The sequence below is a fragment of the Aythya ferina genome (genome assembly GCF_964211825.1).
Source record: "Aythya ferina genome assembly, chromosome: 2".
NCBI lineage: Eukaryota > Metazoa > Chordata > Aves > Anseriformes > Anatidae > Aythya > Aythya ferina.
Window position 1 is genome coordinate 87979478 of NC_140297.1, and position 63640 is coordinate 88043117.

General features: G+C 38.5%; 2 protein-coding genes and 1 long non-coding RNA gene across 4 annotated transcripts in view; 2 read left to right on the top strand and 1 right to left on the bottom strand.

Moving 5' to 3' along the window:
- The window catches only part of SPMIP7 (sperm microtubule inner protein 7), a gene marked incomplete at its 5' end in the record, with an annotated part of 27900 nt that extends 13861 nt beyond the window's left edge, over nucleotides 1–14039 (top strand). The window contains 2 exons of the mRNA XM_084507368.1: nucleotides 10508–10615; nucleotides 13812–14039. Of these exons, the coding sequence (XP_084363494.1) occupies nucleotides 10508–10615; nucleotides 13812–13935 (232 nt within the window). The 3' untranslated portion in view covers nucleotides 13936–14039. The remainder of the gene's footprint in view (nucleotides 1–10507; nucleotides 10616–13811) is intronic.
- A 6071-nt stretch (nucleotides 14040–20110) lies between these two features.
- On the bottom strand, nucleotides 20111–59425 carry LOC311430611 (uncharacterized protein). The gene is made up of 4 exons (XM_084507369.1): nucleotides 59370–59425; nucleotides 58608–58705; nucleotides 56797–56888; nucleotides 20111–20701 (listed from the first exon to the last, which is right to left on the bottom strand). Exons 2-4 carry the CDS (start codon nucleotides 58699–58701, stop codon nucleotides 20579–20581), a joined length of 309 nt encoding a protein of 102 aa, XP_084363495.1. The 5' UTR covers nucleotides 58702–58705; nucleotides 59370–59425; the 3' UTR covers nucleotides 20111–20578.
- LOC311430612 lies at nucleotides 27205–37207 on the top strand. 2 transcript variants are annotated; one of them, XR_014688907.1, is made up of 3 exons: nucleotides 27205–27324; nucleotides 28614–28695; nucleotides 36496–37207. It is a non-coding gene; the product is annotated as an uncharacterized lncRNA (long non-coding RNA). The 2 variants fall into 2 exon arrangements; XR_014688908.1 differs by lacking the exon at nucleotides 27205–27324 and adding an exon at nucleotides 28191–28250.
- Nucleotides 59426–63640: the final 4215 nt, after the last annotated feature.

Genomic DNA, 63640 nt, shown 5'->3' on the forward strand with positions numbered 1-63640 from the left:
TTATGAACAGAGTTCTTACTTCCAAAAAATCTATGTTTATTTTCAAACTATGGGATATTTTGATACTTCAAACTCCTCTTTTTAATATTTATGAAAAAGAGACTATGGCATTCTTTGATGAGCAGTATGACTTTTGGAATGATAAAAATGTGATTTTTAACTTCAGCCACTAGATGGCCTTCTAGTTTGCAAAAGCTCTCTGAATACCATTAGGAACACCACCTTAGTATTTATTAGTTATATCACAAACTTTGATATTGAAAGGTTTTCACTTTAAGACTTTCCTAAAGTATTCTTTAGTAGGTTGAGATGGTATGAAACATTTATTTTCAAACTTTTGAGACAGAAAAAATGGTGAAAGTAACAACATAATGGTAAGAGCTAAATATGGTGAAATAAAAGAGGAAAGAGACTGTTCTGTTTACCTTATAAGATTTTCCCTTTGCATAGGCCTTTCCTTTTTTTTTTTTTTTTTTTTTTTTTTTTTTTTGCTTTCAGTGATCTTGCATAGCCCACATTTGTGTGAAAACAACAAAGGAGATATGTCATTGGAGAAAGAAGAGGGAGAGAAGCTGCAAAAATATTTCCCTCTCGGTTCTGAAGAAAAGGCAGAATGCTGGGCCTTACTCACATATAGTATTGTATGTGCTAAACATCCCAGTTGCTGGGAACTGGCTTGAAAGTGACTGCAATTTCTGAGCTCCATCTGGGTCCGTTCATTTCCATCTCACGGTTTCAAGGAGAATACCTATCATTTTGCATGCTGCCTTACATGCTGCCACACATTTTGGGAAAAGATCATCATCATCCTTCATACAGCCCTACACATTATGGCAGTAGGTTCACAGACAATATAAGGTGTTGAGCATTGTAAGATAGCCAAATTTGACCCATATTACTGCAACCAAACCTATTAATATCAAGCTGTGAATGTACCTAATGCACCCTTCTGATCGTTTTATCTCACCTCCTGCACAAGGCATGGTTTCTCACAGTCTTCGTCTAACTCGCAACTTCTGCTTGAACTAGAACAGAAAATAGTAGAAAATGATTACTGAGAAATGTGCTTTAAAATACAGCACACACAGCACACGCCATAGTGCTGAATGGAGATTTCTGAAGTGAGCAGAGATATTAACCCTTAGTTCTGCCACATCATGCAGCTGTTGCTGTTGAGCTTTGGAGAATAGAAGCTGATGTGCATGCAGGGCTGCAAACAGACAGACATCTTGGCTGGAGCTATTTTCAGCATATAGTATCATAGTGGATTTATACATTTAAGCAACAGGTTCTGTATTACTATCTCCGATATTCTCCATGTCATTTTCTTGGTTTTTAGTGAGTAAGGCAATGAGTTTCACTGATTTCTGGCAAGCAGGAGACCAAGAGCCCTGAGACCTTAAAGATTCAGATATCTCAAAGGTGTGAAAAACTCAACTCCACCTGAAAAAAAAATCTATTCCTAAAGAGCTCTTCATAAAATATATTTGTTCAGTATGTCTATGAATGCAAGATATCAAGATTGCTATGATTTAAAGCAGAAGGAAGAAAAAAGTTAGAAAGAAGACATAAAACTGATTTCTGTAATATATATTTCTATTGTTTTGCTTTTTGTGATTTGACAGTAGTTCTGGATGGATATATAAAAGGCTTAAAGGCCACTATATTCCCACTGAAATCTTAGATATATGTTAGATATATGATTTGGATTTAGAAGGATAAGTATGCTTTGTAAATCTGTGAAATGTAAAAATCTCTTTGCAGATAGTCACTTTCGCTCTTTCATGGACTAGCAGTTGCACTTCCTGCCTTTAGCACTTAGGCAACAGCACTCAGGCAGTACTCAGGAGGGAGACACTCTTCTTCCACAGACCATGCAAGAAAGTGGTTGCCAGTCAAATAATTAGCAAAGCTGAAACTTGCTAAGAGTCATCTGTCATGTTATTTTGCACAGACAAACAGGAAGAGTGGTGAACCTGGGCATGTTTTGTATGTTACCCTTGTGCCCACCCTCTCTTCCTTTTGGTAGAACAGGAAACCATCTTCTGTTTTTCTTCTTTTTTTTTTTTTTTTTTTCTATTTTTTTAAGGAATTAGAAAGAAGATAAAAGTCATGACTTATGCCGCAGTTGAGCCTAAAAGCCCCTAGGATAAGATCAACCATGTTTAAAGGCCCTGCACATATACACAATGCTCCAGATAATACACTGAAGTCCCTGCTGTACAATTTGGAACTTTTACAGATGGGAATCTAGGTGAGATTAAGTGGCTTGCCAAATCCCACTGAGAATCTATTGTACAGTTAGGATTTAAACTTCATATATCCAGAGTCCCACACTGTGCCTTTTTTTGTTGTTGTTTGGTTGTGGCTTTTTTTTTTTTTTTCAAACTCTGATCTTTAAACTGAAATAGGGCTTTGCTTAAATGTCATTAGAGAAAAATAATTAGCAGAAAATGTTGGCCACATTTCTTAAAAGTTAGGCTGAGATACAAGTGAAGACTTAGGAATTTAAGTTATCTTTTATCCAGCCTTTAATCTCTGTCATTCAGACGCAGAATAGTTGTTGAAGCCTTCATCACATGTAAAAAGCCATGTCATAAGTGTTGTGACTCAGCTGGAAGTGTTAAATTTATGTCTGGATTTATTAATCAAAACTGTTTATGTTCTGGTGGCAGTCTAGGGTGGTCAGTGGGCAAGAGAGCTGTGGAAATACTTTTCTCAGGTCAGGCTCATCATCTTCATACTTAATCAAAGATCCTGGATGGTAATTTATTTCTTCTGATCCTTTTCCAGGCTTTCATTAAAGCCTGTCTTGGGGAAAGAGATTGTTTGCATAATCTCTTGAGGTTTGTTCCAGCTCTGGAATGTAGCATCGTTCTTGATATCTTTGCTTTGTGTATTGACTCCTAAATTTGCATTAGAATGAACTTGTTTGTCTCTTCCATCCTTCTTAATCTTGTAATGTGTGCCTAAAAGCTGCAATTGTTCACAATCACAATTCATAATCATAGAACAGCTTGGGTTGGAAGGGACCTTAAAGATCACCTAGCTACAGCCCCCCTGCCATTGGTATGGATGCCACCCACGAGATCAGGTTGCTCAGGGCCTCATCTAACCTGGCCTTGAACACTTCCAGGTGGTAGGGCATCCACAGCTTCTCTGGGCAACCTGTGCCTGTGCCTCAATACCCTCTGAGTGACAAATTTCCCTCTAACATCTGATCTAAATCTCCCCTCTTTTAATTTGAAACCATTCCTCCTTGTCCTAGCATTATCTGACCAAGTAAAAAGCTGCTCTCCATCTTTTTTATAAGCACCCTTTAAGTATTGAAAAGCTGCAATGGGATCTCCCTGGCGCCTTCTCTTCTCCAGGCTGAACATCCCCAGCTCTCTCAGCCTTTCTCCATAGGAGAGGTGCTCCAGCCCTCTGATTAACCTTGTGGCCCTCCTCTGGACCCTCTCTAACAGCCCCACATCTTTCTTGTGCTGGGGGCCCCAGACCTGGATGCAGGACTCCAAGTGGGGCCTCCCAAGGGCAGAGCAGTGGGGCACAATCACCTCCCTTGACCTCCATATTTCTATAGCAGCACATGGATCCGGCTTCATTACCATATAAATACATAAATAAATAAATAACATACTGGACTGTTTTTCATCTTTATTTCACATTTTTGATAATTTTATTAAATCTCCAGTTCTTATCATTTCTTTGCCAGGGATGTCATACAAACATTTTAAATAAAAATCTGTTAAAAAAAAAAAAAAAAAAAAAAAAGGAAATTGTTAAGAAAGAATACTCTAAAAATATCTTTTAAACATATTCCTATATTCCTACTCTAATAAAGTCTTTTTCACCAGTAGATCTCCAAAAATCTCCTATAAAGCATATTATGATCTCATTTTACTTCTCAAAGCTGCATCAACTGATTTACATTGGTAGAGTACAGGAGTCGCAGGCTTAAATCTTGTCTTTTCATGCCATTAACTAGCAAGCTTCCAAAATGAATACTTTTATACTTTCATGTATTTGCATTGAATGCTCCTTGTGTAATTTTTTACAGGCATACTGGCCAATATACTTCCAGAGGCTCAAGTGGCAATTTTTGTTGTTGTATTTTTGAACTTACTAATTTTTTTTGTATAGTTTCTTTTTCTTGCATGTTTTTTATTTCCTACTTTCTCTTCTTGTCTGCCTGCTGTAAACTCTCTCCTTGGATTTGCTTTCTTTTTCTTCAAACCCCTAAAGTATAAATTCCACTGGAATTAATGAGTTGAAGATATTTGCTTAACAAGATTTCCTGATCAGGATGGAATTAAGTATGTGTTCATATACTTTGCAGAACTGAGAACTGAGACCTCTGGTGTTTTATTTTAGGAGACTCTGGAATCTGAAATGATTATTCCTATTTTCCTTGGTCTGTTGTTGTTTCTTACTGATTTGATTAATAATTATTTGCTTATACTATTTATTCATTTGTAGGAAATGAAAAGCACACTTGATTTTGTATGTCACATAGCTAACCAAATACCAGGTAGGGAAGCAACGGAGAGCTAAAGAGCATGTTTTGTGCAGCCAGACAGGCTTTTGAAAATAGCTCAGCAACCACACTTGAAAACCAGAATTCAGAAAGAGCTCACATTTTGGGTGTATGTTGATTGCTAAGCTCCTGTGTAAATCTGGCCACAAACACCACAATGAAACTTTTAGATACTGAGCACTTGAAAAATCTGGCATGTAACTGCTGCTTCAACCCAAGTGTGTATCAATGAAGAGGAGGATAGTCAGAATTCAGAGGAAACACTGTATTTTCAGCTCACTTGGGCAAGTTGCACAGGAGAAGTGACTTTGCAGCACAGCTACATTGACTTTCAGGAAGGCTCAGATGGCTAAATTCTCTGCGCACTTTTGACATCATCTTATTAATAAGTGAAAATAAGCAGTGACCCAATCATTCTTTTTTGTTATTAACAACTACTTTGAAAAAAAAATCTTTCTTATTCAGAAGTGCATTTTTAAATCAGTAATTTAGAAACCCACACAGAACTGGGTTTACTGCATCATATGGATTCCCAATGTAATCATCTGCTCTTCTCTTTTTCTTAAATATCCTCATCAGTATGTAATTTTGTATAATCCTCCTCCAGTGCATAGTCACCAGCTTTTTCCTTCAGTTGACCTCTTCCCCATTCAACTGCTGAAACAAGGTTATGCTCGATGTGGTATTTTAGTTCTGCAGGTGTTTTAAGGGTCAATGGAAAAAAAGCCTCCCACGCTGGTGATGGGGATTTCCTCTGTAGCATTCATGGGCAGGGCTCTGGTAAGTGCTCAGCCTGACAGACGCAAATAACTCTCCTTCTTGGCATTGTTAGAACTCCCTTACACCCTCTGTGTGTTAGCAGTACTTAGTATAGTAATAGTGCAGTACACATAGTGCATTCCAGCATACACAGCAACAGTTCCTATCGATCATTATATCTGCCTTGTGCTCTTCTCTTTTGTGTGTCTCTTCTATTACAGTACAGCCACTGCTTGATTTCCCACTGTGGTACTTACTGCAACCTCTTGAAAATTGACAAAAGAAGTTAGAATAGAGATTACATTTTCTTGTTCCACATTAAAAGCCTCTGCCTCCAGAGTTAAACAAAAATCTGTCATTTGCATTTTAAAACTTGCTACTCATAATTCATCGGCTCTCATAATACTCAGTAGAGGGCAGTGCTTACACAAGACATGTGCGATCTACCAGAGTGCTGTTTTCTCAGCAGTACTTTTGGCGCATCAGCTGGTTCATGCTTTTAACACTGAGAAAGCAGATTATGCCACTTACTTCTGAAAGATGAAGGCTGAGGAAGCTGAAGTGACTTGGCCAAGGCCATGGAGGTTCTCTATATTGGAGAGAGACTGGGATCTGACCAAAGTCCATTTCTGGGAGCGGTTGTTTGAAATGGGAACTTAATACACTAAGTTTCCAGGAAGATAAAGTCCTAAGTGTTTCAAGTCCTGGTTCTTGCGCAAAGCTGTTCTTTGAAGCTATCCTTTATTCTCAGTTTCCCAAGCACATTGGGCAAAATGCTACTATCACACCAGTGTATCTGTAGTGACTTCAGTCATATTTCTTCAGTGTACAGTCAGCTTCCAACTGACTGTGTGCATGCATCCCTTATCATTTCAAGTTACCACAGAAACCTCACAGGCCACAATTAGCAGGACCCTCTGCTGCCTTGCACCTTGCACAGTCATTTACATGGACTGCCTAAGAGCTTTCCCACAATGTGTCTGTTCTTCAGAAACTGACAGCTTGTCCACCATGTATGTATTTTTAGTGGTTTTCCAATTTGAGTCATTCAGGGGGGTGGCAGGATGGGGCGGGGGGGAGTGGGGGGGAATGCTTAAATATCCTAATTTGACATTTTCCAAATTAGATTTTATTGCTGTCTTGACTTGATTTCTTGTTTCTGAAATATATATATATATTTATACTTAAAAAATGGGCTTGAAACTTTTGAATACAAAATTAAAATGGTCCGAAATTGTAGGAACAAAATGGTCTAGCTCAACCTGGTCCAAAATATTTCTGGGAAACCACCATTTGGGTGTTTTAATCCTTTTAGAAATCCCAAATCCTTTTGTAAATTCCCTATACTGTTTGATAGCTGAGGGAGAAGGGTACGAAATGCAGCCAAGAATGCTCTATTCAAAAATCCTATTGGTCCCATTCTTCACTCTATGTGGATCACCTTGTTTTGACTTCACAAGTTCTCTCAGGTATATTCCTTCCCAACACTGGGTCTGTATGCATTGAATTTCTTGACATAACATCACAGCAGAGGTATTTTTAACGTGGGTTATTCTACTTGGCAAATAGGATCATGGAGAGAAAGAGGAACCATAAATGAGTGACATGTAGATCTTCCTGCCAGGGAATTTGAGGTGGAAACCAGTTGCAAGTCTTACGTATTGTGAGTGAGACTCACCCATTTTGTAATTGCACTGACCAGAAAAGCTAATCAATGATTTTATCTGGTGATTTTGTTCTTTAGGATTTATGAAACAATGTTTCTAAGAAAGAGTAGGATGTTAAGAACTCTTTGCTCTTGAGTGCAAGATACAAATCTTCAGGGCTGCTTTCACGAGACAGAAATTTTGCACAACAAATTTTCATGCCTCACTCAGTTGCTCAGGTTGAAGTGCTAGATCCAAGGTTTTCAAGAATTAAAAAATTATTTGAGGCAATTTTGATTTTGCTCCTCTAAAGACAGCTGGATTGAAATTTATGTGGCAAACCTGGGCATCCAAACTTTGTAGATCCTACAACATCTCTTTCAGCTGCTGCTTCATAGCAGTATGGGTCTTCTGTGGGTCCTGTACTGTAGAGGGATATCTCAGATACCCTAAGGCATCTCAAATGTTTCTGTCAGTACAAGCAGGTAACTAAATTAGATCCACAATGTTTTTCCTAAAGACTACTAGGAAATAATCTTCAAAGACATCCAGAGATGGACATACAATACAGAAATACACCAAAGCAGAGGACATCCAGAATCACTACATTTCACTTGAAAAATCTTACAGCTTATTCAGCTGTTAGCATGGTATGTTTCCTACCATTGGGACTAAGAGCTTCTGGGATGATAACAAGGAAGTATATGAACAAGAGAGATGTCATGGTTACAGAAAGAAAGCTTGATGACGACAGCATAACCACAGAGGAGTTTTGTATGTTGCCCGGTGGTAGCCTGGCATTTAGTTGTTTTCTTTAGCAGCAACAATCTGGTTTAGCAGCTCATCAGAGAAGACACACAAGAGCTAGACAGCATGATCCAAAAACAAAAAACCAAAGGGGTATTTTTTTAACCTCAGTTTCTTCTGCTTTATCACATAGATAACCGCAACACATTTTTGCATCTTCTTTGCAGGTTCCCAGGAGAGCAGCTGCTTTACTGTTTCTTACTATCCTGGTAGTTTTCGCTTCTCCCTGCACATCTCCCTTCTCTTTCAGTGCTACATTCTTTCCACATGTTGTGAAGTTGATGATTTCTGTGAAACCTTTCTAACAGACAGTCTATAACAAATCTTTCCCTTTGGTCATCTCTCAGGCTTGATTTTTGGGTCACATTTTGTCATTTGTTATACTTTTCTCTATTCTTCTTGTTTTTCAAGCCTTAAAGGTCAGAAGATTTTATCAATCAAATGCCTCACAGTGCGTAATGTATTTGAATATCTCCACAGTTGTATAGTTATTATGTGAGTTAATTCCTAATAGGCTCATAAAATGTTGCAAGATAATATTGGGGCTTCTTGTTGTGATTTCTTCTCAGCAATGCTCACACAATTTCAAAGAAATCAATGAAATTTCTTTATTACATGTGAGAGATATGTCTTTTTTTTATAATGTATTGCCAGAGTAGTAAAACTATTTTCAGCCTGACTCTCAGAACGATACCACATTTTCAAGTTTGGTTTGGCTGAATGCATGGCCTTATACTCACACACACTCAATGTCCATTGAATACCTCAGTGGGATCCCTGTGTATGGAAATGATTTTTTCTACACAGTGTTACTTCGTCTGCACATAACCTGACAATTGTCTACTTTGACATGAAAAGGCAACTTTGTCTGCAAGCCTTTTTGGTTAATTCTGAAAACATGTTTCACTTCTATACCAGATTTCCAGGCCTCTTTTTTGCCACTGTGTGGCTGCTGTCAAGACAGACAGCAGGTCTGTTACTTGCTCAGCCAACTACTTGGGGATTCCCTATAGGGAACAGTTTCCTAAGTTCTACGGAACTGCGGTACTGATACTACAAAGCCATCTTCTATGGAGAGTCACACACTGCAGTGTAATGCAGGGAATGTAGCAGTGTGTGGATATATGGGTTTGTGCAAGGTTACTCCAATAAATAATAATAAAAATAATAACAACAACAACAACAATGATGATAATAATAATAATAATAAAGAACTAGGTTGTCCTTCTGCCAGCTATGGGTGCAGACTACAACATCTACTGCCAATGCTCCTGTGACAAGCGTAGTCCCTTGTAACTGTGGTAGATCAATACAGCATTTTGTCATTACCTCAACTATTCTGGTAAGGATTTTCAAAGACAGGTTTTGTAGTACACAACTCAAAGAAGTATCTGATAAACTTGATCTCCCTCATATGTCCAGTTTTGCATCCTGTGCTGAACTTAGTTGCAGAGAAGCAGATAATCAGCCTTACTGGAACAAATAGCTCTATGCACTTTTTAATTAAATGAACTGTTTATTTTTGCCCACAATACAGCAGAACCAAAAAATATCTAAGGTTATTTACCATTAATGTAGTCAAATGACCCACAAAAAGTAATACAGGTAAGGTTTATATAGTCCCAACTATTTTCTTGATTCAGTAGATGAAACAGCTTGCCATGGGCACTTACCCCCATATGGGGAGGCTGAATGTGTTTATAATTCAGTGGAGTCCTATTTTGAGCTGTCAGTATAGAACAGTACTGATGGTACACGCTGAATAACTGTGCTGTAAAAAAGCTGTCATATTGGGGTATTAGATTGTTTTATTTTTAATCTTCATGGATTATCATTCTGTACTCATATATTTTTATTTATTTATTTATTTATTTGGTATTGGTCCATCTCTGTTTCGTCTTCCATTTTCTAGTAAAATTTTCTGTTGTTATACCTCAAATAAGTAGAATACTTTCCTTAGCCTCTTTAAGAAACTTTCATTTTAGACTTCACATTAAAACTTAGGTTCAGAATTAACAAAAGGGTTTAGTTTTCCAGAATTTTGAACATACTGTCTTAGTCCTCTAGTGCACTCAAGCTAGATTTTAAGTTGATGTGTCTTAGCAATATTAGTAGCGTTGCACAAACATGTAAATATATTCTAGAGGAAATTTAGAGAACTTTAGACTCATTGGGGAAATCATTTGTGTTTTAGGCCACATGAAATCACACCTGTTGGCCTAAAGCCTACTATCTCAATTCCTTTTTAATGGGGAATGTAAATATCAGCTAAATCTATATCACATTAAAAAAAATAATAATATTTCCTTGGTTATTTTGTGAACCACATGACCCCACATTTTCTTTGACATGAAGTGATGAAATGTGGCTTATGATAATGAATGATAGTACAGATACTCCAAGTACTTAAAAATTTTGAAAAAAAAAAAAAAAGAAAGAAAAAATATGTTGCCATACCTAACACAAGGGTTTGGGACCAATCAGTGAGATCAGTATAATGCTGTTTTACTTATCTCGAAGAAGCTATGCCAGTTTATATATTTTAAGGACTTCTCATTATATTATGAAGAATTTTCACCCTAAACATCTTTGATAGAGAAACACTAGCTACTTTAAAACTGATCTGTAAGCCATATGCCAAGTCTGTAGTCATTTAATTTACTATTTCTTGCACCCTGCTCTTTAACTTTTTTTTTTTTTTCATTTTTTTTCTTTTTTTCCTTTTTTTTTTTTTTTCTTTTTTTTTTTTTTTCTTTAGCACTCCAAATATCCCTGGATACACTGGCAAGGTTCATTGGTCAGCAACCCACCCGGCAAATTCTAATCTTCCATCAACATCCCCATCAATAATTGCACAAATGCATGGGTAGGTATGAGGTATATTTCTCAGCTTGTTCATAAAGATTACAGGGAAATTCCTAATTGCATTTATTTATTTAAAGAAAAAATAAGTGTTAAGTATGACATTCCCTTGGCTTAAAAAATGCAGAACAGTTGGTGTTGGATCCCACCACATTATTGACGTGGTAATCTGAAAGCACCTTGAGATTTTTTAATTTTTATGAAACTTCATAAAGTATGTATGGGAAAGGTATCTTAACAATAAAGTAAATCATGATTTCTAAACATTTCTACATTGAGATGTATTTGGCTTGCCTATGGTGGCTAAGTCACAGCTTAAGTTACTTTTTTTTTTTTTTCTTTTCTTTTTTTATTAATCTGTGTGTTCTGGAAGATAACCATGAATGCCAAAGTAAAAATTCCCAAAATAAAACTGTGTGGTATGGCACTTCCACAATGGTGTCACCAGACTCCCATGAAGTGGGCATATGCTATACAAAAATAGTTGTTAAAAATGGGTGGATTTACTCAGATGGCAGTGAGATACCATCATGCCATGCCCCCACATTTAGGCAGCCCAGGACCCTGTGACTACAAAATCATTGTTCCCTCACATCACTACTGTGACTACTTCATGAACTGAATTAATAATCTTTACTCTTTCTTGGCCTGCTCAAGGCCTGTTAAAACTATGGACCACATTTCTGAAGTATGTAAGTGTCTCCCCTTATTTTAAACAGAGATGGACACTTCAGAACAAGTGAAAAACCCCATTCCTTTGATGAGAACAAAGAGCTCCTAACATAGTCATAGGTCCAAACCAGCTTTTCTCCCAGCTTCAGAATAGCTTAGTAATTATTTATTTCCCCTCCCTCTTTTATGATGTTGTGTTTTCTCTTTAGATTCTGATTTCTTATTTTCCAGAATGATCTAGGACATGGTGACACTGTCCAAGTTTCCATGTATTCCTGATAAATTTATCTTCCATTAAACAGTTTAATTGGCCTTAAGATTCTGTTCACAACACATTTCAATTCTTTTTAACACTGCCAGCAGAAAGTTTCCAGAAAAGGCTTGAGAAGCTTTAGGGAGCTGCCTGGCCTTTGAAGAACTCACCTTGTCAACTGTTTCATTGTTGTGCAAAATGCAATGCACTGACTTCCATTTATGCTATCCACCATGCATTCACTTCAGCTCTTTCTCTTTTGTGGTTAGACTTAGAAAATACAGTTACCTGTAGTCACAGTCCTTGTTGTCAGGGAATGAAAATACACAACAGTTTTGAGGCTGCATAGCCTAATAAAACTGAACTCAGAGCAGCTCGATGCAAGAGTAACTTGCTTGTAAATGTCAGACAATAAAAAGGCAAAGGCATCTCAGCAAGGATCATTGACAAACTTCAGACAGATACCAGATTTCAAGAGCAAAAAGACAGATGCCAGTGTGATCTAAGAATGGAAAACACATCTGTTACTTCATTTTACTTCCTACAGGTGTTACTGTGGGTACAGTTCAAAGTGGATCAATTTTGCTAGTTTTTGGTGGAGAGGAAGTGTAAGGTTCTTGTTCTGTGCTAATGGAGTCTTTCTAGAACCAGGAAAAAATCCTCTGGCTTTTTTGAAGATCACACCCGGAACCTGCAGACCAGCTTTTACCACGCTCTTTCTGAGCTGAATGGCACCTTCTCCTGAGATTAGTACCCCTGGCTGGAAAATTACAACAGACATTTTTTACTTTCTCTGCAGCTACTTTGGGAGTACGATAGTGTTCACTGACTTAAGGTGGAGGATTATATCACTCTGTGAAACTGCTTTGTAAATGTATTACAGATGCTGGGAATCTCCCTCTCCCCACCCCAACATTATTTAGTGATGCCTATAAAACAGAGATGCTTAACATTTTACTTTTTCCCTTTGTAAAATAAGTGAGATAAATCTGTTAATTTTAGTGATCACACGTCAAGCTAGACTGTAGTGGAGAGGTGAAGAGAAGAGAGCTTATTCCTGGAACTTGGGGTTAGACTGCAACAATTCACTTCTACATGATTTTCACATGGGGCATCATGCCATTCTTACTGTTTTTTAAAATGGCAACCCCTTATTTTCTCGCTTTAATAATTCTCAAGTCAAATCCGTAATAATATCTTAGAAAGTAGCAAGTGATTGCACGTGGTGGATATTTATATAGCTGCTTAATTTGACATGTCTATAATATGTGGTCAGTCTCCTGGAGACAGTAATGGGTATCATAAAGATTTGCTTCTCTACTGCTAACATAGTCTAATAAACATTCCTGTGAAAAGTATCAGTGATATCACTTACAACAGGCAGCATGCAACCACTTCTGTGTTGTATTTCTATTGCAAGGACCTTCCACACTATGTGGAACAAAGTTGTTTATACTTGTTTTAAGCATTCTGAACTCAATGCTGTTGTAGATATAGAACATCAGAAACATGGTTTCTTCAACTTGGAATATTAATGGTATTTTTGTATGTCAAGCTTTATTTCTGTATTGTGTTTTTATTTCTAGGTAATCCCTAGATGAAGTCAGAAAATAAGGTTGCAAAGTTTTTTAGTGCAGTTAAATTCTGACAGCACTGTTTACCTTTTTTCATAGGAAGGAATATTTTATATGCACCACTAGTTGTATGACCATGTCTTGGGTTTGCAGTAGTTAAGATAAGATAGCACTGCATTTCATTTAATTTTAGAGAGAAGGGCTGCACCTTTTCAGCAAGTTGCTTTGGAGTCTTCAAGAGTAATCTTTAGGTCAAAAGAAAAAATCTATTTATTTATTTATTTATTTGTTCATTTATTTATTGGAGACTGAATGAACACATGGTTCTGTGGTCAGTTCTGTGTCAGCCCTACTTCTGATTAGAGGTTTTGCAGCTGAGGAGATACATTATAAAACACTTTAGGTATAAGACTATTTATAGTGCCTCTTCCTGAAAAAAAATAGAAGAATACAGAAGTCTTGTGTAAATTGTTCCTTCTCAGACTGTCCCCAGAATATTTTCTAAACCCCACCCCAGTACCCTGTGTCACGGTGACTAGGCTTTTAGAACAGGTCCCACCATCTCTGGGGCAAATGGACAAAAGTCTTTATGAAGAATGGAATGAGGGGGGAGAAGAAGGTGTGTTCAGCAATATGAGAATGCATTTTAAAGGTCTTTTTTTTTTTTTTTTTTTTTTTTCTCTGTCTTTTTGTAACTATAGGTACATAGCAAAACATGGAAGCTCATCTCAGTCTAATCACCAAGGACCTTTTTCACAAATGGTGACCCCAGTTAGACCTCAGAATTCTTTCAACAAGACTCATCGAGAAACAATTACAGTTTAAAAAGTGTCAGTCCTTTTTACAAGCCTAAGTGAGCCTTAGTGCCAGCTACTGAGGAGAAAGGAAATGTGAAGAGGTGTGGATACTTTGAATACAGAACAAAAATAAAATAGCAAAGAGGTGTGTGTTTGTGGTAGTCCTTATTGCGTTATTCACATATTTATGACTTACTAGTGTTGAGAGTTAAAATATTATTAAAAACAAGGGGGAGTTTAAGTCAAAGGCTTGAAACTTGCTCTCTGTATTGGATTGCCTTGCTAACTAAGGTAGAAAATGATGCTGTAAAGGTTCTCTCAATTGACACATATGTATGTAGAGAGAGACCCATACAAACCCATGTATACACATTTATATAAATGCATTATTAACGAAAAATTATTACAGAGGAGCAGCCCCTCTCATCACATGTCCTAAGTGTGCCTTGTAAAGATGCTTAGATGTTACAGAGTGAAATGTTATTTTTTTTTAATAATTAAATACTACTCCGTGTATAGTAGTAAATAAAAGGAGCCAGGTTATGTTCATTGGTCTGGAAGCTAATTAAGACTGTGTGGCCTGCATCCATACTTAAAACTCTCTCATGCTTAAACTGAAAGCAGTTAAATAGGAAAGATGGAGTGCCAGTAGTCAGGCCTGTGTTTTGATACTGTTGTATTTTCCGGTGTTGGTGTAGGTAACATGAGGGAGTTGTACCCCTGAGAAAGAGAAGACCAAGTGCAACTTTGTAGTTGGGGAAGTTCTAATGTGCTCCTGGGGCCAAAATATTCCAAACAGTTTACTGGAATTTGAACAGCCTGGCAGCTTGCTCAGCAGTTTCTGTCTTGAGGTCTCTGGTGAGTTGTATTACCCAAATCATCTATACTGCTAGTCAGTTACCTCTCCTGCTTGCTTTTTCTCCAGAGGGCTTATGAGGGACATATGTGTGCAACAGATTTGTAAGAAATAGCTTTTCCCACAGTTAAGGGCTTTCTGTGAATGGTTATAAAATGTACCTATGGCAAAAGGCCTTTTCAAGAGCAGAACAAAGACTCAGTGGGAATACTGGGAATACTGAAAGGTAGGGAATATAAACCAAGGATCTAGAAGACAGCAAATCCACAGAAAAGAACTAACATCCATCGATAAAAAGGTTAGATCCTCAGCAACAACAGTGGAAATTGAGCACCCAAATACCTGATGTTGCTGTGCAAATCAGAGTCATACGGGATATACAAGCCCCTAGGGAAAGGAAGCTGGCAGCTAAGCAAGGAAAGCACTGACACTAAGGTATACCATTTCTCCTAATAAGACTGCAGCAAATTGTTTATCCAAAAGTAGAGCAAAAAATCTCCAGTTCTTGAAGTGTCTGACCCAACACAGACACTCTGTTACTTCTGTCTGTCTGCATTTTCATTGTGCAGAAGTCACTGATACCAGAATTTTTTAAGGAGAGGCTCTCATCCAATCCAAGTTTCTGCATGCATTAAATTAGAACTTGCTTGTACACATACAAAATCATAGCATATGCACAGGTACAGGAAGGATGCAACCTGCTTTGGCTTTTTGTGCTTGTGTGTTCTAGAGCTACACATGTAATATAAGTCGGTGAGCATTTTAGGTGACAACATAGTCTTTTCTGCAAATTTGGTTTACTATGTCCTATTAAGTTGTTATGTACCACATAAAAATAATTGTTTTTATTTATTTACTTATTTTTTTTACTGGATACAATGGCTATGTTATATGCTTGAGAAGCACTCAAATCTTTCAGAGCCCCAACTCTGCAGCATGAAGAGTGATCTGACTTTGGGTAAGAATCTAGGAACTGTCTTTGTGCAAAGTGACGCAGCATCACAGCTATATCTTGAACAGAAACTTAAATTCCATTCAAACTAACAGATGAAAACTGATTACATTTTAAGCCAGCAGTGGGCCGAGAACATTGACTGCAAAGAGAGATGCCATCGCTTGAGTAAGTTCAGATTGGATGCTATGTATAAAAACATTTTACACATGGCATAATTAAAGAACAATAATCTAAAGATATAGGAGTTATATTTAAAATGGGATGGATTTTCAGCTCGATAGCGCAGCACAGTTTGCTCTGAATTTAAAGATTGGGTAAGAGTCAGAATCTCTACATTTTATGAGTGAAAGATGTGTTAGAACTCCATTACATAAATCAAAATTGTAAAAAAGACACTTCTCCATATCTCCATACTGCTAGATCAAGCTGAGGAAATTCTAAAAAATAAACAGAAGGGAGGAAAAGCATTTTTAAAAGTCAGTATCTAGTTACTTTCTGTTTCTCTGAGGCTTGAACAAAGAGCAACAAGCTCTTGGGCTTAAACAGCACATGGAAGGGAAATGCTTGTATCCAAACTACTAAGTCCCTCACTTCACTTCAAATAAACCAGTTAAAGCCATAAAAAGCATGTTTTCAAACTGTTGTTGTTGTTGTTGTTGCTGTTGTTGGTTTTTTGTTTGTTTGTTTTTTGCTTTTTTTTTTTTTTTTTTTTCTCTGAAGAAGCTCTGATGATTTTAAAAAGTATATATTTTCATCCTAATTGTGTACCAGGTATTGAAACAGAACATCTTACCAAAGTAGCAGTTAAAAAGTTATGTGAAATTTTCAGTATAAGGCCTGTTCCTGCTTCTACTGGCTGTAATGGCATTGCTTCTCTTAGTAAAGATGGTGACTTTTGACATCATGTCAATCCTATGAATAGCACAACTTGATTTAATCTTAACCCTTCTGGATTCACGTGATTCATAGTACCGTGAACTGACTGTTGATATCTTTAAGCTTTATGACTTTTCTAAACTATCCTAAAGAGAAATAAAAATAAAAATTAATTAAAACAACAACAACAACAACAACAAACATCTAGAATATCCTTACACTTGAGGCTCTGGCATAGGTTATAAAGCATATGAAAGAAAATTGCTATTAAAGAATCTCAAATTTTCCTCCAACTGAAAAACAGAGAACAAATAGTTTAGTTCATGGGACAACTGCTTCACATATTTTAAACACCTTGCTGGATCATAGATGCTATTAATCTATACATGGTCCTCATAAAGCAGACAAATTTCAAGTCACTAAAAATCATTTTTGGACATATTCCTTTCAGTTATAACATCGACACCTAGATGAACAGGAACAGACGTGGCTTCCGCTGTGTAGTAAAACCACTGAAAAACAATGCTGCCGTGAGAGAACTGGTTTCCTGGGTAGAATTTATTTGGTTTTCCTTCTACAGTCTTCTAATGACTTGTAAAGGTATAGTCTTCTAGAGCAGATCGTTTACACCACACAAAAAGCCACTACATCTGCAGCTTGTTTCACAGAAATTCTCTTCACATCAAGCAAGCTTTGAATTGATTTGAAGTCGTTTTGTGTAAAGTAGTTGTTAGCATAGTGACTGCTTTTAATATGATAACTTCAATGTGCACAGTAAATAAACTTGTCAAGCTATTCTTTTTCTTTCTAAATATCTCTAATAAAGTCTATATAATGTCTATAAATTTTCTATATGCATATCTATTAAAAACCTTCAAATGCATTTTTGCATTATGGTGAATGGAATAATCACCAAAAAAAAAACAAAAACATTTTGACATGGAAAAATAAGCTACATTAAAAAATAATCATAACTCTAACTGAAGTTTATATTCTTTTTAAACTAGATTCTTTTCCCTCTTACTCCTTTCCAGTCAAGGAGCAGAAATACACATTCTGAAAAATTGGTTTCCTTTGGTTTGTTTGTTATTTTATTCCTAATGCTTCTCATCTGCCATCTAGTAAAGGTCATAGAAATATTAATGTACTTCCAAAGCAAGAGGACCAAAAAGCTTAGCTTTCAACATAGCTTAGAGTATGGTGATGCAAATTGCAAAAAATCAGTGGCCTGTATCTTCTCACAGAATTATTTAGTAATGAATATACCAAGTGAAAGAGAAATGTCTGTTGGGTAAACAATACACATAAACAACTTCATGGTAGGAAAATAATATAATATAAAAGGCTGTGGTGATCCTAGCCTGAAATCTTGAAAATGACTGGAGAAAATAAGTACTTACAGAAGAGACAGAAAGCAAAATCCTATAATAACTGTAAACTTTGTTTTGTTTCACTGTAGATAGAAGCTTTTTTTTTTTTAATAAAATACAATTAAAAACATAAAAACATCATGACCGAGTAGAAAATTTGAGCTGCTTTAAGTAATTGTTTAAGAGATTAAGTGGTTTACTTGGAGAAGTTTTGTGGAGCAGAGGAGAAAACAAAGTTCAAGTGAGGTATTCCTCTCTGACTGTGTCTAAAAGCCCCTTGTTGTGGGTCTCAACATCTCTCAGCTTCTTCCATTCTTCTCTCCCCACAGCAATGCCAGGCCCAAGGACCTTGTCATATGCTTTAGGACTGCATTTTCTGCAATGTGAGAGAATATAAAGCAGTGGGTCAAAGTGCATATCAAGGCATTCCAGATGTGATTTTCCCCAAAATGCTGACCTATCCTATCCTGTGAAGCAGGACAGTTGCTTATCAGCTAAAGCACTGCCCACTTGTACTTAGAAAAAATAATTGCTGGTTTTTCAGTAAGGACTGAGGACACTCCTTCCCCTTTGAATACTCCTATTCCTGTTGAATACTGTGACTACTGCTTACCATCTATTGACAATAACAAGTTAAGACTGCATCTCACATCTTCATCGAGTAACAGCAGTCCTGAGGTCAGTCTAAGGAAATGTGTCTCAGCAAAGTCTGAGAAGGAAAATAACCACCCAAATTACCCCTTCATTTATTAAATATGATTTTCATGATTTTTATTGGTGGTTTCTCAGATAAATAGAAATCAGGCCTAAGTGTAGTTGCTTATGGGACCTAACAAATCCATTGCTGCTGCTGTGTGCATATTACTAAGTCTAGTAATGAGTATATGTATTATATTTATGGCATGTCTATATATATAGGCCCTAAGAGTCAAAGGCCTTTAGGCACCCACTTTGCAGTGACCAATGGCCCTCTCTCTGCTAACACTAAAAATATAATAATCAGGTTCTATCTCTAAATAAAAGGCATTGTACACCTCCCTGTTGTCATTCTGCATGAAATAATTCTGCATGTGTAAATGATATGTGAACTCGTTAATTTTGAATTTTGCCATGCATTCCTTCAGCATTCCCTCAATTGGAATACAAAATGAAATTTCCAAGACTTTCTAATAAAGTTCTGAAATACACAAGTAGCAGTAAGAAGAAATTCAATGGAACTATTCACATGAATAAAATTACATTTGTGCTTCTCTAGCCTTTGATGTAGCCTTTGATTCAAGAAATTATCCCTGTATATAGGGATATATATATAGGGATATATATAACAGACAAAGCTGAGCACAAAAACTTCTCTGGTTCTGTTTTAAAACAACATACACCTTGTTGAATTCTCTGGTTTTAAACCTCTTCATTTATGTCAATGACCACTGAAAAAGCTATAGATCATTTCAGCTCACTTAACACCACTTAAACTAGCTAACCGTTTTGTTGCTGACAGGAAATCTAATAATATGTACATGTGATAGTTATGCACAGATGTGTCTATTAAATGTGGACATTTTGTTCAACAAGAACTTCTGAGTATGGTTCATGTCCAATATATTCTGCACAGAGTGAAAGTAAAGTTCCTGAGTGATAAAATTGTTTGCAGCTTTCTATCATGTTCAGTTCATCAGTCAATTCAGGATAAAAAGCCAACCCAAAATAGGAAAGAAGTCTAGCCTAGTCAACCAGACACAGACCTGAGAGTTAGGGCTTTCCAATTTACCTACATCATGCTCCCAGTTCTTTACACTCATCTTCCCTTCACACACACTCACTTTTTACTATGAGGATTTGTAAAGAACTAATAGAGAAAAAGGGATAGACAAGACCTAAGTGATCGAACATTTATTCTCTATTGAAATTAAAATGGAACTAATTTATTTTCTCGCAGGCTACAAATTCCTCCCACTATTTCTCTGTTTTTCTAATTCCAGTGCTAAGCTGTAGGGCTGTTCACATGAAATCTCAAAGAGCTTCATAAGCTTATTTCCATTTTTTTATTTTTTTATTTTTACTGATGGCCTTGTGTGGGACAATTAAATAATTTGGGTAAGCAGTCACCCCAATCAAAATATTTTCCAGTTAATTAGCAGATCAGATATCAGTGAAAAAAAGCATATAATTTTATTATCCACCATCAGTTTGACACAGTAAATATGCTAGTATGTACACTTCTCAAATAATGACAAAAAATAATGACACAGTCAGCAGGCTGTAAATCTGACTAATTTATACTTAAAATAATTACAGAATAAAGGAGAAATGACTGGAATGACTGAAGATTTCTTAAAAGGCAAGTCACATCATGAATGTAAGTGATTAAAAAGAAAAGTCTTAATTAAAGCCTTGATAAAGCTGCCTAAATACAAGGTAACTTGAATTAAACTATTTACTTTGTTGGTAAACTGGACAAGTGCCAAGAAAATCAAAACAAAACAAAAAAAGCAAAATTGTCCACTGAGTTTAGTGCTATGTAGACCAGGCTGCAACTTCATAAAGGCTAAGGATTAGGAGTATGGAGGTGTATATATACCTAACGCAGAAGTCAGGTAGGATGTAATTATTCAAATCAAAAACTGGTATTAACTTTCCTCCCCACAATACAGACCAGTCTGCACAACTGACAGTGCATCCTGAAGTTGACTCTTTGGGCTGCAAGTTTGGGCTGCAAGACACGGAGGCTGTCCCCATCCTGTTGAATTAAAACATATCAAGGATCACTTAATGGCACTTGGGCTAAGGGTCACGGAACAGCAAAAATCTGTACTATTATCTCTAGAGGACTCCAAAATAAGGACACCACGTGTAAGAGGAATCTGTGACTCTTTTCAATTTCCAAATTTATGTCTGAGATGTTTTTGGTTGGATGGAGGGGGATGCTGTTAGGCATGAACTGAAAATATGCCACCAACCATGCTAAACATTTAGCTGGACCAGTGGTACAGCCAAGAACATTCCCCAACAGTATTTTGTTTGCTTATGCAGACATAACTAGAGAAATTTGCCTCAGAGATTGCACATAATTAGATAGAAAAGATACAGTGCATACATAAACAAACAAACAAACAAAAAAGATAGAAAACCATAAAAAGATACAGTACATACATAATCCAGATCAGGTTCCAGAAACCATCAAAAACAGTAAAGAAACAGATGCCCAAAACAGCCTGTCCCCTGGAAAATTAGGGTATGTCCTCAGAAAGAAGAGATATTGGGTAGGATTCACAACTGGGAATGAGAGGGCCATAAACCTCAGAAAAGAATCATGGAATCATAGAAAACTGTAGTTTGGAGTGGAGGTCTGGAGATCATCCATATAATTCCCTGTGCAAAGCGAGGCCAATGGTGAAGGAAAAGCTAGTTGCTCAGAGCTTTGCACAGCTGCATTTTGAAAAATCTCCAAGAATGAAGTTTCCACAACCTCTATGGGAAACGTCTTCCAATTCTTCCCAATTCCTTCTGTGAACTCCTTCTCCTTGTACTTTGTTGTAGTTTGTGACTATCACCTGCTGTCCCTTGGCTTTGCACCTCACAGAAAAGTCTGGTGCTGGCTCTTCTATGGCCTTTCTTTGGTTGGTGGAAGAATGCAGTTACACCCTCCATTCTGATTCCTTTTCTTTGAGCTGAATTAAACCAGGTTCTTAGTCCTCAGATGATGTGCTCCAGGCCCCCAAACACCTCTGTGGCCCTCCTCTGGATCTTCTCCTGTTTGTTGTTAGTAGCCTCCTGTATCCTCAGGTAGCATATGGTTTGTCCTACTGAATCCTTTTAGCCAAGAGACTAACAAAATTCCCTAGCACATAAGGTGAAGGTGGGAAAGAGGGAAAAGGAAAAGTTGCTTCCCCAGGTTGTTTTTAATTGGAAAGTCTCTTGTATTCTTTTGTCTTAAAGGCTACATTCCTTGGTAAACAACAGGGTTTTATTCAGGCATGTATGTGTATATATCTACACATGTACACATATATATATACGTGTGCTTGTGCGTGTTTATAAATATGCATATATATATGTGCATGTGTCTCTCCTACTGACTTGGTTAAAGTGCTACACTCTATGAGATGAGGTACCTCAAAATTTGACCCTGCAGCTTAAGGCACTTACACTCTTTTTTCTGATGTGACCCAGAGTGCTCATTATAAGAGAAATTATTTACATACTCATCTTCGTACTGCCCCAGGAGCAATACATTCTTTGCAATCCTAAACCCCTCTCCTGAGAGGCAGTTCTGTTGCATGGCTGCTATTTTTCAGCCCATGACAGAGTATCAGTTGACTTGCAAGGACTAACCTGTATCCATACACCACTCACTGGCAGTGTGCCATGAATTTCCTTCCTATGAGCTACAGCTCACCCTAATTTATCTTTTAAAGGATTTAATGAAATGCAGTGTTACAATCCAGCTTTATTAAACAAACAAAAAAAAAAAATCAAAATAAAACAACAAAAAAAAAGCACACAAGCAAACAGAAAAAAAAAAAAAAAAAGAAAAAACACCCCAAATCTAGAGTACTGAATAGCAGAAAAAAAGAATCTCGTGACAGAGACAGGCTTCTTTCATATCTGTGAAACTTTCCCAGGAAGAAAATCCTGTCAACTTTCAAAAGTTCCTCATCTATCCAGACATTTCAGTTAGAGCTGTGTTTTTGTGTATAATAAATTGCTTCTAGTTGGCTGAAAATCATTTTTAGCTCTTATCTCTGTGATCAGTTACCTCTGCTGTTCTTTAATGGCCTTCACCTCATTATGCAACTAGTCATTAAAAGCTTAGTATCCAGTACAATGGTAGCTTATGTAAAGTGATCTATGAGAGCTTTATATAGGCTTACCAGCCGCAGCCTTAATTTTACTCATTCGTCTTAATTTTTTGTAATCATTTTTTGTAAAGAGGGTATAATGTCAGGCATGCTTCCCTGCTACTGACAGATCCAATCTAGCAGATAATTACCATAAGGAAATTGATGCTTTAGTGTGCAGGGGAGAATTTAATTTACTCAGACATCCTACAGTACAATGCATTCCAAAAGATATGAGGATTTAAGTTTTTAAGAAATTAAATTTCACTATTTAACATGATTACTTATGTTGAACATCATTAACTAGCTTTTTTTTTAACTGTTTGATATAATTACAAGAACAGTTATTTGGTCTAAAATCCAAAGTCATCTTTAAATAAGGGTTAAGGATCCATGAAGTATAAAAAAGAAGGTTGCGTTCTTTCTCTCCCCCTCTCCAACACCAGCCTTCCAGTAACAGCATTAAAAAATCTATAGAGATTAACTGAGCCAATGCTTGAACTATAGAGCTTTTTCCAATGATGTTTTAATAGATCCTTTGTTATCAGCCTATTCCACTTCACCTCCATTGGTCAGGAAAGCTTCTTTAGTCCTATTCACAAACACAAATTGCTTAGAACATTTCAAAAATGATAGAACCATGAAGGAGTTGCTGAGATCCCAATTAAGCAAGATGAGTAACTTATGTTTAATTTGTGTCATTTAATTACTTCCAGAGAAATCCATGGGATTTAGCATTAGATTAATTCATTTAATCTCTATAAAACTGTTTACTCTCCGTGAGAAAACTTTCCTTCTAACCTACAGAATATATGCCTTAAAAGCAGGTAGCATAGAGCACAACAAAGTCCCAAAATATTGAGTCTTTTGAAAAATAAAATTTTAAAGTCCTGAAAAACCTTCTTCTATGAAGTCTAGCAGCTTTACCTTGATCACTGAACTTGCTCTTTGATACTTCAGCCAGAAAATTAGAGCAACTGAATTTTGTAAGCCTGCTCCTTTTTCTTCTCTGAAGTTTTGCTAAACATTTTAATACATTTTTTTCCCCTCTTTTCCATTTGTTATCAGGTTGTACAGACAGAGAACACAAAATACAAAACTGTCAGGTGTTTGACAAGTATCTGCAAGTTGCAGGATCTGTCACTAGAATTTAAATACCATCTGCGGCTACCATATCCTCATAATTGTTGCACAAACAGAGCTAATACCAATTTTAAATATTTTTATGTGGCATATTTTCCATTCTGGATTCAAGTGCCCTCCCAAAGGATAAGAGGCCATCACCACATGACATTTTAGATTTTATGCTGGCCAGAATCTTGACTGACACACCATGAGCAGCACTGTCAGCATCCGAGTCTTTGCTTTAGTCTCCAACTGGCTCCTGACCACAGCTAGTCTGACTACTAAGTTTTCCTAGGTGGCCCACAGAGGACTTCTGATCAGGTAGTGTTTATTTAAATAAATAAATAATAATTAAAAATAATAATAATAATTACTTCAGTAGGGATAGATTAAGGCCAGACATTGGTGCCCCAGATAATCAACTCTAAAATAGCTTCTGTCCTTTCTTAAAACAGCTTTGTCAAAGGTGCACTTTTCATATCTGCAGAAAAGAAGGTAAGAAACTGTAAATAGGAGGAAGGAATTATATGACTCAGTATTATTTCTAAAAAAAAGGTAAAGCCATGCCATATCATAATGTCAGCAATGACATCAGTGCTTGCTTCGAAGCAGTTGTTTTTTACAACTGTGTTATAAGAATGACCCAGAATGTAGAAAAGGGCCAGCTGATAACAGCAAAAGCACAGAGTGTGTGAAGCCATGCTCTTACACGGTCTGAAGGGACTGCACATCACTTGAGTCAACATCCCTCACAGGTCACAGCTTACCATAAGGGGACAATGAACCAAGAAAGAGAAGGAAAGAGGAAGGGTGCATGGCTATAACAGACACTGCCTGCTGCAATACTTTCCTTAGGCTCTTTCCTTTCAAAGTAAGTAGATCCATTTACACTGGAAAATATTTTCTCCTCAGTTCTGGAGTCCCCAGCACAAGAAGGACATTGACATCCATTGACCTCTTTGAACAGATCCAGAGGAGAGACATAAAAATGATCAGAAGGCTGGAACACCTGTCTTGTGAAAAAAAAGGTTGAGAGGGTTGGAGGTTGAGTTCAGTGTGGAGAAGAGAAGACTCTGGGGAGACCTTATTGCAGCCTTTAAATGTAAAGATGACTTATAAGAAAGACAGAAAGACTTTTTTTTACCAGGGCTTGTGGTGGTAGGACAAGGGGCAAATGTAAGCTGAAAGAGGGCAGATTTAGATTGGATATAAGGAAGAAATTTTCATGATGATGGTGGTGAGGCACTGGCACAGGTTGCACAGAGAAGCTGTGGATGCCCCATACCTGGAAGTGTTCAAGGCCAGGCTGGATGGGGCTTCACTTTCCAAAGCTTGCCAAAAGTCCAATACCAGACAAAAATCCCTTGCTCTGAGGAGAGATCCTACCTAATAATTATTTGCCTAACACTGAGTTTGACTTGTCTGTACTTCAGTCTTAGCAGCTGAAGGAGTTTAGTGACTGAGGGAGGTACATTTATGATCTGTGCAAGTACACCAAGGCTTCTCTACCACAGGTGTTCGCAGCTTTTTTAAAAAATCCCATTCTAAAACTTTCAAAATAAGTAGGAAGAAAATTGTAAAATTCAATGGGCTCTAAATCAGTAGTCATAACTGTACTTTCTGAATCATGTTCCACCTTAGACAGTCCGGACACAAATTTGCCTAGCCCATGACATCCTAGCTGTGCCTTTGCTGGGCGTTGCCCTCTCTCAAACCTGTAATTCATCCTAGGCACTTAATAAACTTGTGTATAAAGTATCTGTATGGAACATGGTGCATATTTATAGAAATAACACTCATTTTAACTATATATGTATAAGCATATATATCATATATAATATAAAATATAGATACTTAATGCAATAAATACATAAAAGTATATACCTACAAACACTCGTTTCAGTTGTTTACTAAAGCCTGCTCAGAGGTATGTTACTGTCGAATCTAAACCAGTAACCTTGGAACATAGGAAACATTCTGCTCTTTTATGAGACCTCCTTTTATGATTTTTTTTGTCTTAAACCAACCCCATAGCTGTGAAAAAAAAAAAAAAAAAAAAAAAAAAAGTGATTTATTTTCTTTGTTTTTGGTTTTTTTTTTTTTTTTTTTTTTTTTTTTAACACAGAGAAATGTGTTTTCCTTTCCCCGTATACTCAGAAGACAGTTTTACCACACACTTCCAAAAAGTTGAAGCTTCATATAAAGGCCAGGTGTGGAAATTTTTAACCTGAATGCTAAAAGTTTGAGAGTGGTTTAGGTGGGTGACTGACTCAGAAGAGTGGGTTAAGATGGAAATTATTACGCAACATTAACAGAGACATGTAGGGGGATACCACTGAAGTAATAGACGGATTTATTAATGAAAATATGTAACACAGTATGCCATACCCTTTTAGCAGCTAACAAAAACCCTAACTTTGACTGAACGATAATCACAGGTCATGTTTTAACCTGGTGAGTGCTCTTGCCTTCTTTCTATTCTTTCTATAGTCCAGGATGCTGTCTAGTTAGAACCATGTGAGGGAGATAGTAAAGGCAGATTTGGAAACTGTAAGAGAGTTGTCTCCTGCTCAGGGGAAAGGGCAAACAGCTTGTGATCTTAGTTTTGAAGAAGGCAGCAAAAGTTCTGGCTGTAGGATGAGCTGCCTCCCTCTGGGGCATTAGCAAGCCTTCCTCCAGCTGTTCCACCAGGCTGCAGCAATACACCTCACCTGGCCCCACGGAGGTATCAGAGCTGAGGGCACTGCTGTGTCAGTGGCATTTCAACCAGAGACACCACACAACCACTCCTGCCATAGAGGGGGGCATTTGGCAGCACTTGCAAACCCCTTGCTTACATTCACCCCTTGGGGAAGTCTCTGTTAAATGGTGTCTGGGCACTGAGAGCACTAATGGTCTTAACGGCCCAGAGTATCTTCACTTGGGGCCTCCTAAACACCTGTTTTAGGCAAAGGAAAGAGACAGGGAAAGGAAGGTTTTCTTCTCTTCAGTTTTCTTTCTTTTTTGACCTATGAATCATAGAGGATGAACATAATTTTTATTTACTTCAGCCAAATTCCACTTTTGAGACTGTGGAAAAAAACAAAAATTGAGAACCGCCTCGGGGGTCCCCTCTTTCCTGCATGTCGCCTTGTCACTGAGCCAGGTCAAGGGCACAGCACAAGGAAAGGCAGCACCAGCCTAGGTCTGTGCCCAGCTGCCAGGTCTGTGTCAAGAGGTCAGGGTGCTGGGACTTGGCCTAAGGCCTCCTCCTCCCCAGTTGGGCAAAACAGGGCATGGTATGGGTGCAGCAAATGAGGCTCTGCAGGTCTGGCTCAGGTGCAAGCAGAGAGAGGGTGGAGGGCTTCTTCCACTAGGTAAACACTGCAGATGGCACAGATCTTCATGCTCTCTGAATGTATGTGTTATATTGTTTTAAGTATCAGCCTGTAAAAAATGTTGCTTAAAAGTGAATATTAAGTTAGTCCTAGGGGAAAAAAAAAAAAAAAAAAAAAAAAAAAAAGCCTATAACAGATTTATCCTTAAGGCTTTCTCTGAGTTAAATTCATATTTCAATTCTGTTTTTCATGTCATTACGTAAATGAAATGGAGTTTTTAGTTTAATAATTGTTTTATTATAGCTGATGCTGTCTAGAGTGATAGAGCATGGGATTATTATTTTTTTTTAATTCCTCTTAGAAGTTCAACTGGGAAATCTGCATTTCTTCCCAGAGCCTTCTGCTGTCAGTATTTCAGCAGTGATGGTATTGGAGAAGCACAGGATAACACAGTGGTCCTTTTCAAAAACAATTGCAGTCACTGGCCCTAACTCCACAAATAATTATACATGTGCTAAACTTCAACACATTAGATGTTTCTGGTAATTGTGATAATGTTACTCACTGGGAACCATTGCTGCTTTCCTCCATGACATTATCAGCACAGCCAGGCTGACAAGCCTTCTCATGCCCCACAGTTGATCCAGGAAAACCCCCAGAGGGGGGGAATTCGGCTATGCCCAATATTTGACATGGCCTTCCTCCCCAATTTGTAATTAATTGTCTGAAAATTCCCTGCTCCAGGAAGAAGCAGTAAGGGAAGATCAAGGTTTTGGGCAGGACAGGAAATGAGCATGCTGACATTGTGGGAGAGATTGTAACCAAAACTGGGGACCTTGACAACTTTGAGAAAGATGCAGATGTGGTTGGAAAGTAAAATGACTGGAGGAAGAAGTGGAGATGAGGATAAAAGGGCTGGTGACAGCAGTGGAACAGTAAAGGAAGGGGATGTAGAGGTGCATGTGAGTTAAGGGATAGAGCGCAAACGTACCTTCCTCAAAGAGGAGTAAGTGCCTGGGTGTATAAATGGGTAGGAGAAGATGGCTGTATGGGGGTATAAGGTATAAGTTTTATTCTACTAAGGTCAAAGACAAAAATTCCATGGTTTTATTAGTAGATGGTCTTGGATTTGTAGAAAAAAAAAATGTACATAGAAACTTTGCTACTACTGAATACATTAATAATCAATGAGTGCAGAGTTGGGTAAATACTAACCACCTGAAAATCCCACATATGTTTTCTAGAGACAATCACCAAAAAAATGGAGGGGTGGAGAGGGGCAGGGAATCACTAAGCTATCTGAAATGTAATGCAGCTGGGCACAGAAATTGGTCTGAGAGTCTGGTTTCTTTTTGTCTTTGGATATTAGGCTCAAGAAGTGGAGGAAAGGAATATCTCGGAACTAAAACTGAAGAAGACTGCTTCTGTCCCAGTAGCCACTATATTCCTTGGTATGACCACCTATAATGAACTGTATGCATAGTGTTTTGAACTCCAGCAGACGATACAAGCAGTGGGTTATTTGATTACCACCTTGCTATTTTTAAGCTCTGTAGGTAGGAGCTGGAAAAAGAATTGCTCAGATAAAGTGTATGACTAATACTTTGATGTAATGTAGGCTTACATTGTTGTGGCCTAAAGCCTTACCTCTTCCTTATCCAAAGACATGATCAAGATCATGCTGAAAAAAAAGTTCCTGAAGAGAGAGATGCCTGTCCTTATTTAGCATTCTGATATCTGGTTATATATTCTGATTTATTTAAGTTAGGACGTGATCTAATTGTGATGTGGCCAACCAATAGAAAGGCTGTTGCTACTTTTATAGGGCTTGGAACAGGCCCATTCACTAGCATGCAAGTCTGCACTAAAATTGGAGCCAAAGTTATAATATCATGCTATGATACCAATTGATAAGGAAGACTGCCCAATTAGTTTCTCACTAAAGAAGCAGTGAAATCACTGCTTCTTTCAAGCAGTGAAATCACTGGAGCAGTCATTCTGTTGCAAGCCGTGCAAATAAGTGCAGTTGTTTGATACTGGGAAGGGAAAAAAGAATCAAACAGGTGATTGATAGCTAGACGTTAGGTAACAGATCGAAAACTGCTTGGAATAGTTCTTCCATGGAAAACTCAGCTATTTTTTTAAGTTAGTATGTCTTCATATCTAAGTAAATTCAAGGGAAAAAATAAAAAATGTGCTAAAATCTCCTTGCTTTCTATTTATCCTACTACTTCTCTTCAAAAGAGGAAGAAAGTGAATATGAATATGTGAGTTAATTGTCATACTGAAATTTGACGTCTTAGTGATCTTAGATGTCTTTTATTTTCAAAGAAATGCCCTTCAAGTAAAGATGTTAAACATCGTCTTCTGTTTGCAGCACACAGAAAGGTTTTTCATGTGAACTCAAGTAAATAGCTTAGAGCTTGACGAGAAAGATCATGTCAATGAACGTATATTGAGTAGCGATTGACATATCTCTTTTTAGTCCACCAATATTTCCCTAGCCCATTGAAAATGAAACGTGATTAAGCAGCTTTTGAAGCAAATAAGAGACTGATCATTAAGGGACTTTAACCTGGGAAGTGGAATCAAGTCCTCACAGGTGGAAGAAAGGTTTTGTGTTCTGGCAGAGTCCTGTAAGTATTTAGTTAGCAAGAAGGTTGCTCAAATTCTGCAGAGAAGCTTCCCTAAGACCCCTGATTTGGAGCTAGGGAGTGTACTCTGGAGGGCAGGAAAGGGGGTTGGCTGAAAGAGTGGTTTCTCCTTGTAGAAAAAATGCCTTATGCTCTTCTACCTTGAGGTTGTAGCTGAACTCCCCTCCTTGGCAGTTTTTACATGTTCTAGACAGCTGATGCTTTCTGTGGAGTCCTGTGCAAAAGCACCTTATTTCTCTGCATGAATGGTGTAGTGATTTTGGGTGGTAAAGTCATAACAGTAAACTCTGCTAGACTGAAATATGAGCATTGCAGCACCATTGTTCTGTAATTCTGTCTCTTCATCCGTGTGCCCTAATACTCCATCTGGTGAGAGAAGTACTTCCTGGTATTGGACGTTTTTTGCAGAGATCCTAATTCCTTCCTGGGGACTTGCAAACTGAAACTAGACTACAGATGTTGGATAAATGTCCTAGATAGTGACTCATTTCAGTTGGTACACAATAAGGAGTAGCATGAAATTTTAAAGATTAGTCATTTTTGTCTAGTAATGAATACATCTAGTTTCAAGATTACTGACATAAGGGCATCTGTGTTTCATTCTAGAGCAAAGAGAATCAAAGTAATATAAAAGAACAAGAGAAAAGAAAAGAAAAAAAAAGATATATTTAGCAGTAACTCATTTCTCTTAATTTGACTACGAAAAAATTACATATTTATGCAAAGCACAAATACCCAGGGCCTCCTAGCTTCACTACTGACCTAAACTGCTGGGGCTTCCCATGAAGCTGTTTTGATATGCACTTTGCCTTCCCGTATGATCCATTCTTGCATCCCATGTGATCAAGCTGGTTTGCATCCCTCTGCACCAGAGTGCCAAAGAAAGCCCAAAATCTTTACATCAAAGGAGACAGGTTGGAGTGCATCAGCCAGGGAAAGCAGGCTGAGAAGTACTGTGTAGAGTAGGTTTCTTCCTACTAGTAGAGTAAGTCAAGCCTGGTGCAAGTTGAATGGACCCTGTGCACAGCACTTGGGATGTGCTGTGCATGAATGCAGCCCCAGCTGTCCCTTGATTCAGTCACCCAATACCAACAAAACCAAGTCAGCATGGGCTTCATTTGACATGGGCTGTACAGGTCTGCCTCCAGTGCCAGAGGCAGCCAAAGGAAGCCTGTGTTGGAGTCCTGCCATTGTTGCTGCACGGCTGAGCTGAAGGTGCTTTGGTTGGCTCAGCCCATGCTAGAGGGTTGTGTTTCCACCTGCAAATGCTAACATACCCTGTGAGTTGTTAGAAGGGCTGATGAGCCCCCGTATGACAGCAGATCTGGCTTACTGTCATTCATTCCTTCTAGACATACTCTAGCATGATCAGACCCAAGTCCAGAGCCTGTATTACAGAATGTCAGCTGAGTTGGAAACGTACTGCTGTATCAGAATGAGGTGTGCTCATTATATATTTGTTTTATCTCTGAGATCAGACTTCTTTTTGTTGTAATGCTTGTTCTGGGTAAATCACATGAATAGAAGCTCTTGATGATGAATTTTCCTTGTCCTATTTCTAGTTGTTAAATATGAATTACCTCAAACTGCCTCTCTTTTTAAGATAACTAGGCACAAGTTTGGAGTTGATAGTGAGTAGTGTAGTGTTTTGTCTCTATTGAACAGGAGAGGATAAGGAAAGGCGTGGTTAAGAGGTTCCTAGGACATTTATCTGAACCCTGTCTACATTTTGATAGCAGAAATCTTTCAAAATCCTGCTACCTACTGAGATTCTCACTACTTCCTTCTTTCAGACAGCCTGATATATTTCTAGAAAAATCTTTCCCACCATATTTTTCATATATACTTCCTATTCCAAACCACGAAGAATGCAGCACAGATTACTTCTTGATAAGTTTGTGTACAGGAAAGCTCTTTGGCCTTTCTTTTCAGGGAAATCCCTGCCTTTGTTAAAAAGCAAATGCTCTTCGAGCAGATAGTCATTTACACTTTCAGAGTACCATTGACACTTTATCTAATAACTCCAGGAAGTGACGAGGTACATATAAATGTTAGTGTTAAACTTTCAAAATTTTAATATATGAGTGGTAGCCTGTTCTGTCACTGAAAAATAGAGTTTTTGTTGTTGTTGTTGTTGTTGTTTTGTTTTGTTTTGTTTTTTCCCCCCACAAACCAATAAAACTGCATTTTACCCTGGAGGTATGTAATCAAGTTTGATTATTATTTTTTATATCATGTAGATAGGTATTAGTGATAAACAGAAGTAGAACTGAACAAAGAAAAAGATTCATTTTGGTACTCAGTGTACTTGATCTTAATCTAGCAGATTCAAACCCTGCAATCAAACTTTTGTCTTTGGTTAGATTTACATTTCATCCAAATTGTTGATGCTCTCTTTATGATAGGATGCTATTAGAGACAGAAGCTCTGTCTGTGATACTGCCCTACTTCTGCAGAGTGGCTATTTAAAATGCTCTCACAATGTGATTTTTTGGAAGGAAAAAAAAAAAAAAAAAGTAAAGCTTATCAATTGAGAATTTGATTTATTTAAAGAAGACTTTGTTGTTGAATGTAAATATTGTATATATACTTGTTATAACTACTATAAATACTATTACTAGAGTAGTAGTACACTGTAGTAACTACTATAAATGCATTTCAGTTTGTGTACAACAATACATTTGTTGACCTTAATGCGCTGAAAAGGTGATCTAATTCAAAAGCTTTTTCTGTTTATGAAAGAGTCATATTTCCCTCTTCCATGTGTTTTAAAATCCAGCCTTAGCAGCACACAAAGGTTCAATATTGTGATTTTCCTATTCTTAGCTCTTTCAACAGAACTGCTACATGTGAGAGCACTTACTGTAAAACAGAGGTTACTGTGTTGAGCATCATCATATTCAAGAATTAGACATAGCTATATAAGAAATGGCTTTTAGTGATCATTACTGTTGCAATGGAGGAAATTACTATATTCCTTACTCAAAACATTCCTACAAAGTCAAGCGTGACTACCAACCATACATTTATTCATACAAAAGAAGTCTACAGAATGTAGGTGTTCCCCTTACATCAGCTTATATCCTGTTGACAACTCAAATGACACTAGGTCCATTTATTAGTTTCTGGTGGTTTAACTGACAACTTTTGGCCTCATAAAATGTACTATAAATACTATCTGTAGTACAGCTTTGCTGTTCAGTGGTATACCAAGTGTTCAGATGGCTGAAAATGCTGTTTCCCAATGGGAAATGTGGCATTTGGCAATCGTTTGTTCCAGTTTCCTTTGAGGACATGAAGGAAAGGTTTTACCAAAGTAATCCCTGAGTAAAAACAGGCAACACGATGATTAATACCAAAGCATTGGATTATCGAATGAATGCTAAAGTGCAAACTTTATTATACCTGAAAAGAAGATAGGGTGATTGCATACTTTTACCTCTACAGGGAAATACATGTTTGTTCTTTCCACACACCAGGATGCTGGGAAAATTACATGGGATTGATTTCATGAGTTTGGAAATGGGCCCTAATTTTGAGAATGACTTCACAGCCCGAACTCTGGACATATTTGGCAGTGTGGATTTAAGAACCTCTTGCTCCCAGAGAAGTCAGTTCTGCCAGTGGTTTCAACACAGAGGGGGTTTGGCTCAGAAAGGACAAGTTATGATATAATGAAGTCCCACCGTGGGGTGAAAAAAAGTGGACTTGTTTTCCTCTGGAACAGGATAGTTTGTAGGGAGAGAAGAAAAAACACCCTGTCCAATTATTCCTCTTGATTCCTCTACAGAGCTATTCAGAAAGCTTATAAAATGCAAGGGTTATAGAAAATACTCTCTTCAGCCCAAAAAAGAGGAGACAGAGGGGAGGCCTCATGGTGGCCTGCAGCTCCCTCAGGAGGGGAGCAGAGGGGCAGGCGCTGAGCTCTGTGCTCTGGGGACAGTGACAGGACCCAAGGGAACAGCAAGGAGCTGGGACAGGGGAGGGTCAGGCTGGGGGTTAGGGAAAGGTTCTGCACGCAGAGGGTGGTCAGGTACTGGGACAGGCAGTGGTCACAGCACCGAACCTGATGGAGTTCAGTAAGTGTTTGGACAATGCTCTCAGATGTTTGGTTTAATTTTGGTGTGTTCCGGTGTGGACCCAAGAGTTGGGTTGGATGAACCTTGTGGATCCCTTCCAACTCAGGATATTCCATGTTTCTAGGAGCCTATGATTCTAAGTTTAGCCAATGTAAGATTAACACTTTGCTGCACTTTAATATCACTTTTCCAATACCTACATTCACCATCTTCCTCATCTGTAGAGATTTTATAATTGGTCTTTTGTTCTTTTCACCCTTCTCAAGGACAGGAGGATTCTGGAGCTGTGCTCTTATAGGACCTTAGGCAGCATGTAGACCACTTGGTGACTATCAGCTAAACTTGATGTGATGTAGGAATCGCTATTATATTGAGTTCCTCCAGACCTTTCTAGAGAGTTCATGCCTGCATAGAGAAAAGTGCTCCAGATTAGAGACTGAACCAAAAGAGGAGAGAAGGAGGCCATCACCTAGCCTTGCAGCAGTGGGCAGATGACCACCTGGCATTGGTAGGCCACAGACACCAGTCGCCCAGAGGCAGCCACCACACATACCACCTCCCCTCAGAGTTTCTTTTTTACGTGACCTTTCCCTCCCTGCACATATTAACTAGGCCTGTGACAAAGTGGAGGTAGGTAGCAGCTTGGGTGGGCTGTACATTTTCCTTGGGAAGACTTTAACCATCATTTGAAAAAATAAGTCTAAACTCTCATGTGTAGATGCAATGAAGTGAAACAGTTAAATGCTGATCTCAGAATAAGACATGAGACCACAAAACTTTTTTTTTTTTTAAGCGGCAGAGTAATAGCCTCACTGCTGAAGCAAACAGAAAATGTGTTGCCTGTGCAGATAAGAGAACCTCAGAGTACCTTTGAAACTGTGACTCAGCACACTGAAGTTACTACTGATTTACAAGAAGTTGCTGACTCATTTACTAATTGTATGTCAATGGCAATCGAAAAGTATCACTGTTTTTCTCCAGACAGACTTAGACATTGCTATTGGTGGTGATCACTAGCAAAGAAAGGTCAGAAAAGTTTTTTAGGAAGGCAAATGATTCTGCACTCTCCAACACTGATTGGCCATGTTGGAAATTACAGCCGGCTTTCAGTAACAAAAGTAATCATTAACAAGATGGGTGCTGGAGAATATTTGTTTGATTCTGGATGCTTGGTTTCTTGCAGGGTGGTAAGGAAAGTCTTTAATTTGAGATTGATCAACTCTTGGATGTCATCCTGAGGCACCATTAGAGACAAGGAAAGAAAAGAGTCAGAGACAGATTTGAGTTATTCCTGATACTTCATTTTTTTGTTGTTGTTTTTTAAGGTACACTGACTCTTTAGATCAACAATCAGATTTTTTTCTTTTTCACAGCAGCAAGAAAGATAATGTATGTCCCTGAAGGGATCTACTGAATTCAGTAAATATCTATTCCGATGCATTTTTTAATTTTTTTTTTATGTGAGGTTAATGTTTTTCCATCAAAAGTAACTTGCTAAATATGAGTTATTTTGTTCAGATTTACTAACAGTGCATGCACCAAAAAGAAGGGAAATGCAAATTAAGCAGCCATTAGTATCCAAACAGTCAGTCCCAGCTGATGTAATATTCAGCAATGTGCTCTGATTCTATTCAGGACAAGTGATGCTGCACTTCCAGACACCCATAGTACAAACCTCCAGTTACTTCCGCACACCCAAACTAACTCCAGCTTCAGTAACATGAGATGGCATATGGCTGATGCTGTGTGAACACAGTGTTCCTGGAAGTTTTGAGTTCAGCATTCAAATTGGAAGGCAATTCTAGGGAATCCTCTGTCACCTATGCCCTGCTTCCTAATTTCACATTTCCTCACATATTAAATACCTGTTCAGTAATTTTGGAGTCTTTGTGTGTCATTGTCTTTTAGTAGAGAAGTTAGTAAAATGGATGCCAGAGAAGCATTGCATAGAGATGGTAGCTAAACATTTTGGGCTTTGTAGGGCTGGTAAGGGCACTTAAGATCAACATTGTGTCTACATGAGACATCTGCTATTCACTTCATGTACAAGAATGTCACCTAACCAGCTCTAAAAATGCCTTGAAGAGAGAGAAGCTTGTTTCAGCCAAAGGGTTACCTCTAAAAGCACTCCAGGAATCTGGAGTGCAAAGACACAGGTTGAACCAGTATTGATACAACCTTCTCAGATCTCTCAAGAAGGGAACAGATGGTGCAGTTGTCTCAATGCTCCCTCACCAAGAGTCTCTAAAAGATATTTACATCAAAATCACTTCTATTTCTCATCAATTAAACCAAGGCAGGGCAGGTATGGAAACCATGAGCAATGAGCAATTTGCAAACATTGCATTCCTCTGGGCCAATGTATGTGCCTCACACACAGGGAAACTGTCTCCTCAGCAGTACTTGCTTTGCACCTCATGGAGTAGGGCCCAACCCTGAGTTTCCCATATCCTAGCTGACCATTTTATTTAATATGTGTAAAAGGATCTTACTACCTTATTTTTTTTCTTTTGTTTAGGCCTCGCTGTCCTAAGGGCTGTTGACTGAGAAGTGAAATAAATCCTTCCATGACTTAGCAGGAGTGAAGTGCTCAGCTGCTCAGAGGAACCAGGACCCTAGCAGTTGTATGGTATGCCTGGAGGACTGTTTTTTTTCTGGAAGAATCAGAAGTACCCATAGGCTTAGGCGGCTGCTGGGTGGATTGGATGCCACTGGCACCTAAATACAGGATTCACACACATCTCTTGTGAGTGTAGTCCAGAGCTTTTCCACATTGCCGTGCCAAAATGCCTCAAGTCTAACCAACTGAGAGATGAGAAGCTAGGTCACTTTTTACAATTTTTTCTTACTGTTCCCTGAAGGGTTAATTAGTATATAGCAATAATAACTGCTTGGTCTGTTTACAGTACTTTTTGACAATAGAGCCCAACATTAGTTTTACAAATAGGGAAACTAAGGAAAAAGGCAGATATTTGCCCAAATTCACACATTTAGTGAGGCTTAACACTAAAGGCAGCTCTGCTTTGCCTATTGAGTTTTCTTTCCACATGCACCCAAAGTCCTTCTTTGGAACCCAACAATTAAAATAAAATTGCCTGTACTGCACATTCCCAAAGACTTGTACTAGCTAAAAATGAGGAACATCACTGGAAGAAAAGAAAATCAACAAAAAACAAAAAAAAAAACACTTTCCATTGAAAGTTCCAGAAGGAACTTGGACAGCAAATGCATTGGAGCATCAATTTTATCCAAAATTAATGTAATTATTAAATAAAATAAATAAATTTATTTATCAATTTAATCCAAAATAAAATAAATAAAAATGCACTTTCCCATGAGAACTATATAACTATATATGTGCTATATAACTATACTTGCATAACTGCATGGAATTACACAGCCACACAATACAAAACATAATCAACTAATCCATTATGAGAGATATATATAGCAGAGGACAGTCTCTCATTGAAAGTCTTTCATGCTCATGTATATGATAAGTCCCAGACGCTGTGATCTTCTCTGCATATGGTTTTCATGGGATTTTTTAAGAGGCAAGAAAAAAGAGAATCATAGTCCGGCTCCAAGTCCTTAGAAGAGTCACAGATATACTAATAAATTTAGTATTAAAATTAATTCTGTATTAAATTCATAGCATAACAATGTATTTTATTCTGAGGAGAGGGAAAAAAGAAGATCAGTTTAGGGGTGCACCAATGTCCTCTTTCCAGAAGTTATTCTGAGAAAACTTATTAAGCACTGATTTTTGGATCTGACCTGTAACATATTGCTTGGGTGCCTGGCAATAACAAAGCTTATGCTATCATGCTCCTGGCCGTCTCTTCCTATGGCAAATTTACACTTTTTTTTTTTTTTTATAACTTTGTTGCCCATCATGCAGTGTTTCAATATTGTCTCTTTAAATATGTGAGTTCTGGTGTGGCTCTTGCAGTGCTTTTAATTCTGCTAGTTGTCAGGAACTGCTCTACACAGCAGCTAAAGCCTAAAACTTTCATATGTGCTTTGAAAGCAGTTAGTTACAGCCCTGTGGCTTCTGCACATTGTTTTTATCATATGAAGACCTAAAGGCACAGCGTATTTTCTCCTCTAGTGGTCTGCTACTCAGCCTTTTCATTCTCTTCCTTTGAACAGCTTCTGCCTCTGCTTCCTCCTCAAGGTGCTTCCTCCCCACGTCCTTTGCCCATATTTTCCCGCTATGTCTTGCAGCATCAGATCCAGTGCAGGAGGCAGTAAAGCTGCTGTGGGAACAGGAGAAGCTGTCACCGGTGCCCCAGTCATGGAGGGGCCCTACAATGAGGGGGATTCTCTGGGGAGAATCCACTAGCACTCGTGGCTCCCTCGGGCTGCGCATGCAGTATCAGGGGCTGCAGATGGTTGAATCATCCAGCTAGACTTTGTCTTGTTGGAGGAATATCTGCTTGAGGAATAATGTGGTGACAATTCAGAGTTTACCTCACTCTACTGAACTTGTTTGGCTAATGCCTTGCTGCTGAATTTTGCTTTCCCTAGTGTTTCACATGGTCTTTATGTGACACTTACGCAGGCAAAAATGAGGTGTAGCTCGCAAAGAGTTTCCAGAGTAAGAGTAACAGGGGGGTGCATGAGGGGAGGTGTTTCCTGGAGATTAGTTTATAGCTGGTATGACTCAACCCTGATAAGATCAGCTTATAACAGGGTAGCTGATCACGATTTCTGAAAAAAAAAAAAAAAAAAAAAAAAAAAAGTGCAATTTTATGTCTTGCATTTTTTCTTAGAGAAGCCATAACACTGTTGCAGTCAGCAGTTGGTGATTTTAAAGAATGAGTCTTCAGAATCCACGTATTGCCTTGCTTTTGTCACTCAGGTTACTGAGGTGACATGGTTAACACACTTACATAGCATATCTATGCTTCTGAGAACGTCTGCACCCTCGCTCTGGTCTGCAGGTCACCGGAAAGGCTTTTGCTTTCTACCTCAAGAAAATGACTTATGTTCAGAGACAACGGTGCAACCTCAGACTGCGTCAGAGAAGGGCAGGGTCCTCTTAAGATCCAGGCTAGGCCTCCTTCTCCCTCAGCATCACTTCCCCTAGCACTGTGCATATGAAGTGTTAAAGCTCTCTGTTTAACACTGACGGAAGGAAGCTCAGACTGGGAAAGGATTTGGTGAAGTTGGTGGTAAAACTAACTTAATTTCAATAAGAGCACATCTGGACCATGAGAGCAGTCACCACCACAGTTTGCTGGTATTGCTACATTAGTTAAAAGTAAGAAACTAACCACAGCACTGCCACAGATACAAGCCAGGGTGCTGCAGACAGCCACCACTATCCCTATTCTGGTGACCTGTGTGGCATTTGAGGAAGGTGGTTTAGAATTGCTAGGACTTCATCAGCAGAGGCCGTTTGTTGTACCGATGAAGTATCTACAAAGTGATCAAAGGAATTTTGGAGAAAGTGGCAGCTAAAAAGAAAAATGTGAATTTCTGTTTCTGAGAGAAACTACCTCTGCAAATGTCCATTTCTGGTAAATACCTGGGAGCACGGAGGAGGTGGGACAAAGATGGCTGAAAAAGGAAAAACAGAATATATGAAACCCTCCAAATTTTGCAATCTGTTATTAAAAGCCTTTTGGGTTGTGCATATGTGTGTCTTCTCACTAGTTCCTCAGGAGAAAAACAGTTCCCAATAAAGGTCTGTACTTGTGTGATACTGAGAGAATTAGTATTATGTGATATGTTTAGCAAATGCTGGTTAAGATACTCTCTAAACAACAACTTCAAATTTAGAGCAATGCGTGGCACACATAGGTACCTTTTCCCATTGGAGGCCATAAAACATTGACTTCATAATTAAAGGCCATATGGAGAAGCATAATGGTTACAGCTTAATGGTAGCTCAGCAGAGAGGTGAACTCAGAAGTATTTACGGTAAGGCTGCCGGTGCTTCGGAAGGGCAGCTGTGTTCATGAGGCACATCTGAATGTGCTTCCCACCCAGCGGGGAGCAATGTTCTCAGCTCCCACTCACTGCCCACCCTGGCAATGCAAGAACCGCTTGGGTGCTTTGCTATATTTAGCCAAGGCTTGGTTCTCTCCTGCCCAGGTGAGTGGGAGGTGCTGAAACCAAGATGGGGGAGGAAATGAGGCGTGTGGGAGCGAGGTGGTGCATCCTGAAGCTGGGAGGCACTGGGAAGAGGTGGGTCAGCCTCCTGCAAACCTCGTGGTGGGAGTGGAAGGCAAGGAGGTGATGCAAAGAAAAAGCAGCTAGTGCTCGTGTGGAGGTGGAGTAGGGTGTTTGCTTTGGGTGGGAAGCTTGAGCTGTGCAAATGAAGCTGCAGGGGAAAGGTGGGACTGAAAGAGGTGGGTTAGAGGAAATTGTGAATATGTTGCAGCTCCGCTTTGTGAGCTGGCAGAGCACACGCTGGGACCAGCTCCATACGGGCCGTGTGGGAATGATGTAGAAAAGAGTCACAAATTCCACTACCTATACATGATAGAAAAGTTCCCATGCCTGAAAGCTTTGTTACATGTATAGCTGGGCTAATCTTTCATTTGTAATAAGTGTTGTTATTGTCATCTTAAGAGTTGATCAGACAATATTCCTCGGCTCTAAGAAATTCCCTCCCTTCAAGCTGAAATCTGATAGTGGAGACGGACACAAATTTCAAGTGAATGTTTTTCTTTCTGAACAGGTTTTTTGTTTGGAGTTTTGCTTGTGGTTGTTGGTTGTGGTTGTTGTTTTTTGTTTTGTTTTGTTTTTAACAAAATAAAAGTTTTAAATTGAAAGTTTTCTACCTGCATTGATGGTTGATTCTTATTTGAACTGGGTATCTCTTAGCTTGAAGGGATGAGTGCTTCACACACATAGGTACAGAGAAAGAATCCCTGCTCTGAAAATCTCACCACCTTTGAGGATCAGACAAACCATACATCTATTCCACTGTAAAATCAGTGGTGTGTTAATACTTTTTAAATAAGGGGTTTGAATTAAAGATACATTGAACAGTGAAGCTGCAGGGGAAAGCTAGCACAAATTTGAATGGGAACTGCAATTTATTCTCACCGTTGATGAGAAGTTTAATGGCTAATCATGACCACTAAACAAGAATTAAAGCAAATTCTATGTAGCCTGGCATGTGGTATTCAGAAATAAATTCTTTTTCTCAGGTAGATGAGATTCCTTCTGTGGGGAAGGAATGTGTATCATCTTAATTTTACAATGGGAAAATGCTTGTGATAACAGAACAGCTAAGTGAGAAATGACAGGTTTTCTTAGCTGAAAAATGTTTCTTTGCTGATTTCTTTTAGCATTCAAGGAATGTTTGTGAGCTGATATTTCAACCAGGCTCCATGGGGTTGGATAGCACCCACTTTGAACTCAAGGAACCTTAAGTATCTTTAAGATAGAAAACAGGCAAAATGTGGGTATCATTTGTATTTCAGAAGAATATCTGTGTCTTAATTGCATGATTTTTTCTTTCATAACCAATGAATGGAAAAAAAAAAAAAAAAAAAGAAAGAGTTGGTATACTGGACAAAACATTATGTTTTGGAATTACAAGAGAAAAAGGGAAAAATAGGGTGGAAAAGAGGAACTGTTTTATTAGGTTGCAACTTGCATTCTTTATTTGGCATCTATTTCATTACCTCCTATTTCCTGCCTATAGCGTAATGTCCTCTCTTTTCCTGTTGCCCAAGCATTTTACAGAACATGTCTTGCATGTCTGTTGGCAATCAGGGACAATTTGACATTCTCTGCTATTTACATGACTTGATACCAGGTCTTTTTCAAAATAGCCCACCCTATGAGCAGAACACATCTCCCCCTTTCCATCAACGCTTTATACATTTAAGAACAGCAGAATTTCTCTGCAACTAATTTTAGGGCCACAGATCCATGTGTGCACTCAGACCAAGCTACCATTCTTGGCCATTTTCCTTTGGGGAGTCAAAAGGTACACGTGACAGCCTGTGCCGTTCCCAGCACCACAAGGATATGACTTTGTGCCAACATCTTCCAAGCATGAGTTTTAATCACCAGATCTTCTACAAGATGTAAGGTCTCCTGCAATTGCTCTTCATATCTCAGTGTTTCAGGGGCAGTTGGAACAGGTTGCTTATATGAGACCAAGGGACGTGTCCTCTAGCTCATGCCTGACACATTTCCAGACGTAAAGATAAACTGTAGTCATTTTTCGACATCCACTTTCAAACCCGTGGGGGTGGCTCTGTCTCTCCTTGCAGACCCAGTGCCCTCTCAGGCACAGCTCTGTGCCCAGCAGACAGCAGGGCACACTTTCTGCCCTGCAGATGATTTGCCACCTCAGCTCTCCTCTCCCACCTGGCACTTGCTTGGTCTTTGCTGGCCCCTACATGAGACACAGACAGACACTGTTGCAAGGTAATACACCCACTCTCGTTTTCCACAGCCCTCTGTTTCTTAACCTGGAAAGCGTGCCTGCTCAGTATCTGCCGTCACTACTGGCTTAGCTAGGCATGGCCTCAACTGTGTATCAGAGCACTTTTGTTTCAAACCCATGTATTGATACTGTTTGAGTCTACGCAGCAGGGACTTCTTCATGATCCTTTCTCACAGGCAATCATCTGGCAGACATCACCTCTGAGCTCAACAGTAGGATGACTGAAACTATTGCCCAAATCTATCCCTTCTCTATCTATTTTTCAGGTGTCACCAAGCAGGTGCTCAGTATCTCACCCTCTCATCTCAGCTTGATATCTTCTTTGGCATTACAGAGTAGATACAAGTATCTTATGATGGGTAACAATCAGTGACATCTTTTTGATAATCAAATTTTGGGTCAATGTAGTTCCATAACCAACATAGTATTTGCTGACTGACAGAAGTTTTCTGAGTTCAGTGACACATTTCTTGGCAGCTTTGGCAGTTTATTCTGCAGGAGCTCCAGTTAAGGCCATGAATTGAAAGATATCCTTTGTCATTTCCACTCCTGCCTTATGTCGACATTTTTCCTTCCATTTTTCACCATTTGTTCCACAGTATATACACACGACTATCATCACACACTCTTTAACATCTCTGTGTGGGGAGTGGTGTGAATGGTATCATCCTCAGGCACCTGACATAAGGATCTAGTCTGCTCTTTTTGCTTTGGTTTTCAGGTAAAAATAACAAAACCAAAACCCTGTGACTCAGATGTCTAATTCTGCCCGTGGTCACTGTAGTGGTCAAATGGAGCTACCAGGATTTCCTGCTTTTCAGGCACTAATCCTGGTAGTGCTCACTACAAAACTGCTGTGGTGATTATTTAAGTAACTGCCCATAGGTTCTGAGCTACTGAAGATTACACTTCCTGTAAAAATATTTTAAAGAATTAATATATGTCTATCAGATGCTACTACAGAGAACAAGAAGCTGTGGTACCCATAGCTAGAAAAAATGATATTTTTTTGTAATGTACAGAACATCTTTCAATTACGAAAGATTAATGAATTACTAGGAGGTGGAACTTAAACATCATTTAATATATAGTGGGTTCTACTAAAGCCCCCAAGTTCTCCCTCTTTTAAGCTACTTTCTGGGGAAGGAGAGATGCAGTATACACTCATATGGGTAAGTTCATACTTTTATTTTGCTTACATAGGTGTTAATAGATACGTTCTCACTTACTTTTCTTGTTAAATAAAGTGATTAGATGGGAGAAGTGCTTGTGTGAGGATGTGCAGAGTGACTTATGTTCATGACTGTTTTCCAGGCAAAAAAAAAAAGTTATATTCCATAGATCCATAGATTTTATCACTTTACATATCAGCTAGCTATCAAATGCCACTTTAAAGTGGCTTACCTGAGCAAGCTTTTTTTTTTTTTTTTTTTAACACCATCTTGGATAAAAATTTTCTAAAGAAACAGTTCTGCCACCTTATGAACATACAATTTTTAAGATTCCTTTCATAATCCTGCCATGCATGAAATGTGCAGAATTTGAATGCATGGACTTTGGCTAAGTGAGCTTTATGCCTAGACATAGGCATAAAGGTGATGGAAATGGCCCTCTAAGCGTATGCCCAGGCCTTGCAGCCAGGCAACTTTCAGGGGTGAATCCTCCTGCCTTTGACCCCTGTTGGTGCTAGAAGGATCAGGTAGGTGCGAGTTCAAAATGACTGGGCCTAAGAACAGAGACTGAAGAACAAGAAATTCCCGTTCGTCGTTCACGGGAGGATTCTGTCTCTTTGGCTCCTGTTCAACTGGAACATCAAGTACCTTGGAGGGGGAGAAATACCATGGCAATAAAGGGTGGAGGAGGCCTGTAGCTATATATGCTTTTTTATTTTTATTTATTTATTTTTTATTTTATTTTTTTAATTTTTATTCCATAAAAGTACACCAGCTGAGTGCAATGACAGGAATGCAAGGGTCCTGAATAAAACAACCTCTCTTGTCCCTTTTGAACTGTATAAGCATGGATCTTTGGCTAGAGCACCTATTGTATTGAACAGTGAGCAGCTGCTGCTGATATACAATTGAGAACTGAAAGCTATTTAGAGAAATAATTGCTTTAGTTTCCAAGATGCTCCTGGAAATGAGATATAAATTTCTCATTATAGTCTTACCTGGCAAAATACAGTATGTTCTAAACAATAATTAAAAATTCTTAAATTAAAAATTCTTAAAGAAGGTGAGTTTGTCTTCCAGGTTTGTAATGGAGAAAAAAAAAAAAAAAAAAAAAAAAAAAAAAGTAGGAACAAACAATCTTCTTGTACAGGGGAGAATAGTAATCGTGTCCTGTTCTCTCACTGGAGTGCGAAATGGAACACCTGTGCTCGTCTTCTCTGGAATAATGCTTGGGAGCATATTCATCACCTGGGGTATTTTTCCTTGAAAAAAGGCAACTGAAAAAGGAAGAGCGAGAATCTGGATACCTTTATTTTTACAGTCCATCCCACAAAATATGATGTAGAGTGTCTTATTGCTTAAACTTCCTGATTAACTAGTGCATTTGAGTAATTCTGTTGTAAGTTTTCTCTTCTCAAATTGCTTTTAAGGGATAGTGCTTTTAAAATTCACCCAAAAGTATGAGTATCGTTCAAAAGTGTAGGCAGCTAGCATATTTCTTGCATCTTGCTATTAAAATCCCTTTTTTCTTTCTAATGCTGATGATCTCCAGGTTACTTTTTCAGAATGCCAAAACTGACTTCAAACACTGTAGAGGAACACAGGTAAACACACAAAAAAATCATCATATAAATATTGACTTAAGAGTCACTTCCTAAATACTATCTAATACTGGGAATCAGGACATTGGTTAAGAGGTTACTAATTCTGAGAATTCATCTCCTGCATTTTATAGTTAAGAATTTCTTCCCTTTTTTGTACTTCACAACAAAGATTGTAACACTTGCAATCTCCCTTCTAAGTGTGGTTGCAGGACTAATAATCTTCTCTAAGGTAGTTCAGTTAAAAAACAGACTTTCCTTACATGCAACCACATTCTGAACTAACCTTATACATGCTACCATTTCTATATCAAATAAGCTTTGTAGGACGTCACCTTCTACCTTTTCTTTTTTTTATGTCCCTTTTTCCTACTACTCAAGATACGTAAAAATTGAGAACTGACAGGCCTCATGGTTCTCAGCTGACATGAAAACTTGTAAGTGAAAAACATTGGTTTTGTCCAGTAAAACATTCAGCCTTTATCTCTTAACCTGCAGTCTGAAAGCCATGCAGAGCTGGGAACGTCCTTGTGCTGCATGGAGCACAGCCATTGCCCCCGCTGTTTAGCATACAGGAGTTGTAAGAACTGCTGTGTTGTCTTCCTCCATACAGTGAGCCTTTTGCGTGGTAATGGCCAAATACTGGGGCTGGCAGAGGCCTTCAGAGGCTCCTCTAGGGGGAGGACTGGCTGGGGAGGAAGCCTTAATGTGTGCTGTCTGGATTCAGTTCTTTGAGATTCCTTTAAGTGCAAATCCTGCAATATTTTTCAAATGAACCAAACCTAAAGAGGCAGAAATCTCCATGTAGTCTAGGTAAGGTGAATATATTCTTTAAAAATGTCATCAGAAAAGCCATCTCCCACTGCAATGTATCCTGTTTCTGTGATGCTGTTTTGGAGAAGAGCAGCAACTACTCCTGTTTAGGAGTACAGCATCGATATCAGTAGATCTTAAGAGCTGTTGCTTCCCTGTGTCATATACCAAAACATAAGCAAGTTCCTGGGAAGGGGAAAAAAAAAAAAAAAAAAAAAAAAAAAGAGAGGAGAGACAATAGTAGTAAATTTAGTACATTTCTATTGGTTGTTTGAGTTATGAAATCTCTTTTGACAGCTGAAATTAAACTCGTTTCCACCAATGCAGACAAATGAGATGGATGTCTCACTCATAGCCTGTCTCAAAAATTTATGGAGAAGTATTTCCTTTTGTGAGTAGTCAGTCTCCTCAGTGACTCCAAGTCTAGATAGGACAAGCAAGGTAGAAAATGTTTTGGAGTCCTGGTAAATCTCCTTTGCCACAGCTTGATGCAAGCTATGTAATGAAAGAAAGCTAAAAGAAATGTGCAGTTATGGAAGGTTGGTCCTGAACAGGGAAAATTGAAAGGAAACTTGTTCTTAATCTAGTGACAGGAAGTTAACCTAGCAGCTCCCTGAGCTCTGGTTAGCTTGAAAATCTGTTAGTTTACCAGCTGTCAATCCTGTTCTGTAATGCCTTTGTAATTTTTTATTTTTAATCTCTCATAGTGTTGGGACATATTGCAGGGGTGCCTGCAGGGGTGGTGAGTTGCATCAGCTAACAGTGAGAAGTGTGGATGACCAGCACCTAATAGTCTGGGGCTCTTCTACCAAGGCTTTAGTAACTGGAGACAGTGAGCAGGTGGAGGCTGTTTTCACTACAACCTGACTAGGAGTGCGGAGTGTTTTGAGTGATGTTGATAGGGGGCAGAAAGCCATAAATTCACCCCTGTGCCTTGCAACCCTAGTAGCAAAACAGCATCAATTTACTTGGACCTAAAGAAGGCTCAGGAGCAGTTAATGTATTAGCAAGCTGGTCTATAATTACCCTAAGAACTAGTTTGAGGTCATTATTACTGTTACAAAATGTAATAGAAGTATTACATAAGCATAAAAACAATAGTACATCTCTGAATGGTTGCAGATTGCTTCTTTTGACAGCTGTGGTAGAAAATGGATCACTGGATGGCCATGAAATGAATATTTTCCCTAATCAGAATGGAGAGCTTTATTACCCTTATAATTACTTGTTTAGCAGTCACTTATTAATTTTTTTTTTTTTTTAGGTTCATGAGTAATAAAATAGGCCTGTTTATTAAATAACATTTTAATTAGGAATCATTTTTAACATGTGCCAAGTTCTTAATGTTTTCTCCCATGCAATTACGTAGATGAATGCTTGTATTTCTGATAACTTCATTGACACCATCAGCCAAACTAAGTCTCCCTGGTAGGGAGTTCATATAAAATAACAGGCTCCATATGCCTTAGCTTCTCCAAAACAAGTAATTTTCAACATACATGATAGAATATTGCTTATTCTATTTAATAGCTTTTGCAGCCTCCCCCTAGGTACTGTGTATTTACAATTTGTTTGAATTCAAATGTACTGGGTTTGCTTAGGTAAATTTCTTATTGACTGCACTGGAGAGCTTGCATTTAAACTTTTTAAAATAGAATTTCACATTTTCATGAAAATGAACATCAGATAAAATATTGACAGATTGTTTTGCAAATATATACATACTATTTGGCCATGCATAAAACCCGTTAAAACATTATGAATGTTAATGTAACATTGAGTAAATATTTTAAGTGTTGATCTAAGAATGAAATAGTAATGATCATTCTGATTAAAAGAAAATGTCTTTCTTTTGTGTCTTTCATAAGCCTTTTTTTTTTTTTCCTCTATATGAACTTTGAATGAGAATCAGCATCTTCAGAGTGCCTGCTCATTCACAATTCAGATATTGGCATGGTTTCTTCTCTTGTCCTGAGACTGAAACTCACATTCAAGTCAAGAACAGACAGCTGTCTTTTCACTAACGTGGAACACAAACAAATGAAATCCTCTATTACATCAGCCACTATGACTAATTTTGGCATAGGAATTAGGCTAGAGAAGTATGAATTCTGGTGATAGCATGGGACCTAGAGATTCCTTGCCCAGTGCCAGCTGCTTTAGTGAGCCTTTGCTAATATATGCTCACCAGTAATTTTGTTCTGTAAATGCATACATCTTCCATGTGCTTATCTACTGCTTCCCTAGCTCTTCTGTACAGGTTAGAGGCTGTAACAAATGGCAACACAAATTGTCTTATGAGAATCTGTTTCAAACATGAGCTTGTATTTTAGTCCATTGTCATTTTTAGGAATTTCAGTTATATGCCCCTGAGATACCTGAAATTGTATCTGTTCAAGAGTCAATGTAATTTCACCAGGACAATTTAGCCACTGAGAGACATCCCTAAATAAGGGATGTCATGTGGTCCCAGCTTTTCCTTAAAACCTCTTGTATGGAATTATTCTAGTGTGTAACAGTTGACATTTCTCAGTAAACAGTGGTGTGCAATTCCTTGTTTATAAGTTTAAACTCAGTTTTGAAAGAAGTTTGAGGTGGGCTAAGTGTTCAAACTTGATTGTAAATGAGAAGTGCATTCTGTTCTGAAGTGAATGTTTTCATTCACACACAAGAATGAAGGAATTGAAGAAAAGAATAAATTGTTCTTCCCTCTGGAAAAATTCTAAAATATTTTTTCACTGTATGACAATTTCAAGGATAAGATCTCCAGTTTGTGAAAAACCTACATTTATTTTTTTTTTTTATTTATGGATCTTACAGGGCTCAAAAGAGAGTGAACTTAGATCACATGTATACCTCATTCTATACTATGAGAACAGAAACAAACAAACAAAAAGTCCACGGGCACTTATCCAGGTAGTAGAATGTGGATAATTAAGCTTTTCAAAAAACATGGGAACTAGATCAATCTGGCTGGGGACTGGTCAGGCTTGTGGCTGCTAATTGGGTGACTTGTCTATACATCAGAGAAATGAAGCAATTTGCAGAATGGAGACATTTTCTTTGACTTTGTGCTACAGATTTTCCTTTTTCCTTAGGCTTGATTCCTTTCTCCTTTGACCTGGGATGCATTGTAGCTAGTCTTGGGTGGTCAGACTCACCAACCCATATAACTTTGCTCAAGTCTTCTCTGTTTCAATTGTATAACTTACCTGGGAGAATCTCTGGAGTCACAGCATTTTGTCTGGCCACAAATATGGTTTTCCTTTACCTTTTGCTTTGGTGCTTCTTTGACTTCCTAATCAATCTATTTCCTCAACTATGGACCCTGTTTCAAATTTATATGCCTGATTCTAGCCTTAAACCAAGTTATCAGGCCTATTCCTTCTCATCAAATTGGATCCTGCATGCATATTTGAGAAGAGTACATCAAAGCATGTAACCTGCTTTGCTAAAGGAAGGAAAAATACTCCCTTGCTCATCAGTAATGACAACAGGAGATCAGGTCAGATGGAGTCAGGGAAGCAACAGTGGAAATAAGCTGATTCTCATACCATATAAGGACCTGGCCCTCAGCAACACTTAGGCCCAAATTCAGATAAGCAAAGCCACATTAGTATATAAAGTCTGCTATAGGAGTTACTCACTGGTATCGAAGCTCTTGTCTGCATATTGATTCTATGATACTTTATTCTTTAACATCTACATGCACTGATAATGCCTGGGGTTACACTTATTCCATTGATTTACTTTGTTAGCACCTAAGTTCCACGACTTAAAATTTGATTTGCCCCATGGAACTCAATGAAAATTTCATTGCCTTTACAAGAATTAATTTGATGTTGTAATGAATTATTCCATGGTTAAACTAGCTTCCCTCCCTGTAATTAGGCAAATCATACAAACATTTGAATGCCTGTTTGTATTCATAAACTTTGATTGTCTGTGCTGCTTTTTCCCCCCAATTTGGTGAGCAGTGTAGCTCTAGCTTTGCAATTGGACCTGTTCTGAGAGCAGGTGGACTTGATGACTTCCTGAGACCTTCCAGCCTAAGCTGTTCTGTCGTTCGGTGGCTCTCTGTCACAAGTTTTGACCATCAGCAAACAGTTTTGAAGAAAATAGGGAACTTCAGGAGAGTAGTGCTTAGAAAGTAATTTTCAGTGAGAATTTGTTACTATATGGAATAGTGTGAGAATATGAAAGGAGAGGACCTGCGTGTACTTGCAGCTCAAGATGTGAGAGAATTTCCACTACTTGTTAATTTACATACATGTAAAACACATGTGCATTTAAACTTACATGTGCATGAAAGAATGGTTAAAAATAGCTAACAAGAGTTTGTGCTTTAGAGTTTGTGCTGTTTTTTCCTCCTGAGAGTCAACAGACAGGGTGCATTTAGTCTTCCAGTGCAGAAGTGCATGCCTTGCAGCTTCCTGGCAGACAGCAAGTACCTCCCAGCTGTGAGGTGACTGGGATGTGTGCACTTGCAGCATTTCCAGTGAAACTGTTTTTAGGGTGGTCAGCAGCAGAAAGGAACTGCCTCTTTGCCCTTTACTGGTACTCAAGGTTTGGCAGTTGAGATGATAAAAAGATGGAAGGATGGGGAGGTGAGATAACAGAAGAAAGGTAGTTGCTGAGATAATAAAATACAGTGTAATTTAATGATGAAAACTGAGCGTCTTCACTGGCCCAGCCTCTTATTTGACATGTATCTTTGTAATGTAAACTCTTGGAGAGTGAATCCATTACTGTTTGTGTGCCCAATAGCATTTCTATGTACTAACTCAACTGAAACATGTAGTGGTAATAGAAGAATGTAGTAATAATTACTGGTTTGAAATAATGGCATGACACAGGAGAAATTCAAGGTCTTGTCTTTGCTCTCCATAGTGGAAGTTACAGGACTCGTACGGAATCACAGACTTTCTTTCCAACCCGCCCAATAAAATTACCTTTGGTTCTCACAAAAGGGTAATCCTTTGACTGGCATCACTTACAAGTGAAGATTTGATTATCTTGGTATTTCTGTGTAGTTTCTCCAGCTTATCTCACAGTAAAGGATAGTAGAATTGAGTGTGTGATTTTCATGTAGTCAGAATCTGGATTTGAGATCCACATCTGGTTCCTGGGCTTTCTGTGCCCTCACTGGAAATTCTCTCCTGGACAAAGATATTGCAGCATTGAGTTGAAATGAAAATCTTGGATTTCTTCAGACTGTTGCATGTAGAGAAATTATTGTTGTCCCTGGGCAATGCTTCCTTATTCCCAGGAGTAGGGAAAAGTCCACCATGTTCTGGTATCAACAGGGCTCTTTGAAGGCTGAACAAGGTGGAGAAGGTGGGGAACACAAGCTGGTTCTTGATAGTTGCAGCCCTTGAAATCTCCTTTGATAGTTTACTTTTACATTACGATGTCTGCTTTTTTTTTTTTTTTTTTTTTTTTTTTTCCCCTGACAAAACACAGCAGAAGTTCCTCCTCTCAGCCTGCTTCCTGCTCTCCCACACAACCTTTTATCTGACAGTCCTTGTTACAGCCAGCTATAGGAGACCTAGGCTCAAATTCCCCATCTGCCTGTAGGATGGAGCCCATACTTGCTATAAAAGGACCTTGCCAGTTGATTGAATGGCAGATATATTGACCATGCAGGGCAATGCTGACTGTCTTGCCTATTAAAACAGCTTTATGCAAGTGGGAAAGAGGCTTGAAGCTGGATTCTGTAACTGAGTGCTTTTCACAAATTTTTCACAGTAGTGCCAGCAGGGTGCACAAGTAAATTTGAGTTTGCTCAGGCCGAGGAGGGATGTGGATGTGGATACATGGTCTGTGTGTGTGTGTTCTGACTCCTGGCTTCTAGGATAAAAGAAGGGTGCTGGCTTCTCTGGGGGAAGCACAAAATGAGGGGCTGCCACATTTAGGTGGCAGATGAGGTTCGGTTTGAGACTCCACGTTATCCTACTGAGACACCTAAGCATGTAACTTCATACATGTCAGTTTAAGACCTTTTGTGCATCAGCTTCCTTGACAGTTGGATCTGAGGCTCTGAGGCTTGGACCCTACTTGTATCTGTGCTACTTCTTCCTCTCTGAAAAAACCTTCTGATGTGAAGATTGCCTTATCACGACAACCTCAACTCAACTGTTTGGAAATGTTCTTTAGGCGAGATAAGTTTCCTTTTTACAAGGAAAAAAAAAAGAAAAAAAAAGAAAAAAAGAAAAAAAAAAAAAAGAAAAAAGAAAAAGAAAGAAAAAAGAAAAAAGAAAAAAAAAAAAAAAAGGAACATTGGTGCTCTAAGGATTAATAGAAGATTTTCTACCTAATCAAGTCTAAAGGGCTGCTACCATGTCTAGCCATTCTGGTTTCAAGGACAGAGGCAAACAATGCTTGTCAAACTTGACTCTCTGAAAAGACACTAGCTTTTTCTGTGGTGGTACCCCTCAGTTTCTATTGCACTGGCTTGTCCTATTTTAAATTTGTAATGAAAGAAAAAAAATTCTAAAGCTGGTAATCATGTGCCTTCCTTGTATAAAAACACATCTTGTTTTTATCATCAGTAACCTGTACTACACAAGAGCTCTGACACATACATTTCAGGATAGATTAGGAATTGCCTGCTGCATTTACATAACATTAAAATCACTGTCTAGATACACAAAATAAAATGAATACCTTCCTGATTCTCTAGTATGGGCTTGCATAAAAACGATTTTACCTTGCTTTCTTTTTTTTTTTTTTTTTCATGAATGCAACAGCCCCTCTCTTTATTTAGTAGGTTGGAAGAGAAGGATTTGATAGCTGAATGAGGGGACACCTATGTAATTCATTTTTCTGGCAGACTTGGACAGCATGCTTACTGCATTTAAAAAAAATGGGGGGAAAAAGTGTTATGAAAAAGTGTATGGAGTGTGTGACATCTGGGCTCTATCTGACTCCCCATCATTCCTTGCAGCTGCCGGAAGCCAGCCGCTCGTCTTTCCAAACCACAGGCTCATGTGGGTAATGATATGATTTCCTCTCTCTTGTGTTTTGTGCATGTGCCTCAAGAAGAGTAACCCCCAAAACTCTCCACACCCAGTTAATCAGGACAGTAGTGGCTCCTCTCATCCTCCTGAAGTGATTCTTGCAGTGCTGGGACAAGTGGTTGGAGGCTACACCTTCTGGCCCAAGTAGAATGGTTGTCCTCATTAGCATTTTTCTTGCTTGCTTTGGGTTTTATCCTTCATCTCATTACTAAGTAGTGCCCTTACTAACTGAAAAAAGGAAGTGGAATCCATATAATCTGTTTTCAGGCTAGTATAAGATCTTTGCTATTTGACTTTTGGAGGCAAAGCATTCCCATGCCACAAGAAAAAAATCCCAAATTTAGAGATTTGTTTCATTTATCATCGGTGTTTTCTGCTGAGGACCTCTAAAATGCTACCTGTATGTCTATAAGTGTTGTAAATAATAGATTTTATATCAAGGGAATTAAGGTTACACTAATCACACGAAGTATCCATATACCTATTTCTTATGATCAGAAGTCCCATATAGTTTATTCTTCAGGTAACCGTCTTGTAGTCCACATGAAGCCTTTTCTATGGTAGCTATAAATTCCAGTGCTTTTGTGCCTATTACAAACAGGCTGTTGGTTTTAACTTTAAGAAACAATAATCTGAGTTTCACACAAAGCTGTAGATGAGAACCTGGAAACAGTGAAGGAAAGGGCAGAAAACCCATTAGATTCTTGGGGGCAAGGATTGTACTCCAGCCCTGATTTGGTTTTGCCTGCTTAAGGTATTTCAATGTAAACCTTCCAGTATTGGAAACTAGATGCTCAGGTAATAAGTGTTTGCAAACATGCTGTTATCTGGTTTTATACTGAAGAATGTATTTTGTGAGTATAAGTAGCTATATGAGTGGTAACTTGCTCATACTCATTCTGCCTTGACTCATGAGGTCTGTTTTAAAATGTGGCTCATTGTTCCTAACCCTCTAATAAATAGCTTTATTAAATACTGTGCCCTAGCATTAAATGAGTTATGTTTGTTATATAAGATTGATATGGAATGTAGCAGAAGATATTGTTTTTAATCAAAGTTAACCAAAGTTTTAACCAAAACATTTTAATATTTAGAAGAACAACTCATCAAAGACATGTCTTTAACAAATATGCTTTTTTCTCATTTAGATTCTATCTGTTATAGACTCTAAGGGCTACCTCAAACTTAAATTTCTTAGAAAAGAAGGCCTTTTTCTCACAGGTTTTGTGATTTAAGTTTGGGCACTTGGGATTTTTGGTTTAGGTTTTTTTTTTGAGAGTCCAACAGGTAAGGGAGCACTCAGAAGTGATAAAACAGTAACTGTTTAGTGCAGTATCACTCTCATCCTGCTCACAGCATATAACTATTGTCAAATCACCTGCCAAGGTGAGCACAAATCCCTATTGACAGAGTCACAAGGAACATGGAGGATTTTGAGAGCCATTCTCAGTGAGGAGAGAAGAAAGGTTCATGTTTGAAAAATGCAACTGCAGGCTGGTGAAGGCATAGTGCAAAGGTCCATTGAATGTCATGGCTTATATTTTGATAGATTGAGAGTTTATAGGCTGGAAAAGACTCAATCAAAATGCAAGTTTATTTATTTATTTATGATCAATTGATAGATAGAATGAATAGCTAGTGAATGAATCTAGGAAAATATTTAATTTGGTCAAAGGGGTGGGCAAGGATAATGAACTCTAAAGCCATATTCTCAAAGAATATAACAAAACATAGATGTCTTTTCTCATCCTTAGAAGAAAGACTATTGCAATAATCAAGAAAAAAGGGAGGGGGTTTGACTTCGGCTGTTTTATATGTTAGATGTATAGCAAAGGTCTTTTTTAGCAATGTTCTAAAATAGGAGTTTTCAAGGACTGCCAGTAGTCTAAATGTGAAAAACACAAGACAGTTTTGAGTTGAGGGGGAAGTTTCATGGTGACAGCCTGAGTAAAGAGGTAGGATGCTGGTTTTGTCTACTATGATTCAGAGGAAGGAATTACACCTGTTTTGGCACTGTTGAACTTGGGTTAGAGAAATATCCACAAAAACATGTTAGACGAGGCTGAAATTTCATTTTGGACAGAAAATTACTAGCCTGACATAGTCTCTCAATGATCAACATGGAAATAATTGATAGCTGAACTTGTAATTGCAAGAACACCTTCCATCTTCACATTTGGGAGGGAATAAAAAAAAAAAAAAAAAAAAAAAAAAGGCCTAGAACTGAGAAAGAGGGGCTTCCAAAAACTGTGACAAAGCTAGGAGGAGAACCAAGAATCAGCACTGATTCTGAAGTCATCAAGAAAAACTAGTTTATGTAAAAGGATGCAGACAGAACAAGAAGGATAAGTGAGTTCTGGCTCTGAAACTTGGCTGGGAAATGATCATTAGAGATTTTGACCAGAATAGTTGGGGGTGATGGGAAGAATATCACTGTATCCTTGTCTATGCTGATAGCACTTCATCTGGTTTTGACCACTGTGGAAGACAGAATTTTGGGTTAGAGGATCCTTTGGTCTGACCAAGTTCATCTGTTCTTAATTTCAGTGGGAGTAAAAGGTGCAGAAACTAGATTAGATGTTCTGGGGTGCAAATGGAATACAGGAAATGTTATCGGTGCTTGCAGACAGTACACTCAGCGTGTTCAGATATGAAAGGGAAATGTAGGAGGTAGCTGGACAGGCAAGGGAAGCCAAGGGTGAGAGAGAACTGCAGAACTGGCATGGGAACCATGGGGGAGATGGTTTGTGCAGAAAAGTAAAGAAGGGAGTGAAAATGGGGGTGAGGGAGATCAAGAGATGATAAGGTGGATGGAGCTACAGGGGAAACTGGAAGTATTAGAGGAAAATAATTGAAAAAATCCTGTGCCTGTAGGAGTGGTGAAGGGGAGTTGCACAACACAAAGGAAACAAAGTGGTGCTGTTGGGATTGTACAGGAGATGTTGGGCAAGTTGCAATTGTTGCATCTGTGTAAATTGTGAACTAGAAAAGCAGGGCAAAGTGCAATAAATGTCAACTGTTAGTCCTCACCCTTTTTGCTCATATAATAACAATGAAATTATATATGCAATATGAGGAATTTACACTGCGAACACCTTGTAGTGCTTTGGCCAAACAGCCACACACAGAGGTGGCCAATTGCTTGCAGTCATCCAAATACATAAATAACATGTGATTCCCTCAGTGTTTTGCCCACTCACCCCTGGGGACTGCTGGGGGGGGTTCCCTTATCTTAAATCCTTCCTGCAACAGCAGCAGCAGCAGCAGCCAGCTTTCCCTCCACTCTGTCCCCACCTGCCTGGCCAGTTGGAGACTGGGTGCACAGTTTGCTTAGTCCTGCACAGCCTAAGAGCTCAAAAACCCAGGGTATAAAATGTTAGAGATGTCAAATCAAGAAAATTTTATGTGATCACAGAGAGATCATAGGAAGCAATGTGGTCTAAGGAGTAAGGCATCTGTCAAGGGCTGGAAGGTATGTGTTATATTTAGCTCTTCCATGGAGCAGCTTCACGTTGTTGGTAAAACAAAAACAAACAAACAAAAAAACTCATGAAATTTGTGAGGACTATTTTCCCCAAAATGACCTAAGGAATTTAGCAATTTTGTGCCACTGTACACTGCTATTGCTTTAGATGGTCTGAAAATTCCTTCCTGGCAAAAAGCTGCAGCTTAGTATTGCACTGGTCCTAACAAGAGTACCTTAATTTGCCACAAAGAAGTCTATCAAAACTATGCAAAATCCATCCAGTTCTGAACTCAGGGAATACAAATTGTGGCATAGCCACATGCATATACCATGTGTACCCGGCAACAGTGGAAGCTGAAAATCCAGCATTCCCCCCAAAAGACAGACTCAGCAGACAGCTTCTCACTTTGGTTGCATTTTGCTGAAATAGGAGTGAAATGAGAACTTTAATTTGGGTTCTTAAGAGGATAAAAATAGCTTTTGATTATTTTACTTAGTTATGCATTTACTTATAAGGTATATTACAAGGTGTGTATGTTCAAGAATCTTTTTAGTCTCCTTCCTTAATATAGTTAATAATCTCATATAACTTTGTCTGTAAAGCACTTCTGCTCTTTAATTTATAGAAATGGCAAAATGTGGCAATGCTTCTAATACATGTTTATCTTCCTGATTCTTCATGGAACAAGAAGAAGAAGCTGGCAGAATAAACATAAGAGGTTTTGTTAGTTAGTTTTTGTGTTAGTTAGATTTTGTATATTTAAACAGTATTCTTGACTCTGTTTCCCTATGTACTTTTCCGTGAAATATTACATTTTTTTCAGACTGAGATCTACTAGGCCAAATTCTCACTCGGGGTAGATCAGACTTGCACTTTTACAATTGGTTAGTTTGCCTCGACTGAACTGTGGATTTTATTTTATGTGATGGAGCTTGTGAGTGATGACTTTGGTGGTGATGGTCTTTACTAACTAGCTGTAGCAGCAACCACAAGAACAACAAAGTGACAGGAAAATATTTTATAGTAAATAAAATATGGAAGGTGTGATTTCTGCATACATTTGGAACGATATAAGACAAAAAATCCTGGGTTCTGAAAATGCTGAGGTTCTGAAATAATGGCCAAATTCAAATGCCTCTTATTTCAAAATCAGGCTATGAGTTACAAGCAAGCAATAGTTAGGATGCAGAGACCAAATGTGTATAATCAAAGAACCATGGGATCTGCTCTATGAATGTTCATGCCTATTATTTTAACATATGCACAAAAGAATACTCCAAGAAGTTAAAAGTAACCAAAAAGCAGAGAGGTGTAAGTGGAATATTGCCTGCTTTGGCTGAATTCAGAGAGCACCATTGTCCTCTGATTAGAAACTTGGGTCATATTTGTGGATGTTTACTCTATTAGCTCAGCAATTATGAGTGATAGTATTTTCTGAACTTCAAACACAACATTCTACATGTTCAGTCTGATTTCTTTTTTAAACCCTGAGCCCCGCAACTGTTGGAGGGAAGCAAGAAAAATGTTCTCATTTACTACATACCTACTTTTATTCAATTATGAGCCAAACTTTTACTCTATGTAACAATAAGTACTTATTGATTTAAGAACAAAAAGACATATCGATCCAAAGGGAAAATACACTGTACATGTTGATCAATACTTAACTTGTAGGACAAAACATCTTGATATTCACTTCAGGGCATCAATATATACATATTACTGCATGTTTGTGTCATTAAGTCAGGTAACTGGGCTAGATTTCCATCTAACGGTCTAAACTCTCTTAATGATTATTTTTCTAGTCAAATATTAGTCTCTAAAGGGAAGAAGGAGTTAGAGGACCAGAAAAAGAATTATTGTTCACCTCCCTTGAGATAAATAATACTTTTCATTAAGCTCAGCTAATGCCTATCAAGAGCCACCAGATTGATTATTTAATATAAACAGTTATAATTCTGCCAAGTAATTACCTTGGTATTTACCTGTACCAAGGTAAAATTTGAATGTAAGCATATCTGTGTGAAGATATTTAGGTGCCTAACTTATAATTAGTTTGATGTCAATATCAGCTTGTATGGAAAGGAACTGTTTCCTTTTAATTTTCAAAGATAAAGCGCATCTAGGTTCCCAGAATACCTTTAGACACTCTGAGCAATCCGGGCATCACTGCTTCATTTCTTTCAGCCTCGTCATAAACCAGGAGTTTCTTCTTGCTGGAATTCATTGGCATAGAACTAACCATAAATTATACAAAGATAAACTAATTATGGAGTAATGGGGCAGTTGCAGTACACATTTTTTTTCTCTGACATTTCTTTTCTGTCCTATAATAGCTCTAACACTGGGTTAATCATTTTTATTTAAATGTTTTCTTTATGGCTAATTTCACCCCGATATCACTCGTCTCCATCTTGAGTCTCCTGAGGCACTTGCTATGAAGGACACACCCAGGGAAGGGGCAGGCTTGGGACAAAGAGAAGCTGTGACAGCTACATAGTTAATATTTATTCTTGACATGATCAACTCCATAATAAAAATGTATAATACATGTTGCTTCAGACCAGAATAAATTACATGGCGCTCTCTTTAAACCACCTTTACAGTCTCCTCCTGCAAATAAGTCTGAAAGCTCTGGGTTCTTTCTGCATGACTTTACCCATGTGGAGCCTTTCTTAAGCCTCTACATAGCTGAAATTCATGTGTAAATTCTCATCGTCTTGTGTCTCAGTCACCTCTGCCTCATCTCTTGCCCTTGACAGATCCAAGCCTATCTTGTCCTGCTTGTAACCATTCATAGTGCTGGAATCATCATTGCTTTAGCACGTGGTTTGGGGGGTTGTATTTGCTCCTGGCTCTCCCTCCTCTGGTTAATTTAATACATGTATGTTCTTTACTTACCAATACTTTTCCTGGAAGCCCTTGTATCCCTGACTGCTCCCTGCAGCCTGCTTGTTCACTTTTCAAATCAGCACTTTCTCTTTCCTCACTGGTTACCTATGGGAGTGGGAAGGAGGTGTCTGTGTGTCCCACCCTGGCTACTTTATGTTATTCCTTGAACCTGTTCATAGCTGTTATTCCTAGAAAACTTGATAACAACTGCAGTGACATTGCACTTCAAGCCCTGGCCTATTGGTTTGCCTGATAATATCTCACGTTTTCCTCTAGTTCCCTGAGCTGTGCGCAGCTTTTGGTTCTCACTTGCCTGATCTATAGGTTGTGAGTTGTCTGCACACTCTCCCACATGATGAAGTCCTAATCCCTGGGTGATACCTGCCCATTTTCAGGTTGTGAAAAAAAAAATATAAATAATCCTAAGTATGGCTCTTTAAAAGCCCAAGTTGTAAAAGGTTGCTTGCCTGTCAAACAGACAAGTGTGAACCTAGATGAAGGGAATAGGTATGGCGTGAATCCACTGAGGTAAGGAGCTGCACAGCAGGACTCAGATAGCCACATTGGTGTCCTCAGGCTGGCATTCGTGTGGCTATGGGCTTCCAGCTCACACCTGGCTGGTCAGCAGAGAGCAAAATGTGACAGCAGAGAAGCTCAAGCCTGCCCTGTAAACATGCCTTTATAATGGACTCCTTTACCACGCTTCATGAACTTTTCAAAATGTTTGTGGTGTCCTGTGAACCCCCTTGTGAAATAAGAAAAGTGTTAACATTGCCTTTTTCTCCAGAGAGCTATGGTTCACCCAAAACTGCACAGCAAACACTGTCCAAGCCTCTTGCTTGCAAACCAGAGCCCCAATCTCTACAGCTCTCCTTATCGCTCTTGTTTGTTATAGAAGAAAGCTCCCCCTTGGATCCCTTAACAGAAAATTTTAACTGCTATTAAACAAAAAAAAGGTTTCCAACAAGTGATAGAGATCACAACGGCAGTCTGACCACAACGGCAGTCTGACCACATACCTGTCTTCATTAGCTACACAGATAACCAAGAGAGGAGACATATACTCTCAGCTATGTTGAAATACTTTGGAACAGAAAGGCCCAAAGGTGGGTCTGTTTCCCCAGACCCGGGATGTTTGGCACATCTATGCAGCAAGAATCCAAAGCTGTAATCCCCCACTAACTATATGCAGGGAGCATAATGGATGGTCTTCTGAGCAAGCGGGGCCTGTAGAAGATGGCAGACCTCATGGAGACCAGTTTTGTTTTCTAGGGCCAAATGAGCGTGCCTGTTGTAAACCTGAATTAAACTTTAGTAATATAAAGGTTTAGTGAAGGAAGATCTCTCACAGAATGAATACTAGATTCATTCATAGATATTCTTGACGCTTTCAGGCAGTTCAGAAATGGTGTTACATGATTCACATAATCAAAAAAAGCAACTTAATGTTGCACCACCATGCAGTGCAACTGTTCAGAGATACTCACTGAATAATTACCCATAATAAATTAATTTGAAACAATCAGGATTTGATATTGAGACTTTCTTCAGCAGTAAAGTTGGGTCAATCCTTCAAGTATTAGCAATGCCATTAGTTTACTTTTTCTGGAAATCAAACACAACATGGTTTTGGATCTTTCTAACCTGACTTCATTAGAGCTTTGTGATGTGAAGATATAGTCAAGAAACTCTAAAAGATGGATTTAAAAAATAATAATGAAAACACAAACCTCTATGTCCAATATACTTGTACATTAACACAACTTTCCATTGCTGTCTGCCTGCTCCTTAGTAGACAGCAATAAAATGACAGTAGGCTTGTTTCATTTCACAGTTGTCAGAAAATCCAACAGATATGTACTTTTAAGTTTTTAAATATGTCCATATTAATTTTTAGGTAGTAATCATAAAAGTCATTGAGGAAGAGGATGAACTTTCCATTTGCCAGTCAACCATCATTCTGAATTTCTAATATCTTCCTTATTAAACAATACTAAAGCCATAAAATAATAATAATAATAATAATAATAATAATAATAATAATAATAATAATAATAATAATAATAAAAGACATTTATCTTTTTCCTATTTCCAGCTAATTTCTGGGGTAGGATTAAATTTTGTCAGTAGTCTCTCAAGAGAAACAGCTGCAAACTCTTTTACAACTCTATTACTGAAGAAATGCCTGATGAACAATGTGGATCTTTGAATTTTGAGTGTCTGACTAAGCTCATGCCTGAGTTCCTAACCACTGTGATCTTCCACTCTATATGGTTGTAAACAGACAACCATAACACCTCCATTTTCCATGATAGAATATCCATGGGAAAAAAATAACGAATTAGTTGAACATCAGATGCAGTGAGTAATGCAAAGGCAGTGTGATAATCCCTCTTAGCCCCTTTTGTATATGTTTTACCCCTCTTTTGTAAAAGGACAATGACTTAAGACATTTTAACTAAAGTTCAGCTATAGCTATACTTTAAGAATTCACAAGTTTCGAAGGGACCAGTAACAGCAGAACTAACATGATAAAACATTTATTTTCTTAAATTTATACATAGGCTTAGTGATATCTGGAAAGCAGGTGATTGCCCTTTTGTAACCACAGAATCATTGAAGCTCTTGAGATCATCTAGTCTGACCACCCCTGTTCAGCTAGAGCAGGTTGCCCTAGACCATATACAGCTAGGTTTTGAATATCTCTGCAGATGGAGACTCCACAACCTCTCTGGTAAACCTGTTCCAGTGTTTGACCACCTTAACTGACCACCAGTTAAAAAAATTATTGTCTTGTGTTCAGGCAAAATTTTCTGTGCCCGTTGCTTCTTGTCCTGTCAGTGAGCACCACTGAGTAGAGCCTGGCTCTGTCTCCGTTGCACCCTCCCTTCAGGTATTTGCATACACCAATAAGTTTCCCCCTGAGCTTTCTCTGCTCCAGGCTGAACAGTCCCATTGCTCCCGGCCTCTCATCATGTGAAAGATTCTCCAGTCTTTAATCATCTTTGTTGCTCTGCGCTGGACAGGGCATGTTTTCCTTCATGTAGGGTTAGAGAGTTCTGGAATCTGAGCCGATATGTATTAGCACAGAAATGATTGCAGTCCTGTTCTAAAGCATTTCTGTTCTCACTTTTAACCTTGGAAATCTCACTTTTAACCCTGGCAACTACTCAGGTTCAGTAGCTGTCTCCAGGTGAAACTCTAAGTAGAATTGTTTATATATTCTATGTAATATGAACTACAGAAAAGAAGTATAAACTTGATCTATCATTTAAAATAGTTGAAGTGGGAAAACATTTTTTCTTCCATAGGCCATTGGGGGCATTTTAGAACAGAGAGTCAGAATTTTGGTTTCAGTTACGTTAGATTAAACCCTACATGCCATGGTAATATGCAGAGTAACTTTGAAGCTGGAAGAGTGGTTTGGCCAACTCTTCACGTGTATCCTAGCTGAGATTGCTGTTGGTAACAGTACTGCCAACTGCTCCTACTTCTGGAGCCAACACTTTCTTACTGTATAAATAAATCAAGTCCTCCTCTCTTGCCCCAGCACATGGGTGTTACAGCTGCAAGCAAGTCCCTGGTAGGACTGTAATCGATGGTGACTGTAAGTGAGGATGTCCCACTTTGCTAGATAGGCTAGGTAATTCACATTCCCTGAGAAGACAGCAAATTGGAACAGCACGTAGGAAAGTGACACCAGTTAACCAGTGCCTCTGGGTACTACCTGGACATAGCCAGCAGTAATTCCCGAGTGCCTGTGTAAGAAAATGGAGTGGTGGTGTGACTGGCTCCTATAGCCACCATTGACAGGCCCACTAGCCACTTGTTCCAGAGATGGGCTGTTCAACTTGTCAAGGCTGTTCTGTGTGGAAATGCCAGAGTTCAGCCTGTAAAATGAGGAGAAAACAGGATGGATGCTAGTGGGAGCTCGCAGAGAAGTACTGGGTCTGCATTGAGCTGTGGTCCAGATGTGACTACAAGCAGCAAGTTTTAGAGAGGATGCTTTTCAACTAGTTGTGTGATACAATGTGTGGGACTGATGATGTCCTGTGTATGTCCCTCTCAAGTGTTTTTCTTGTGTGTGCATGTGTTTAATAAAGTGTTTAATTCCACTATAGTCATAAATGTATGTAAACTTGAGACTCTGATGAATAGCAAACATCATTCAACTTCATGGTTCCACTTCATTCATTCACTCAGTAGTCATACAACATGTGGCTGTCCTTCATGCCAGAATATGTGTGCAGTCATATTGAGACTGGTACATTACCTTGCTG

What these genes read in the sequence shown, in the direction of transcription:
- LOC311430611 (XM_084507369.1), bottom strand. Translation starts at nt 58,701, where the DNA reads ATGCCAATGAATTCCAGCAAGAAGAAACTCCTGGTTTATGACGAGGCT. An exon ending in ATTGCTCAGAGTGTCTAAAG is followed by an intron (nt 56,889 to 58,607) that starts GTATTCTGGGAA and finishes CTCCTATTTCAG; the next exon opens with CAAAATGCAACCAAAGTGAG. An exon ending in ACTGTTGCCGGGTACACATG is followed by an intron (nt 20,702 to 56,796) that starts GTATATGCATGT and finishes TTAATTCAACAG; the next exon opens with GATGGGGACAGCCTCCGTGT.